The 72089-nt window shown below is 44.0% G+C and overlaps 1 protein-coding gene across 2 annotated transcripts; it reads left to right on the top strand.

The window, feature by feature from the left end:
• Positions 1 to 17970: 17970 nt before the first annotated feature.
• pepd (peptidase D) lies at positions 17971 to 64177 on the top strand. Of its 2 annotated transcripts, none has more exons than XM_076995033.1 (15): positions 17971 to 18122; positions 19102 to 19288; positions 20429 to 20556; positions 22117 to 22180; positions 33305 to 33352; positions 34228 to 34289; positions 35343 to 35387; positions 39652 to 39727; positions 44777 to 44823; positions 60890 to 60958; positions 61501 to 61578; positions 62385 to 62533; positions 62682 to 62866; positions 63068 to 63259; positions 63436 to 64177. In XM_076995033.1, exons 1-15 carry the CDS (start codon positions 18106 to 18108, stop codon positions 63580 to 63582), a joined length of 1494 nt encoding a protein of 497 aa, XP_076851148.1. In that variant the 5' UTR covers positions 17971 to 18105; the 3' UTR covers positions 63583 to 64177. The 2 variants fall into 2 exon arrangements, with proteins under 2 accessions (XP_076851148.1, XP_076851149.1); XM_076995034.1 differs by lacking the exon at positions 17971 to 18122 and adding an exon at positions 18294 to 18322.
• Positions 64178 to 72089: the final 7912 nt, after the last annotated feature.

Here is a 72089-nt window from a genome sequence, read left to right as displayed (position 1 = left end):
TTATATCATTGGCACTGGGAGCCAGACACCCCACGGCCAGGTGAGGAGTTACTCTCGCTCAGTGTTATTTTTACCCTCACCCTTTTAGTGGTTGGGATGTTAAACGTTAAACACCTTTCCTCTGAAGCCAAGCTAACTGCACCATTCAAACAGCAGGTCTGTAGTGGATCAACATTCCAAATATTGCCCATAGTGGCAGTGGGTTAGTGCCTGTGGATTATAAACCCGGGGCTATAAATGGTTTGCTGGCAACATTACTGATAAATTTCAGTGGGGGTATTTAAAGGTACCCTCAGAAACTATGTGTCTTTTCCTGATGTAACACTTGTTTGCAGTAATTCTGATGATTTCTGATCTCGGGGGTTTGGGGCTGGTCTTTGGGGTCTGGGGCTGGTCTCAGGGGTTGGCGTGATTTGATTTCTGAGGTGAATGATGGAACCATTGCTGATGGTCACTCCTGACTCCCTTTAGATGTCTAATGAGTTTGGAAGAGTCATTTGTGGCCCAGCTTGTTTGTGGCACAGCTAACACAGACATCTAAATGTTAAAGGTTGGAGCTTTGCTGTAGTTCTCAGTATTAATTCTTACATGTGTGTTGAGATATATATAGGAGGGACATAATTTATGAGTTTGTCTATTTTCTGGATACAGGGAACACCAGGAAAATGTGTAGTCACTGACGTGACCAAGACTGCTACTAATCCTGGAAGTGCTACATTCATACAGCAGGTTTGCAAGGAGGAGGATATTTCCATCAGGGTTCTTATATTGAACACTCACAGGCACAGTTCTGTGTGACTGTATCTGGCGCACACTGAAGTGAGAAAGAGAACATATGAAAATGGATTAAGGGCCATCCATGTGTGTGTGTGCGTGTATGTGATGAATCATAGCAATAGTAATGACAATGAAATTGTTGTTTTTGTTGATTCAGGAAATAATTCAACTTAAAAATTATAAATAAACAATATTGCTGCAAGGTGCTAATGTGTAAAATGCCATGTCCCATGCACATCCTGAGTAGGGTTTGCTCTTCAACATTCACAGATTACTCGGGCAGTTCAGAAGGAAAGAAGACCAGCACCCAAGGGTCAGTATGCAAATTGTGGACCTGCCCTAGTCTCATCTCATTGGGTTGGTGCCTCATCTCATTGGCTTGCCACTTGGGTGACGGGCAGGATGCATTTACACTTTAGATGTGACAACTTCCTCTTTGAGATCAAATTCAAATTTAAAGCACCTGACACAAAGTTATTTGCTTTCAGATTATTTGGATTTTGCTAGTTTAGTGCTGGAACTAACCTCTGCAGGATGGGGAGGTAGGACGGATGGAGAGTTCTGAGGTTTTTGTGTCTGTCTCAGGTCATTTGAACCTGGTTTGCCATCCATTGTAATCCACTGAGCAATCTGAATGCAATGTGGACAATATAAAGACCTTTGAATGAACCTCATAGCACTGGACCAGAGTGGGCCTCTATGTGTTAAAACACTATTTTCAAGCTCTACCTGATTGGAGCTCTTCCAGTCACTGGTAAAAGTGAAATTGTCCAATATCTTCATCTCCTAATAGTGCACCTTCAGGTTGAATATGGACATGCAGGGCCTGTTCAGGAGCAGTACGAGTCATTACGGAGTGCTTGTGAATCTGTAGGTAAACATCTTAGGAGACCATTTCTACGTGATCTGAGTGTTACAGCATATGTGGGTTATTATTCTCTTTCAGATGTTTCATTGTCAACCCCTATGCAATAAAACATAGACCACATTAACAGTCTGGACTCACTCATTCTTATGATATGAAATACTCTGACCTCATCCTCCCCTCTCTCACACCCCTCTCTCTTTCTCCCTCTGGCACTCCTCTCTGCCTCTTTCGTTGTCTCCCTGGTAAATGTTGGCACACAGCTTTAGCAGCTGTGGTGAAGTCTTCTGTTCTCGGCCAGTTTGACCAGGTGACCTCACATTGGTTATCTGAGCCCTGATATGTCACCCAGATGGTTATGCCCACAGAGAGATGAAGAAAGAGAGAGAGAGACAGAGAGAGAGAGAGAGAGAGAGAGGGGAGGATTGAAATAGAAGCAGGGAGTTAGAGAGACAGGGAGAGTGAGAGGTCTGAGGGAGGGTTATTTTGATATCACCAAGATGATGAACTGGCAGAAACACTGTGTATCATCCAGATCCTGAGCTCGGTCAAACGGGACAGAAATAGAAAAGCACTGATCTTCCAGAGCACTGGAGTTGGGGCCTGTCTCAGGGGACAGGGTCTGTCTCTGTCTGGAGTTGGGATCTGTGTCTCTCTGGGGTTGGGGCCTGTCTCTCTCTGGGGTCAGGGCCTGTCTCTGTCTGGAGTTGGAGCCTGCCTCTCTTTGGCATCAGGGTCTGTCTCTGCAGTTGGGACCTGTCTCTCTCTGGGGTCAGGGCATGTCTCTCTCTGGGGTCAGGGCCTGTCTCTCTCTGGAATTGGAGCCTGCCTCTCTGCAAACAGTATGCATCCCATGCTCATATTACAGAGTCATGACTCCAAATTGCCGCTTCACTCCAATATCTAAAGGAAATGTAATAACATAACAGGAGCTTCATGATGGAGGACATGTTAATGTACTGTACATTGCCAAATGTGATCCTGCCTCATGGATTCCACCAGGTAGCAAACATGATTTATTATGCCTGACGGAACCAACAGGGAGACTATATGTTAGATGTAAGCTTAAACAGTGGTAGGCTTAAACAGATGTAGACTTAAACAGATGTAGAATTAAACAGATGTAGGCTTAAACAGATCTAGATTTAAACAGATGTAGACTTAAACAGATGTAGAATTAAACAGATGTAGAATTAAACAGATGTAGAATTAAACAGATGTAGGCTTAAACAGATGTAGAATTAAACAGATGTAGGCTTAAACAGATCTAGATTTAAACAGATGTAGACTTAAACAGATGTAGAATTAAACAGATGTAGACTTAAACAGATGTAGAATTAAACAGATGTAGACTTAAACAGATCTAGATTTAAACAGATGTAGACTTAAACAGATGTAGATTTAAACAGATGTAGAGGGCTGGGGGGGCTGAACTTGTGCTTTCATATGAGCAGTCCTTGAGATTTTTCAAAGGCATTCTGGCCTCTGTGTGATCTCCAGTGAATCGGGTGGCCTTTTCTTTAGTCAGTGTGTGTGTGTGTGTGAGTGTGAGTGTATGTGTGTGTGTGTGTGGCTGTAGGTTTGTGTGTTCCCCCATGTATGTGTGTCTATATCAGAAAATTGTTCATTCTCTGGAGTTTGTGTGTGTGTGAGGACTCCTGTGTGTTCATGTGTGATTTCTTTGTCTTGACCTGTGGGACTGAGCAGGTGTGCGTGTGCGTGTGCGTGTGCGTGTGTGTGTAGAAAAAGACAGAAAACCAGTTATGAGGCTTATTTTACTTCTGATATGTGTGTGTGTTTGTCAAAACAGAAAGGAAAAGATGGAAAGAACTCCTGTAGAGAGGCTTATTTTGCTTCTCACGTGTTTGCACATGTTTACGTATATTTGTGTGTGTGTGTGTGTGTGTGTGTGTAGTTGTGCCAATTCAAGTCAAAATTATTTTTTGTTATTTGTAATTTTACCACATGTGTTGTCACAAATCAGTTTGACAAATGCCTGCCAGTGTGTGTGTGGGTGGATATGGGTGTGTCCATATGCCATGTGTCCATGGGTGTGTGTGGCTGGGTTGTGTGTCCATGTGCATATTCAGTGTGGAGGTGTGTGTGGAGCCGTGTGTGATGTGAGAGCCGTCACTACGACACTGCCGAGGAGACCAGCTGCAACCAGAAAAAACACCAAGTGGCTCTGCTGATCCACAGTAAGATCCTGATTCACAGTGAGATCCTGATTCACAGCAAGGTCCTGATCCACAGTGAGGTCCTGATTCATGGCGTGGTCCTGATCCACAGTAAGATCCTGATCCACAGTGAAGTCCTGATTCACAGCAAGGTCCTGACCCACAGTGAAGTCCTGATTCACAGCAAGGTCCTGACCCACAGTGAAGTCCTGATTCACAGCAAGGTCCTGATCCACAGTGAGGTCCTGATTCATGGCGTGGTCCTGATCCACAGTAAGTTCCTGATTCATAGTGAGGTCCAATCCACAGTGAGATCCTGATCCACAGTGAGTTACTGATCCATGGCAGGTTCCTGATCCAGAATCAAATCCTATTCCACAGTGAGGTCCTGATCCACAGTGAGGTCCTGAGCTATAGTAAGTTCCTGATCCAGAGCGAGGTCCAATCCACAGTGAGGTCCTGATACACAGCAAGGTCCTGATCCATGGCAGGGTCTTGATCCATAGTAAGTTCCTGATCCAGAGTGAGGTCCAATCTTGTCATCATTATAGAATGATTGAGAGGAATGCAGAATGCTCTGGTCTGTATCGCCATCATTCCACAACAAGCAGCAGAACACACCAGCTCTGTTCTGTGTTTTGCAGTATCACTGTGGGTGGTGTCATTGCACTGGGTCTATAGCTGAGGCTACTTACGTTCATCTCTTGTGGGTATCAAGGCAAACCACGAGGCAGATTCTAAAGTTTCAAACCCGTGTTAAAGAAGGTTACACTTTCCTTGGATGTGGTCTGGATGATGCTCCTCTCAACCACTCCAGAGGACCAAGTCACATTTCTCCCTCCCAGTTAAAAATGAAGCCTTGAGCCAGGGGCGCAGATGGCTCTGGGGACGGGGGGGACATGTCCCCTTCATATATATATATATACAGCTTGGTCCCCCTCACTTCAGAATTTCCATCTGCGCCCCTGCCTTGAACAGAAGCTAGAACACTGTGCCTATCTACAGGTAGAAGCTGTGTTGGGTCAAGCTATCCTCCTTAAATAAAACAAAACTTCAACTAGGACAGATTTATGGCCTACTTGTCGTCTCCTCCTTTGCCTTCTTCATCTTCTTCTTCATCATATTCCTCTTCTTCTACTCCAGTTGCTGCACACAGAGTGGCACTCTCCCCTCTACTGGCAGGCAGGGATCCATCACACATATTTAGCACACAAAAAACTCAAAGGTTATTTGACCCAACTCTCTCTCTGTCTCTCTCTTTCTCCCTATCTCTCTCACACACACACACACTGTCAGTCTCTCTTTCCCTCTCTCCTCCTCCCTGCTCCCTTTGATTTCCTATTATATTCCCTGTCTCTAATCGTTTCTCTTGTTCTCTATGTCTCTCTCTCCTTCAATTCAATTTAACTATGCTTTGTTGGCACAAATACTACAAACAACCATATTGACAGAGTGAACAGCATTAGCCAAATGAATGGACAAATTTACTAATAAAAATATAAAAGACCTGGACCCACTGGATTTGTTCTCATGTGTTGACAAGAAGATGTGATTATCTGCAGAAATCTGATGCCTTGTTGGTTATTCGACTGGCAATTACAAGATGCCACAAATCTGGTGGATTGTAAAATCACTTCACTCCTCTCCCACAGTAAGTATGGCAGGTTCGCACTGCCAGTACATTTCTGAAGCTTAGAGGAGACCCTTCACATCATCTCCTAGAACAGATGGAACCGTGGCATTGTGTTTGAAGAAACCTGTACCATCTCATCTCTCACCATTTTCCAAGAGCACAGCATTATCCATTATCCATTTCTCTAACCCCTCCATCTTCCCCATTCTCTCTTTCTTTCAGCCCTGTCCCTCTCTCTTTCTCTTTCTCTCTCCCCTATCCCTCTTTCTCTCTCTCCCTATCTTTCTCTCTCTCTCTATCTCTCTCTCTCTTTCTGTATATCCCTGCCAATAAAAAATACATTATTGTTATAATATGACAGGTTAAAATACCCATCTATCCAAAACAATACAATATACTGTATATATAAATGTATCTGTCACGGTATCCCTGGATTAAAACTTTACATAATCCATGAATACTCCTCTCTGCATCCTGCCTTCCTCACACGTTACAGTACATTAGTAGAACATCTGCATGAATAAAATACAATGAAGAAAACAATATCAGTTAATAAGAAATGGGAATTTACAAATATGCCTGTGTTTTCTCTGATCTTATATAGTTCTGTATAGATTCTCCTGCGAAATCTACAGTTGTGATGTTTTTACAGTTGCAATGCATTTACAGTTATGATGCTTTTACAATTGTGATGCTTTTACAGTTGCAATGCTTTTACAGTCAGTTGCAATGCTTTTACAATTATGAAGCTTTTACAGTTGTAATGCTTAATTGTTTTATTATATTGTACACTTCAATCAATCAATCAATCAAATTTTATTTATATAGCGCTTTTTACAACAGTTGTTGTCACAAAGCAGCTTTACAAGTGCCGAGTCCTAGCCCCCACTTGACCCACTACATTACTTTGTAGTCTTTTGAAGACTGGTCCTTTGAGTCAAAGGCCTTCGTAATTTCACAAAACACCTGACATTTTTCCTCTAGATATGTGGATGTGATTTTTTTTATTAAGGGCTGGAGAGATTATGTTTTAGTGAGAAGTCAATCTCAGATTTGTTATTATTATATTGTGGTTGTTGATAAATGTTTGAATTATCAAATGAATGAAACTGCAGAAGATTTTTACTAATAGTCTGCTAACAATGCTAAAACATGTAATTGAAGGGCTCGAAATTATGTCAAAGTTATCCCCAAATTTGAATATTGAAATTGACAAGAATTTCAAAGCTGGTTGTAAAATTTCAGCACTGCCCTTTGTAGCATTTCTAGCATGATGATGTTTAACTTTTTATTAGAAACTTTGTTTAACATTAACTATTTTATTGTTTTAATTTATCAATTCAAAATATTGTCACCATGACAGTCTGATAATGAAGGAGACATGCAATAGGTCATCATGTTTAATAATGTAGATGTCATGCACTGGGTCTTCATGTCTGATAATGACGACATGAACTGGGTCTTCATGTCTGATAATGTAGATGACATGCAATAGGGCATCATGTCTGATAATGTAGGTGACGTATTGTGTCTTCAGTGCTGATAAACAGTTTAGGCCTAGTTCTTGGTTGGTAGAGTTGATGTGTTTCAGGTTTGGAAGTTTTCAAAGGAATTTTCTTGTTTTTGTACATTCTTTGTTAAACTGTTTTTCTTTGCTAGCCATTTTTCTATGTTAGTCTTATCATTTGTTATTTTTGGGTATTCCTTTTGAGATTGGTAATTGCAAGCATAAGAAAATATGTCAATCAATTTGTGGGTTGCTTTATCAACATTTGTCATAAGATGTACGAAGAAAAACGCTGAACAAAATATTTTTTTATCTCTCTTTCTCCCTCCACTTTCTCTGCCTCCCCAACATCCTCTACCTCCTGATGTTTTCCTACCCTCATCCCCCTCTCTCTCTCCCCCCATCTCTGTCTCTCTTAAGCTGAGATGGATGCAGGTGTGGGCAGAGGCCTGGATAGGGGAAGCGTTTGGTCTGATGAAAGCTTCGCCTACATCCTGACCACAACCACAGAGAGCAAGTCTAACAGCACTTAGACCCTCCACCACTAACACCACCCCTCTTCTCCTCCCCTCTGTAGAGCACAGACATATATAGGCTGGATCAGATCAGGCCCAGATCACTGCTGTAAGTGGTATAGGGCCAGGCCACAAAGAAAGAAGCAATCTTTGCACTTTTTGATTCATACAGAGAACATACTGTATTTTATATATACAATATATAAATATATAGAATCGCTTTGGTTGCACTGCTGATGAAGTATCTCTGTCTGAAATGTCTTCACCACAATTGTTAATATATTTATGTATACGCACAGATGGGAAGATATGTGAGGTATATGTAAGAAAACATATACAGACAACTTCCAATTCATAGCATTTTATTTTTAAAAATTTAAGTAGGATCAATTTAACTGAGATCTGACAAATATTGTAAAAGTTTATGCCAATAGTCCTGGAACACTTTTAACCAAGCATGGAGTTTGGTAAAGAATCCTAGAAAATCTGACGTTGTTGTAGGGAGTAAGGAAGGGGTGCAGGCAGCATCAGTACGTTGTGGCAGCGTAGCTATTTAGTGATGTTATAGGTTACCCCTTTTTAACTTAACAAGTTTGACTTTGTCTAAAGGCACTGATTAAATCTACAAGCTCATCAGAGACACAGACGAAACAGGCATACATCACAGTGATTAAAAGATATAAAAGAGTAATAAAACAAAAGATTGTCTTCAAAGGCAGTTTGCCTCATCTTGGAATCATGTCTTAATTTCCTCGCAGCAAAAAAGGCAGTGTAATGACTTTGGCAGGAAATAGCTCTCCTGGGTTAGCTAGCTTGTCAAACCGACATCGCTTTTGTCATGTTCAGAAGAATTATGGACCAATAAAATGGCAAATCTAATTTTGCTTCCCCCCAACCCCCCCTCACACGCGCGCACACACACACACACACACACACACACACACACACACACACACAACCCACCCAATAAGCATTGAAAAAAGAAACAAGAGTCATGGTTGTGCATTTCAACTAAGACATAGCCTACGCAAGGCAGACCTTTGAAATGTCATCTGTTTGATCTGTTTTACTCCTTGTCAAATGCCGTTGAAACACACCTAACAAATACCTCTGTAGGTCTTTGCAGGTCTTTGCAGTTTGTTGCAAGTTGTTATGCGTTTCCATCAAACTGATGATTAGGTAGCTTATTATGCTATCTGGTATGCTTTCTGGTGACACAAATACAAATATATGTCCTTGACTAATAAAAATCATTAGTTCCATCAGTCTAATCCAGTTAACACTGAGGTAAGCAGTTTTAAGACAAACCTTCTGTTAACTGCTCTCACAGTAAAGACCAGATCAAGCTGGCCCGGTAAAAGTGATAAAGTTTGCATTGCTGTTTACTGTTGAAGTTAATCCATGCTTTACTATACATTGCCAAAATAAATATGTTGTCTGTAACCAGAAGCAAAAGCATGTCCAAATGTATATCTGGGTCTGGTGAAATCATCAGCCATTGAAACCCTCAAACACAAGCAGAAAGAATGAAGGAGATATGTACACTGTAAAAAATCTTTGTTTGCTTATGTTCTGTGAATATAAAAATTTATGTGGGCAATGAAACATAAAAATAGTTACTCCAAAAACAAAAAACGAGTTGTGCCATCAGCTGCTGCATTTTTACCATTCAACTTAATATTTTGTGTTCAGTGAATGAGCATTATGGTTCTCAGTCAACATGTCAAGTCCAAAGTAAAAAACTGTGTTGGGCGAACAATAGTGGTAGTGGTAAAACTAATCCGCATGCTCAAGAGAGACGATTTTCTTGGCGCCTTCTGCACCAAAACTAAAATGAAGACCCAGCGTTTCACCATTTATCTAGAGGACTTCAAACGTTCACTGAGTGAAGTTAATGTGGATCTTTACTAAGCTAACACAACTAACTTGGTGGTGTTTGTTGAGTTTGAATTTTGAACTAGGTCGTATTTCAACATATTTTCCAAACGTATAGTTATCAAAACTAGAGCTAAGCCAACAAGTTGTTTTTCAGTGTTTTAACTTTGCTATGAGTTTAGTAATGTTAGTGTTAATACAGTTGTGATTGGCAAGGACAAGCTACCGATTAACGGTACGCGTTAACTGTCCGTTTGGAATTTAACTTTACCTCACGTCGGCAAACTGTTAGCATGCGGACTAACGTTAGCTACCTAGCTAGCTAGATCTGCGTAGTAATTAAGCATTTGCTGAAGCCCAATCGATTTCTAATTAAGTACTTTTTTAGATACTTTTTCCAACCACATACAGCTCCGCGGTCAGTTCTCCCGTTTCCCTGGATGTGTGTTGTATGCGTGTTAGTGTCCCCCCTCCCTTAGAACCAGTGTGTTTTTGCCATTAGCGTATTGCTAATAAATTAGCATTGAGCTAATGTTTGTGTCATGGCTCATTCTTGTCCTCCTGACTCGACGACGTTTCAATTTTCATAACATTTATAAAGCAGCTCTCATGCCTGTTTGGTAATATTTTATGTTTACTTTTTGACTTGCAAATAAAATGCACAATTACTTATTGTAATTGTATTGTACTTATTTATATTTTGAATTTACTTCATAAAGCATAAAATGTAGGGTGACCATATTTGGGAAAACCAGGACACGGGGGGGGGGGGGGGGGCGAACATAAGTTGTCGAGCGGGCAGGGGGGGGTGGCGAACGTAAGTTGTCGAGGGGGTTGTGACGAACGTAAGTTGTTGGTTCTCCGCCAGTTGAACTAAACAATTGTAGCTAGAACAACATAAAACATTTTGTTGGACTCACTAGGTGTATTTGGTTAATATATAACATTTTGTTGGCTCAACTAATTTCTTTAATTAGACTGAATTCTGTAGTTGTCAGCAGAACTTAAAATTTGCAATTTGCAGAGCTTAAATTAGACCAACTAAAAAAATTAGGTGCAACGGGTCACTAAGATTTTTTTAGTTGGTGAGACTTGAAATTTTTTACAGTGTATATATTAAAGAGGATGTTCAGAACCTAGCTGCCTTGTTAGCACACGTGCATGCAAGTACATCTGAAATTCTAGGAGACGAACCAGTTTATGTTTGAAACAGGGGAGTTTAAATCATAACACACATTCCTTGGAGTTTAGAGTTTAGAGTGGTGTCTTTCATTATGTTCCCAAACTTCATTGATGTCATAACAACAACTAACAATGCCACAGATATGCCATTAATACATTGTCCATTAGCACTAAAATGTCTCGTCACTGGAAATGACAAATCCTTAATGCTGAAGGGCCAAGGATTTTTACCAAAACAATGAATGGGTGATGACAAAGAGTTTTGTGCCAGTTATTTTAGTTTCTGTGTTCCTAAATTTACATGTAAGAAATCTAGATTTGTTGCAAGTTCCCGTACCAGTTATTATTCAACCGGTCACTTCTCTCACTCTTAATGAGCATTTCTTAGAGGTTTTTATCTTGTCTAGTATGAGACAAGCAGAGGCTCAGATGCATCATTCTGAAGGACCCTGAAGGGTTTCAGTATATTAGCCACTTTTGTTTATAGGATGAAAAGCGATCACCAAAGGAATTCTTGTTTTACCACTAGATTGTTTAAAGGAGACTACATCTGTTTTCTGAACAGGTAACATTAGCCAAAGCAACACCTATGACTTCCTTAGAAAATCAATTGTTCTAACAATAATTTTCAAACTTCTTTGGAGGAAGTCTTCTTTCTCGTATCAAGTGCATTTAAGCCTTTGGAGTTATGAGTAGGGGAAGAAGATTTGAGTACATGTGAGTGAGGGAGAGAGGTTTGAGTAGATGTGAGAAAGGAAGGGAGATTTGAGTACATGTGAGTAAGGGAGAGAGGTTTGAGTATATGGCATTGGAATGTCAAAAGCTGTATTGTCAAATTCAAAGTCAAAGTCAAATTTATTTATATAGCGCTTTTTACAACACATGTTGTCACAAAGCAGCTTTACAATCGTATGGATCCAGACCCCTAATGAGCAAGCCAAAGGCGACAGTGGCGAGGAAAAACTCCCTATGATGGTGGGGATTAGGAAGAAACCTCTGGAGGACCAAGACTCAAAAGGGAACCCATTGTCCATTGGGCAGCCCGCTAGCACAAGTCCGTATTTGTGGTCAAAAAGTAGTTCTATGTTTATAGTTCTGGTTCTAGTTCCCCAGCCAAGTAGTCACAGTCCCTTCAGTGCAGATGGCGAGCCTCAGGTAGGAGCTAGCATCAGCACGTCCTCTTGTGGCAATGGCACATCCAACCCTGGCATCAGTACACCCATCGGCAAGCCAGACCATCTCCTAGGTGCTTGTATGTAATCGTCTTAGGTAGAAGCATGCAGAAAGATAGACAATACAGGTTGAGTGTGTGGACATCAATTTAAACAACCATTGATTTAAATGTACATAGCTCACGTGCCAGTGATCAGCATGTGGCTCCGGCAGGTTAATCTATAGCAGCATAACTAAAGGGAGGGGTTCAGAGGTGACCACAGTCATGAGGGCTCACTGAGACATTGCTTTCCAGCCAAGTCATTGTCACAACATGAGTGATGCCATGATACAGCTGGATGACAGCATCAACATCTAAGATTATCAGAAGTCTCAATGTCTGGGGTCCCCCGAGCCCCACACCTTCACAAAGGGAATATTAACTGAAGGCTTGATTAAATAGGTGAGTCTTAAGTCTAGATTTAAAGATTGGAACTGTGTAAGAATCTTGAATTGGAGCTAGTAGGCTCATAGGCCCCGCCCACCTGAGGGATGAACACACCGCAACAAAAACAGGACAACTGCCGCTGTAGACGGGGGCAACCGGCAGGGGGCCCTCTGTACCGTGACAATAGAAATCCAGCATTTTGTGAGTGCAAAGGGCGAGATGGGCTGTAGTAAGCAATGAGTTCACTCAGAATTGTGAATATATTGTGAATATGAATGAGAGGCTGTAGGTTCATAGTAGATGGTGGTATTTAAACCACCATTTTCAGGCATAATAGAAACATCCTAGAAAGGTTCTCCTCATGCCAGGATAAACATATTTATTTCAGAGCTGGGTGGAATTTGGATCCCATTTACTCCTAATCAGTTTATGCCTCTTGAGTATCAGGGTTATAGTTTGATAGAGATAACCCACACAAAAATACATGTGTAACCACATTTAAATATGTTATATCGGCAGTAGGCTGGGGAACTGTGATATACTTGATAATAACGAGACCGAAACGGGCCATCGGTTTTACGTTAAGCTATCCTGCTCCTCTTTATTTAGAACCAACAAAACAGCATACATATCCCATGAATCTGCGCACCCTTAAAGGGCCAACATCATTAAGTGTCAATGACTTACGAAATACATCACAAAATACACTCACCGGCCACTTTATTAGGTCCAACTGTCCAACTGCTCATTAACGCAAATGGCAAATAAACCAATCATATGGCACCAACTCAATGCATTTAGGCATGAAGACATGGCCAAGACGATCTGCTGCACTTCAAACTGAGCATCAGAATGAGGAAGAAAGGTGATTTAAATGACTTTGAACATGACATAGTTGTTGTTGCCAGACAGACTGGCCTGAGTATTTCAGAAACTGCTGATCTGGGATTTCCATGCACAACCATCTGTACGGTTTACAGAAAAAGAGAAAAGAGAAAATATCCAGTAAGCAGTTCTGTGGGCACAAATGCCTTGTTGATGCCAGAGGTCAGAGGAGAATGGCCAGACTGGTTTGAGCTGATAGAACGGCAACAGTAACTCAAATAACCAGTTGTTCCAACCAAGGCATGCAGAAAAGCAACAGGTTGAACCTTTAGGTGGATGGGCTACAACAGCAGAAGACCACACCGGGTGCCACTCCTGTCAGCTAAGAACGGGAAACTGAGGCTACAATTTGCACAGGCTCACCAAAATTGGACAGTAGAAGATTGAAAAAACGTTGCCCGTCTCGATTTCTGCTGCGACATTCAGATAGGGTGAAAATTTGGCATGAACTTGAAAGTATGGATTTATACTGCCTGCACACTTTGGGCCCATTAGTACCAATTGAGCATCATGTCAACGCCACAGCTTACCTGTTGCTGACCATGTCCATCCCTTTCTGACCACAGTGTACAGTGTCCTTCTTCCAGCAGGATAATGTGCCATGTCATAAAGCGCAAATCATCTCAGACTGGTTTCTTGAACACAACAATGAGTTCACTGTATTCACTGTACTTTAATGGCCTCCACATTCACCAGATCTCAATCCAATAGAGCACCAGGATGTGGTGGAACGGGAGATTCGCATCATGGATGTGCAGCTGATAAGTCTGCAGCAACTGGGTGTAAATGGTTAGGTGTAACGAAACAACTAGGCATAGTAGGATCCAACTGCAGAGTAAAATCCCTTCTATTGAAAATATAATAGGGTCCAGGGTCAGAACGTGAAGGCAGACTCCGAAAGATACCAAAGGGTTAGGCTGAGGGAGAGGTCTACGAGGGAAACAGAGGTCAGAACACGGGCAGGCAATGGAATCAATAGAACGCTCGGTACACGGCATGAAAACGGCAATACTTCGCAATCTGGAAGCGTTACTTCCGCCTTTAAGTAGTCGAGGAGGGGCAGGAAGGAATGAGAGACAGGTGCGTGGCTAATAATCTGGAGGAGGGGTTATGCATTGTTCCTGACATTAGGTTTCTCAAAGCCACACACTCATCAACCAAACCCCACCTAGTACAGTACATCACAACCGAACCCCACCCAGTACAGTACATCACGACCCAAACCCCACCTAGTACAGTACATCACAACCCAAACCCTACCCAGTACAGTACATCATGACCCAAACCCACCCAGTACAGTACATCACAACCAAACCCCACCCAGTACAGTATATCACAACCCAAACCCCACCTAGTACAGTACATCATAACACATGTAATCCATGACCACGAGGAGACTAGTAGCATTTGCTGCAGGACATTGTTGTATTAATTAGCCTAATGAGTCATATTCTCATTAACAACTGCAGGACTTGGTAGCTTGGTAGTCTAAAAACATATGATTTTTGAGGCAGTTTTGCATAGCAAGGAAACACAGTAAAAACACAGGCAGCTGATTACTGTATAACAGCCAAAAACACAATACATAGTAATCAGATTTCAAAATGACTAACTAGGGACGTTTTCAGTCAGTACTAGGGGTACTACTGTCAGTACCAGGACCAGTACCAGTGTCAGTACCGGGCCAGGACTTCATCGATTGATCAGATTGCAGCAGAGGTTTGCGTTGGATGGTGTGATATTCATACCCATACGTTTAATTCTCTTCTTACCTGTGAGTAGAACTTAGTCAAAGCTCAAGCACTTTAGAGTTATTACAAATTCTTAGGTCTTGTATCAAGAGAACATTTTAAAGCTCTGAAACCATCTTTGATAGGGATGGCCATGTATAAAGTATTAGAAGGATAAATTTTGGCCGTATTTGCCTAAATTCCTCCCTCATTGAGCCCTGGCATTGTGGTCCACTCCAGGCATGGATGCCACCAGATCAGCTTCATGGAGGTCTGGTTTTAGGCAAGATTTCAGCTTTCAGCGTTCTCTGATTGAATTTATTGAGAATTTCTATCTATCATTATGCCTTTGAATTCTGTGCCTTTGATCTATTTGATCTATATGTTTAGATAGCTCATCAATCATATTGTGTACATGGGGGACATGTATGCACTTCTATATCACTTGTACAAGTATTGGGTTACATCAGGTTTACAAGCAGAGCCTGAGGAGCCAGCAGTGCCAGCTGCTCCATACTCAAACTCCAGAGAAAGGGAGGGACAGCAGGAGGGAGAAGGAAGGGAGGCGGTGCTCACTCTGTGGCTGAGACTCACACTCAGGCAAACAGAAACCGAGAGATTATAAGCAACAGGCAGCACTTCATCATTAATTCAGCTGAATGAATTTTACTTACAAATTTACCTTAGCTTTTCTATATAATTGTGGCAATGTGAATTTGCTCACTAAACTCCAACTCCTGATATTGTTTAGGATAACCATTTAGGATGGACCATTTTATTAGTGGTCCAGGTGCATTTTTTCCATTATTCTACTCAAACCACAGTTGGTTGGTTGGGGTTGGGTGGGGATGGGTGAAGAATGCCTGGGGTTGGGTGAGGATGGGTGACGTATGGGTGGGGATGGGTGAAGATGGGTGGGGTTGGGTGGGGTTGGGTGGGGATGGGTGACGTATGGATGGGGTTGGGTGAAGATGGGTGGGGTTGGGTGGGGATGGGTGAAGTATGGGTGGGGATGGGGGAAAATGGGTGGGGTTGGGTGAAATATGGGTGAAGATGGGTGGGGATGAGTGAAGTATGGGTGGGGTTGGGTGAAGTATGGGTGGGGTTGGGTGAAGTATGGGTGGGGCTGGGTGAAGATGGGTGGGATTGGGTGGGGATGGGTGAAATATGGGTGGGGTTGAGTGGGGATGGGTGAAGTATGGGTGGGTTTGGGTGGAGATGGGTGAAGATGGGTGGGGATGGGTGAAGTATGGGTGGGGTTGGGTGAAGATAGGTGGGTTGGGTGGGTATGGGTGAAGTATGGGTGGGGTTGGGTGAAGATGGGTGGGTTGGGTGGGTATGGGTGAAGTATGGGTGGGGCTGGGTGAAGATGGGTGGGTATGGGTGAAGTATGGGTGGGGCTGGGTGAAGATGGGTGGGTTGGGTGGGGCTGGGTGAAGATGGGTGGGTTGGGTGGGTATGGGTGAAGTATGGGTGGGGCTGGGTGAAGATGGGTGGGCTTGACTCATGTTCAGCATGTTCAGCTTTGTCGGGATCTACAAACCTGGATCTTAGCTGACTATGAAAATCATAGGATGGTTTGAAGGATGCTCCCAAGTCTATGTTACCTTCTGGTTCTGTCTTTTCAGCTAGTCTGTAATAATTTAATTTAATTTAATGCTGGAGTTGCTGCCACACTCCAGAAATGTTAATAATTTCATCTGTCCCATATATGTCCTCATACAAAGCTAATTTTCACTGTTTTATCTTCTCCACATGGCTGCCCGCGTACTCGAGGAACACTGAGATGAGGAGAGACGAGCCTTTCCAGAGATCCATCCTGGGCCGGCCACCTCCTGCCTAACCTGATATGATGAAGGATCAACCCATTGCCCTGACTAACCAGTGTGGATGAAGGATAAATCCACTATCCTGGGCCCTCTCACCGCCCTGAATTCTCCTCTGCTATAACTAACATTACCAACCATCGAAACGTTTAGGACTGAACAGGAATTACATAAAGAACTCATGTATAACATTACATGTAACATGTAACATTACATGTTTTTAAATACACACCAAGATGGACTTTATATATCCCTCACATCTTTTTCATCCCTCCCCCCCCCCCCCCCCCCCCCCCCCCTCCAAGTCTTGGTTCCTCTCAAGGTTTCTTCCTCATGCCCTTGGGGAGTTTTTCCTTGCCACTGTCACCCTTGGCTTGCTTACTGGACACTCGACACTTGTAAAGCTGCTTTGTGACAACAGCTGTTGTAAAAAACGCTTTAAAAATAAAATTTGATTTGATTTGATTTTGACTACAGGCTGATGGAAGTAATGACCTGGAAATCAATGAGCACAATTGTATGTCATGTTATAAGGCCAAAAGCTGATTCAGTTCTCTCATAAGTTTGGTCTGTTGTTATCTGGTATCAAGTTCACGGTTTTCTGATAAGTCAGAGTCACACATGATTTTTGGCAGAAGGGAGACTGTGAGCAACAGTCCCCGTGTATTAGCAACACTCACTATTGTATTAGGATACATGCAGATGGTGAGCAGTTGGACAATTAGTTTTTTTTTTTTTTCATTATTTCAAAACAGTGTCTCCACAAAACAGGAAATGCTGTGATAACTGTACAGCAAACAGGAGTGACAGCAGCTACTCTTTATGTTTAAGTTACTTAAGACTCCTTCTTGTTCAGTTTTTAATTGTAAATGTCTGAAGTGCAAAGTTTACAGAAAGAGCTCAATATCAACCAAGTATTACATGAGGTATTCTATCCTACATCTATCCTGTAGGTAATCCACATTTAGCCTACTGACAGTAACCTACCTGAAGGCATGTATAGTCTCCCACACTCTACCCTGTTCACCAGCGCTCACTTTCTCACCAAGATGCTGAGTGCATATTATTTGAGTAACAAGATATTGGGTTTACATAGTCACAGGTGCTGGAGGTTAACACATGTCTATGTGACTACTGGACTGCCAGTGGTTCTCTACCCCGGAATATCATACCCACATGTCCTGTGGTCAAAAAGGAATCAAAGAAACACTAGAAGATGGCCAGCAGTGTGTATAGCCAGAATATACATGCGTCTAATGACGTGGTCTGTAAGTGTCACCATAAAACAGGAAATGGAGAAGGACGGTATATTGCTGTAAGTAGGCTCCATTAGGAAACAGAAGACAGCAGTTCAGTGTGAAAGATATTCCACCGTCTGAAGTCATGTGATCCGCTAAGACAGCCTGTACAGTCTACCGTCAGCAAAACGCTGAAGCCTGAACTTCCTAAGGATCTGCTGCTACGGTCACGTGTCATCCCAACGTGGCAGCCGAAATCAGCTGCTGCGGTCACGTGATTCGCGCAGTGTTCAAGATGGCTACATCCGAAATGTAAGTGTGCGCTGCAGAGCTTCAAAATACTTTTTGTTTTCGTTTCTTAATAACTGTATAAGACTTCAGTTTTTAACGTTTGTGCTTGTATATGTAATCGTCAGCTTCTCTCGCCCGTATTGTAATATGTGCTGATGGGCGAGTGTCGTCACTCATCTTTTTACATTTTATTACGATTACTGATCGATGAATTTGGAAATGTATGCTGGAGGTTTATATATATATATATATATATATATATATATATATATATATATATATATATATATATATATATATATATTGTCGAGTGACTGCATGTTTCGGTTAAACTATGAAAACTGGTTTTGAAAGATCTTATTATAATATCTCATAGAAAATAGATTAAAATGACTGCAAAATGTTTCCAGAGGAGGTGGAATCAAAGAAAATAACAACAATCAAAAAGTTGTGTTATCCGTTGTGCTTCTGTTACTGTTTTAACGGACAGTGCTGACACTGCAAGTATTTCGCTGTCTTGATTTCTTGCACTTTGATTGTTCGGACTTCGTCTCTTGAGGACTTTAGGATTTTTGCCGTAATTTCAGACTTTGCCCATGTCGTATTATAATCACGTTATGGGTGCTCGTAATGATAAATCCATGCCATATCTTCGGAAATTTGTTAGTCGTCAAATTTTCCAGATTTATCAACTAACTGTTCTATCAGAATTCATGTTTGACATGTGCTCTGCTTTATGTCCTTTTATTCGTATGTGATTATTTCTTTAATGATTAATTCTCTAGTTATGTGCTCTGACTGCGTTTACTTGTGTATGATCTATTATATTTTTATATGTAAAACCTCCTATCAATATATAGTCGTGATATAAAACTTTTTATGGAATGTTAGACTTAAGGGTAAATTCAGCTGTTTTCACAATTGCCAGTTATTAACAAGCTTCCGTTCCCATATTTCTCATATCCCCTTTCCCACCTTAAATGGTGTGTGTGTTTTGCAGAAAGGGTGTGTTCTGGATGGGGAAGGACACCCTCAGGGTGTCTGCCGCGTTGTTTGCTCAGAACCGACAGCGCCTGTGTGAGGGTCTTCGGGGGGTCCAGGACCTACAGCCCCGGGCGATAGTGGTTCTGCAGGGTGGAGAGCAGAGACAGCGTTACTGCACCGATACAGACGAGGTCTTCCGACAGGTAATGACCACAGCAACACTGCCCTCTTCATAGCACCAAACATTCTGACAGGTAACGTCAAACTTCTCGCACACCTCCTCAGAAAGGCGCTGCTACCCCTGTCGTTGGTATTTCAGTACTGGGTTGACACTGACCAGTCGGGCAACCACCCAGTTCACCATTGGGGGTCACCTTGACTCGCCTGTCTGTAGAAGCCATGGATTAGACTTCTAGCCTGTAAGGAGACTCTCGCTGGTCTGTGATTCACTACAGGAGCAGGCGGCTGATGAAAGTGTGAGGTTGATGTGTGTGTGTGTGTTGATTTGTGTGTTTGTGTGTGTGTGTGTGTGTGTGTGTGTGTGTGTGTGTTGATGTGTGTGTGTGTTATCCATAAATAAATGAATAGCAGGTATTTCTTTCTGTCTTCTACGTGTTTATTTCATATGTAAAAAATTTCTTCATTTGAATAAAATGTTGTCTTCGTCTGTTTAGTTGCATGTTCACCCATGATCGTTTAGTAGCAGGGAATTGCACAGTTGTGATGTAGAACACACACACACACACACACACACTCACTCACTCACTCACTCACACTCACTCACTCACTCACTCACTCACTCACTCACACTCACTCTAATAAGACTGAGCTGTGCACTTCTAGAGTGTCTTCCACATTGCACTGATGAAACATTCTCGGGCAGAGATGAAATCTTGAGTGACTAGTCTTAATTGTTGAGAGCCAGTGTGTTGTGGAATATCTGTATACTGTTTTTAGGATCCACACTGATGAACAGAGGTCATGTGTGCTTTGTCAGCTGCCCTGAGGGGGCTTTTGGAGTCTGACTTTTAACTGCCACTATCTAAAACCACTGAGTGTGTGGCATGTTTGTTTCTGTTTTGAAAGTAGTCACTGCTACATGGTGTCAAACCATAATTATTGGCATGTAACAATAATGTTGTTGTGTTAACCACTGACTGGGAAACAAAATGTTTATTTTTATGTTTGTGTAAACTGCTGGTGTTGAAGGTGTAGTGCTGGTAGTGGCGGTGACTGGGTGGTCTTTAGTGTACATGACTGTGCTATGCGAGTCCAGTGTTCCTGAGTCCCTCGGCCTGACGTGTGAGAGTGGTGCGTGACTCTTGTCCCTCCGTATCCTACAGGAATCCTTCTTCCACTGGACGTTTGGCGTGACTGAGGCGGACTGCTATGGAGCCCTGGAGGTGGACACCGGCAAGTCCCTCCTGTTCGTCCCCAAGCTGCCTGAGAGCTATGCCACCTGGATGGGGAAGTAAGTTAGACATCCGAGCCACCACACACGCAGCTTAAACGTCGCTGGTAACACTTTACATTTACATTTTACCAGTGTTTACTTACTAACGTGAAGTAATGCATTAGTTAACATGAACAACACATGAAGTAACACATTAACAATAATAACTAATATTAAGTAAACATGTAACAGTTGCAGCTCCTGTTTTGGCTCTTTGTTGCTCACACCTTTTTAGAGCTTTAGTGTTTTAATTTGGAACAAAAGGGACTAAAGAGCTAAAAACACTAAAAACAGTATGGACACACTTCGGTTCCTATGCTGATAGATTCTGAATATTTTTAAGTTACCCATTACTTATGTAGGTAAATCAGTACAATTTAATATATTCCTTTAAGGTCACACCAAAAAAGGTGTAAGCAACAAAGAGCCAAACAGGAGCCTCAACTGTTACGTTTACTTAACATTAGTTAATTATTGTTAATGTTACTTCATGTGTTGTTCATGTTAACTAATGCATTACTTCATGTTGGTAAGTAAACACTTAATGTACCACGTGTTACCACGTCGCTTTTATTCACGGTTATGTGCATCAGAATGCACACATGCACATCAGAATGGCTCGCTGTGCAGATCTGATTGGCCAATTCTGTCCCTGAGAAGCAGATGCTGCCTCACTGAGTCGTGGTGGAGAGGGTGGGTGGTGTGAAGAGATCATCTCAGGCTTTGCTGGGGAGCGTTTCAATCCGCCCTGTTACTGGTCATTCAGGCTCTGGAGCGCCAGTCTTCAATACTGAGGAGTTGCTCCTGTAATATATACAAACATGAAGCCATCTTAAATGACATATGAACAGAGGGGCTGTTCTATTGCACATGATTAGCTGGTTATGAGATTCATAAGAATACAAGGTTATTCTATGGCCTCTCAAAATTAGTAGCACGGATGGGTTCTTTCTGGCAGAGGGCCCAACCAATGAGATCCTGGGTGTGTTTGTGAGTGGCAGGGACTTCCCCTCCAGACAGGAAGTGCTTATGCAGTGCTTCCCATGTGCTCAAGGGAAGTCTGACAGCATGGCCGTAGTGTGTTGTGGGCCGCTCAAGGGAAAAGTGTTTGCCAGGCACTTGATTAGACACCTGATATGAAGGTTTAGCCAAATGTGCTCTTACAGTCTGCTGTGCTTCTTTATCAATTAGTAACTTTTTCACAGTACAAGATGAGTAAGAGATTTTATGTATCTGGTTTGAGCCTCCAGCAGTTAGGACATCTTAACGCTGTTAGGTCTTTGGAAGTTGGTCCTATATTAGGCAACATGCAACAAAAAGAGGTTGAATAAGGACAATTAAATATTGGCTGGAAAAATAATTATGCAGCAAGCCAATAATAACAAAAGTTATTTCAAAGCCACAATGGTACTGTAGGCGGAGGAACACGACACCCCATGATGCACCTGGTCTTGGTTCCATCATGTCCACTGCCACTCTTCAGAGCAGAAGTCCTTGTGCAGCACGACCGTGCTGTCTCCCATGCAGGGTCCTGTGTGTGCACCGATTAAAGCAGCTTTCATCTGGGTCTTTTGGCAGGATCCATCCACGAGAACACTTCAAGGAGAAGTATGCAGTGGATGAGGTGCACTACACCTGTGACGTGAGTATATCGGTTGTCCGGTGAAATGTATGTGAAAGTCTGCTAACATCTAGGCTGTGTTCCAGTTTGGGCTTAGCAGGGTAACACCATGGAAACTTCACCAGTGACCCTGAGCTGGACTTGTTCATTCTGGTTTCACACTGTTTTCTTGTTTTCTAAAACTGTACTTGCTGAAGCTGAAGGCAAATAAGAGCGTACAAGGTAGCTGTCGTCAGCTTGTAAACCACTAGTCAAATATGCAGGAAGGAGAATTTCCTATTAAAAAGTAAACACACAATGAATATTAATGTGGAGTCATCTATGCCGAACGTGATTGGCCGGCTGGGTTGCCATGAGGTGGGGGGAGTGGGGTGCTCATTTGTTGAGGCGGTTTGTTCAGAAATGTCGCAGTGACACTGCGATATGAGTGCCAAGGTGGAGCACAAAAATGGCCATGTTTGATTTCTCTTAGGCTGTAAAGGAGTTGGGAGGACATGTTTGAGGAGGACATGTTTGAGGAGTTTTGGTATGGGTAGCTACTGGGAAAGACGAATGTTCTGAGGGTTGGTCTTGAGATAACGGGTTTATTATAGCAATTAGGAAAGCACTACCTTACCCCTAATCATCGAGATCCAAAGATAATGTCGGAGGGCCTACAGTCTGAGTTTTAGTTCAAAGGTTCTACCAATTGTGATGTCTGTGAACATTTCCAAAAGCTGTCAGGACTGTGTGTGTGTTTGGAGTGTGCACCCATATTCCCCCCCCATGCACACACACACACACACACACACACACACACACACACACACACACACACACACTTCGTGGCACATTATGTTGCAACAGTCTTGCCTTCCTGTCTTTTCGCTTTAAGTCTTCCCTTGTGGTGTATAGGTATGATGTAGTGGGAAGATGACCATATGGGTGTCCTTTCAGGTATCAGCTATAATCCTACCAGCTTTTATTCATTCCCACACGCTGGAGTTCCTTATTCACGAGATGGCGTCCCGCCAGGTTCGTAGGCTGCTCATGTTTGACCTGTCTGGCCCGCTGTCCTGCCGAGATGTCACCCCGATGCTTCTTGGTGAGGCTCGGACCCCCCATGCAGCTTCAGTGCCTGCTGAGCTCTGGTGGAAACGTGAGCAGAAATGCGGGTGGAGATGCGGCCAGACACACGGCAGACACGCAGGCTTAAGCCTGGGGTCTGGCTGCACCACTGCTGCTGTTGTGTTTGACAGTTCCTGATCTTCACAGCTACTGTGTGAATGCAAATCAGACACTTTGCTATTCTGGGAGAAAAAGGGTGTGTGTGTGTGTATGTGTGTGTGTGTGTGTGTGTGAGTTTGAGATATATCACAGCACTGAGTCAGACCTACTATGTTGGAAGTGAAATTTGGAACACACACTGTCTCCCCTCCCATCTTCTTACTCTCTTTCATGCTCTCTCTTCATTATTCCCCCTCTCTCTCTCTTCCTCTCTCACTCTGTCTCTCCTTCTCTCTCTCTCTCTCTCTCTCTCTCTCTCTCTCTCTCTCTCTCTCTCTCTCTCTCTCTCTCTCTCTCTCTCTCTCTCTCTCTCTCTCTCTCTCCCCCTGAACCTCCCTCTGCCTGCTGAACCTCAGCTCGGTCCTGGGCTGTGACTCAGTAACACAGCCTGTAGGATCCCCAATGTGTTTTAATGTAGTGTACCCAAGGTACCTCATGCACCCATCAGCCCTTCACTCATTCTCTCCCCATCTTTTTTTTTTTTAAACAGCATTTTAGCGATTGCAGTAATATTGCACTGCCATGACTTCAGACAGCGGATCCCTCCTCCTTTTGCACTGGTTGGAGGATGGGTGGTGTTGCCCTGGGGGCAGTGAGCAGAGATATGGGAGGTGTGGTGTTGGGATGGGAGGAGAGGGGCTACGTGCACGTTGGTTCACACACAACCACAAGGCCGGCTTCACCAGCACGGTTCTACCTCTCTGTGCCTCACCACACCTATTTATGATGATGTCATGGTAACCATCTCCGCCCCAAGGTCAACCCACAACATATGTGTATATTTTTAGCTGAACTCTCGTTATTATTACCGGGCTGGTTAGGGTGATTAATGGCGGGAGACACAGAGACGCGAGCTCTCCGGAGCTTCTGCTGACTCTGTGTTCTTCCCACTTGTTCTTTGGGGCTCGAAGCGTTTCGCTTTGCGTTGCTCATATTGCGTCAAGATTTTGCAAGATATTTCTTAATCTTTAATTGGTTATATTTAGCAAACGACTTCAGACCCTTTTACACTCACCATCATCTCCCAAAGACACACACACACACACACACACACACACACACACACACAGCTGCCATTTATACTTGTTTTCTCCCCCTTATTTAGTTTAATGTAATTATGAATTGGAATTAGATATGCATCTGAAACCTGATAACATACATGTACCGGAACATCTAAAAATATTTGCCAATCACACAGGCAGGTCATTATCGTCAGCTCTGCGCAGGGTGAGGACGTCCTCAAGAGTAGCAGGAACAATGAGATCAAAGCCAAACCCACTACCAGTCCCCCCAGTACCAGTTACACCACCCACCCCCCCATCCCGTACACCCTACAAACCATCACATACCCAGCAGGCACATTGCCAACACACTGGCCAAAAGAACCGGGACCTGCCAACACCAAGACTGGAAAACTCCACCTAAGATATAGGAGGCAAAGCCGTGCTCAGCTGGGGAGGCCCAATGTCCAGGGTGAAAAATCCCCCCACCCCCCACCAAGGCAGTGGTCCCCGGGGTTCTCCCGAGGACGAGCTGATGAGGGAGCACCGCTACCAGATGGGGGATGTGGTCGCCATGGAAGCAAAGGAGGTGCCATGACAGGATAAGCCCCTCCTTGGAATGTCCCACTGACAGGAGGTGGCCAACATGACAGTCCAACAAGTGTCTGGAAATGTAAGACTGAAGGACAGCACGGAGGCACTAATCATGACCACACAAGACCAAGCAAGTGCCAGTCCTACACCTGCTAGCAGTACATGGCAGTACAACTGGCTGTGGGACAGGGCTAATCTCAACACCAGCACTGTGCAACACCCTAGAGACCATCATGCATATTGTGTTGCCTATAGTATGGAGAGCCCCCCCTGTGAGTGGGCCTTCTTAAAGAGGCTGGCAGGACCCACAGCTGTCTTGGGAGGAGGGGAGCCCAGGAGAGTCCGTAAATGAGACCATGATTAATGCATTGCTTAATTGTGATAAAGTATACTTACTGTCATGCAAACCCTCCAGGGATGTATGTCAAATGTTTGCATGTTCAGTGGCATGGCTTTATAGATCTTTTAAATATCTGCTTGACTTTTAACCCCTTAACCCTAGAGGAATATCCCAGAGGCGGGGGTTAATGCACTGGGAAGAGAGGTGGGGTTAATGCACTGGGAAGAGAGAGGTGGGGTTAATGCTATTAATGCACAGTGAAGAGAAAGGTGGGGTTAATGCTATTAATGCACAGTGAAGAGAGAGGCGGGTTTAACGCACAGTGAAGAGAGAGGTGGGGTTAATGCACTGTAAAGAGAGAGGTGGGGTTAATGCACTGTAAAGAGAGAGGCGGGGTTAAGGCACTGTGAAGAGAGAGGTGGGGTTAACGCACTGTGAAGAGAGAGGCGGGGTTAACGCACTGTGGAGAGAGGGGTGGGGTTAAGGCACTGTGAAGAGAGGTGGGATTAAGGCACTGTGAAGAGAGAGGTGGGGTTAAGGCACTGTGAAGAGAGGTGGGGTTAAGGCACTGTGGAGAGAGGTGGGGTCAACACACTATGAAGAGAGAGGTGGGTTTAACGGACTATGGAGAGAGAGGTGGGGTTAATGCACTATGAACAGTGACGTGGAGTTAATGCTCTGTGATGAGAAAGACGGGGTTAACACGCTGAAGAGAGAGGTGGGGTTAATGCACTGAAGAGAGAGACGGGGTTAAGGCCCTGTGAAAAGAGAGGTGGAGTTAACACTATTAAAGCACTGGAGAGAGCAGTATGGAGTTTCTTCTCTACTCGTAGAAGCTTCACAGCCAACAGACTGTTTACATTTAGTTCACCAAACTGTAACAGGGAGACTGCTACTGACCTTTTATTATCTAGTTACTCTCATACTCACCAAACTGTAACAGGGTGACTGCTACTGACCTTTTATTATCTAGTTACTCTCATACTCACCAAACTGTAACAGAGTGACTGCTACTGACCTTTTATTATTTAGTTACTCTCATGTTCACTAAACTGTAACAGAGTGACTGCTACTGACCTTTTATTATGTAGTTTCTCTCATACTCTAGGGCAGGGATGTCAAAGTCAAATACACCGAGGGCCAAAAAACCAAATTTGCTACAAGTTGAGGGCCGGACTGGTTCAATGTTTATTAAAACATATTGAAATGATTGCACATAGCCTATTGAACCAAGACCTAACATAGTGTATATTATTTAATGCTTAATAAAGCAATATTTTCTTATGGATCTGTCAGTAATTATAAGTGAAAACATTTTTCAACAAGCAAACAGATAAAAACAAACTTCCTTCAAAGAAAACATGTCCTGTACATTAAATGAATAAAATAATAAAGGTTTGAAAAGTGCTGGAATTTAGGCTAAAGTACTTGAAAATGCTTGAAATTGTAACTGCTTCATTTCACAACAAATATCTGTCTGACTGAACAGTTCTCTTGTAATTCCAGGACGAAACATGAGAGAACGTGAAGACGTTAAGATTGGGCGTTTTGAAAATAAACAACCATTAAATAATGTGAATAAAAAAGCGAATTATTTCGACTATATGTATAAATATTTAACTTAATTAAGTTTAACTGGTGCACGACCTTGCGAATCGACAGCGTGCGACACCCTCGTGCACGGGCGGAGCCACTGCGATTACGTCATTTTCGCCGCGCAGACCCTCGCCGCTTGTGTGCGCTGCAGTGACTTTGCGGGCTACCGTTGCATTGTGGGGAATGTAGTGTTTGTGCGTGCAAAACACCATCGGGTGGCTGTGGCCTGCGGGCCGGTTCTAATAGTAATTAAATATCATCCAGGGGGCCATAGATAATCAATTCTTGACTTTGACATATGTGCTCCAGGGACTTGGACATTTTTTTCAAAATTATTTAATCACATTTAAAATAGTTTTATTAAATGCAGCACAATATAACTAAAAAAAAGATGCCTCAATTGTCAAATTTGCTCAAGCCAGTCCAAATATATTCTTATTTAAATCGGCCCTATTTTTTTAATGCAATTAACCTAAATCTTGTGATCAAGCAATGTGCGCTAGTTTTAGCGTGTGGCCATAGTTGCCCGGTTCGCGGTTTTCACACCAAATTGCGCTTGTTTGAAAATCCAGCCGCGGGTAAAAATTCTGGGGTCGCGGGGTGTGGTTTTTTGGGCTACTTTTGAGTTGGGCCACCGCGGGAGTTACAAGTCAACACAAAGAATCGATCGCGATATAACACTTAATTTGTCTCCATTTTAAACACTCGCCACCCCCTCCCCCATCAATAACTTTGGGCTTTGGGCTAGTTTAGGCTGTTGAAAGGCGGGTTTTACACTGACTTTGTGCGGGATATTTTTGTAGGACCTGGCAACCCTGGCTAGTTTTAGCATGTGGCTAGTCCGTGCCCGCCGTTATCATGGTTCATTGGACCAACACGTTGTCTTGGGAGCCTTAAAACACTACCTTAAACTTTACAGACTGGGATAAAACTTCAGGAAACAATAAACAAGAATAGAATGTAACGGTCCACGTATCTATTAATATCTTTTGAACAGTCCCACTATGCTCAACCAAGTGACCAGAAACATGTACGCAAGACATAAGAGCTGGACACACCCAAGTCCCAGTGGGAGGATCCACAGAGAGTGATGGAGAAGAACACGTTTGAGATCCTGTAGGACGTCCAGAGCCAGACAGATACACAAGTAGTGCAGAGCCAACCAAACAGTGTGATAGTGGACAAGATGTAGAAAATAGCAGTGGAAATGGATGTGGCGGCCGCTAGTGGTGGAAACATCTAAAAGGAGTAAGAGAAGATAGAAAAATACCAGAGACTGAAAGAAGAATTGCTGGGAATGTGGAAGGTTAACACCAAGGTGGTTCCAGTGTCCCAGAAGTTGGGGGAGATGGTTCAACAGATCCAGGGAAATTACATCATCAGTCATGTGCAGAAGAGCCCATCAATGTAAAAGAGCACGGTCCTAGAAACAGAATGCCACACCACACCCTCAAACTCCCTCTGTTACAAGGCACATGGGCACAAGTGTGTGTGTGTGTGTGTGTGTGTGGCCCCGCCTTCATCTTGGCCCCTTCTTCTCTTAACCCCACCCCCATTTCCACTCAGGACATCTCTTCTCCCTCTCTCACTCCTGGGCAAACAGATCATTTGAGAGTGCAAACAGCAGCAGAGGCACAGAGAGCAAAGCCAATCACACAGTGGGGGATATTGGGAATCTTGGAGGACAAATGAAAGCTCGGAAGCAGAACACATGCTAACGTGCATGTGCATGCCCTCAGGCCAGCCAATACGCGTGTAGCCTAATCCATTCTGCCAACATGCTCCATGGAAGGCTGCGTTCTAGCTCACCTTTATAGAGGGCGGACTGGGTAATGAGAGTTTTCAGAACATCTGGGCTTTTGAATGGCTCTTTGGGCCTTCATGCAATGCATGCTGTAATAAGATCAGACTCCTGTGATTGTTGTGTTCTCTGTGAAATCCTTTTCATGTGATGTTATGCAGAACACCATTGCCGCCCCAGATTGGGCTACTGTGAACCTCTCTTCAGAAACACTGTGCCACTCTGCCTAATTTCCTCAGATGTGGTTATATGGTAGTGACCTTTATTTTGTGTTTGTACAGTTCCCAGGATAACATTCCATTCATCTTCTGTGTTTTTCTACTGCTGTCTCATCTGTTTTCCACCCTCATTTGAAGGAGAGCACGTGTGTTCATCTGATCTTGTCTCGAGTGGATCTCATGCCCAATTGCATAAATACAGCTGTTTGACTCCCCCACAGTATGTAGACGGCCACGCTCAGATTGTCTTAATGACCGTCATTTTCCACTTATGTTGAGATGTGCTGTCGTTCAGCCAGTGCAGGCTGAATCCACACAGAGAACACCATTGACTGGTTTGCACTCTTTCTGCTGTCTCTGGGTTTCTCTTGATTGATTTGTTTTCCACTGATTGGACCATTTTCCTGCCATTAATCTTGACTGCCAGTAACCTTTTATATTAAATATAAAATGAATAAAAATATCAAATTAAAAATATCAAATTAAAGATCAGTCAGTGTCCATTTGAGTTAAGTCATTAGTTTAGCTCAAATGCTTCATCTTGTGCTCAAACATACAATTCTCATTCTTCTATTAGGAAACAGTAGTTCAGATTAAAAAGAAAGATTTAAGATTAGCGTTTGCTTTTTCAAGTTCAGATGGCCTGTTTCTAGGACATCGAACATTTCCTGAATTCAAACTTCCATCTGTAGAGAATTGACCTGGAATATGCAGATTGGATCTAAAAAAAAAAAGAAAGAAAGTGAAAATGAACACTTAAAACGAATTTCATCAAAGGGGATTGTTATGACTCAAATGAGAAGAAGGCATGGGTCATTTGAGAAGAGAGGAGCGATGGATGATCATTCCTCCATCATTTTAATCTTTCCTCCATCTTCAGTCACTATTAAGAGTGGGTGGATGGGTGGGGTGGAGGGGTGAGGTTGGGGTGTGAGAGTTATTACCAGGGTTTTGGGCAGTGGAGAGAATCCATATTTGATCCTGCTGTGTATTAATGCTGAGTGGAGTTCACTGTTACTGCCTCTGGCTTGTGCATGATGCACTGTCAGGTCATATGTACAGTATTGCATATTGACAGAGGTAGTATTGACTCTAATTGGCCTCTCCAGGCAGAATGCATCATGGGTAGAGCAGTGACTCTTGACCAGTCCTGCACAGCTGTGGCTGCAACTGAGTCTGTGTGGCATTCTCCTACCCTGTGTATGATGTGTGATTTGTGAGGTGCTGTCCATGGTACTGCAGCCATGGTCCGGGCGTGATGCTCCCAGATAGAGGTCTGCACTCCCGCGGTAATCCTACAGGACCCGTCAGAATATCTTGCAGCGTGGGACAAAATTTAATTGTTATTGGCGGGAGCGGGAGTTTGATTAGTCAAAGTCAAATTTATTTATATAACGCTTTTCACAACACACGTTGTCACAAAGCAGCTTTACAATCGTATGGGTCCAGATCCCTAATGAGCAAGCCAGGCTGAGATTAGTCCAGGCGATGCGGGAGCGGGACCGCATATACATTTAGAAAAATCCCGCAAATGAATAAATAGTCTAGAAAATTATAATAATAACGCAATGATTTCCATGCATAAGGAACAGGACGAAAACAACTAATTATTCAGTAAGTAAGCAATAAACAAATTTAAAATATTGGCTAAGCAACTGATCACGTGAACATGAAGTGGATTTTGTCATTTTGATACAGAAATGGCAGAAACTGTAGACGGTCAACCAGTTTCAGCTGTGGAAAATTCAATTAAAACAGGTGAATACACCACAATTAAGCCAACTACAGGAAAGTATAATGTATGGAAATCATATTCCATTGTAATTAATGGAGATTGAAATCGTCTACCATTTGCTTGTTGTGATAGGGGACTTGTGATTAGCGGGACTAAAACATGCAGGTGCGGGCAGGACTGGGATTAAAACAAACGATTTTTTGGCGGAAGCTGGTGGGAGCGGGATTAAAAAAGCAGTCCCGCGCAGACCTCTACTCTCAGACACTGCTGTGTCTTACTGTGAACATATATCCATTTGCTATGTGAGCACAAGTGAAAAATAACCCTGTCTGGTTCTTTAAACTGGTCCTTGTATACCAAATGGAAAAAGCCAAAAACAGTGTCAAAGAAATCACTGCATACTGTGTAAACTGAACCTTGTGTCTCATATGCTCATTCTCAAGGACAGACTCACCATAAGTGAACAGAACAAACAAGTTTGTGATGGAGAGAAAACCAGACTCCTGGTGCCTCAAAGCCTTGAGGTGTTGGCATCCTCATCATCTCGTACTGGTGATCTGTGGTGTTGGAACAGGTTTGAGAACATTGGTTCTGAATCCTGTTTTTGGTGTGACATCTTCTCCAGCTGGCAGGAAGCTTCACATTTGCTGACCTGCAGGCAGTTCTGTAGCCTTGAGTCATAGCTAGTAGTTGTCTGCTTAACCCATGTTAAGCATTTATGGATTGCCAAGCCATATAAAACCCTGATCACTTAGGGCAGAGACCTTATTTACAGTATTTTTTACTGGGGCAGGAGGTGTTCCCACCAGGGTTTCCAGATGTTCACATCACACTCCACAGTCCAGGGTTCCAGATATGCTTTACTCACCATCAGCAGCTACTTAGTGTATTATTGTTTTCAACTTGTGCTATCAAGCCAGAACTTGTATAGATAGTCGGGCAACCTTTGACCTTTGTGCCTGTCCCTACTACCCAAGTCACTAAAATAAACTGCACTTCTGCACACGTATCATCAGGCAACCACTTAATGGTTTTATTTGAAGATCTACAGTAGCAAGCACAAGGGTGCAGTGTTCTGTGTCAGCTGTGTTTGGGATGCCACTGGAATTAATGCCGAGCTCATGTGTGCGTGTATGTGCTTTTGAACCTGTGCCAGTGGGTTGTCTTTGACTGGGCTGATAGAGTGATACATAGTTGCTCTAGGTGTCTTTATTAGCGTGCTATAAATGGCCCGATAACCATCTTGCTTGCTCCATATCTCGGCTCGCAAATTTTTAAACGAGATTTGTTCCCCATCCACCCCCACACCCCTCTCTCCGCTGCCTTGATTTATCAGCTCCGTAGGTGTGGTTCGAGCATCGCAGCCTTTGTGGTGTTCCCAGCGTGTTCGTAATTTGTCGGGCATGGGACATTAAGTGTGCATCATCACCACTCTGTGTGCCATTAATCTGGGGTTCCGGCTGGATTTATTAGGTCTGGAGTGAACACCTCCGTAGACCATTTGCTTTTAACGTCAGGCCCTCGCTGTTCTGTTTGCCGATGGCCACAGCCGATATCAAAACGCTGCTCTTCGCCTACCTAGAATACCCCGAACCCTCTTGTTGTTTCAGGGCTGTGGAGAGAAGTGTGACTATGGCTTTCGCCTGTACTCACTGGCCTATTCTGAAGCAAAGGTCTTACCTTCACTGTCCGAGGTTCAGGCTGGCTGTAGCACCTCAGTGTTGCCCTTGCTATCAGCTGGGTCCTTCTTAAAGGCAGCTTCTCCAAAACCTCATTGCACCCTTTACCCGTGAGGTGGAGGAGAGAGTAGATCTCAGTGGAGAGAGTAGTTTCCACCATCACTGCAGCTTTTGTTTGAGTTACTGCTCCGCTACACTCTAATGTGAGCAGGTGAGTGTCCGCCAGCGTTCTCACCTGTCCGGCGTCTGGTGCTGTTCTCTCCTGTGTCCCTGTGACTCACTCCTCGGCTTCACACATTGAGACAGGACCCATCCAGCCCAAGGAAGTGTCATCTTAAAGTAGGAAAGAGAAGTGTGACTTTGAAATACAATACTTAGTAGATTCTACACTTCTTGACGTGTAGAAGGAATTAGTCCAGCAGTGGAATCCATTGTGCTTATTTCATGGTTTACATTTACATATTCAGCATGTGTCAGGCACCCTTGGCCCGAGGGAATTACAGAAGTGCTTTGTAGTCACTATCAAATACACATCATGTGAAAATAGTTAGATCAATGTTAATACTGTTAGGGTAAAGCCCTAGATTGTGTGGGAAATACGCTTTTTTCCAGACTGTTCCGAGATGGTTCTGAGACAGTTCTGAGACAGCTCCGAGATGGTTTTGAGACCTGCCTTTTTCCAAGGCTCTCTTTGTTTCCCAAGATTCCTGTTCTCTTTTGCTGGTTTTGTCTGAAATTTGGAATGTCTGGTGCCTAGAGAAGCAGCCATTGGAGTATGCAGTCAGCTCGTCCTTTTGTACAAGAATTTCCCAGGCGTTTGGAGAGATGGGAAACTTCACTGTACTGCTCCAAACCAAATGTTCAGATGAGATGAATTCATTGGATATTGATGGTCTAACTCCTTTTTGTTTGCAGATTGCTGATGTGCTGACCAACCTGCAACCATCTGTCCTCCTCACCCTGGTAAATCTAATTTTTCCTCACATTTATATAGAAAAGACAGACATTAAATTTGTGGTATTGGAATTTTGCCTTTTGATGCAGTCAACAGGACAGCTGGAGATACTGTACCTAGCCAGCATGTAACTTTCCAGATTTGATTATTTCTGAAGCAGCTGAGCAGATCTATTACTGTTTTTCTCTCATTTTTCTCTCCCTCGTTACCAAAACCCCTTCCTCATTACCCAAACCCCTTCCTCATTACCCAAACCCCTCCCTCATTACCCAAACCCCTCCCTCATTACCCAAACCCCTCCCTCATGCTTTAACCCCTGCTTTTATCATAACGGCAGTTTTCTTTTTAAGGTCAAGGTTCACCACTGTCTTAGTGCTGGTGTTCCTGTTCACTCATTTATAATGATCTTGGTGTGGATATGAAACCAGCTCTTGTTTATTTCCGCTGGTTACTGCTCTATCTCTTAGTCCTGTTGTTGTTGTAAATGGGGTGAGAAGGATCCACCCTCCATAAGATTCATTCTCAGGCTGAAAGCCCGATGCCCACACTAATGAGCAGCTGTGAGTTCCAGAGCTGCCTGAAGGCCGTCACTTTTGTACGCTCTCAAACGCAGAGCGCGTCGATTTACCACTAAACCTTCTATCTGTATCATCAACGTCAATGTCACAGCCTGCAAAATTCTCCGCCCGACTAGACAGATGGTATTCAACTGAGTGGTATAATAGGTTTGGATAATGAGACATTTGAAGGCGGCATTAAGAGGGTCTTACATTTCCTCTCTGTTCCGCTCCTCCTCCCGTCTCCACTGTGCTGTGTCTGCTTCTCCTTCTCCTCCTCGTTCTTACTGTCTACCTGTTTGTGTTGGACTGTCTCTCCTCCTCAGAGAGGCCTGAACACAGACAGTGGGAGTGTCTGTCGGGAAGCGTCCTTCGAAGGAATCAGCCGGTACGTTTCAGTCATGCCGATCACCATCTCACACCAGCAATTTCTTGAGCATGGTCAGGTGAATTCCAGCTGAGGCGTGTGTTTTCTAGCCAGATGCATTGTGGTACTGATTGTTTGTTTGTTGCTTCTGAGAAGTTCGACCCTGGTCAGTCTTTTTGGTGTGTGTGTGTGTGTGTGTGTGTGTGTGTGTGTGTGTGTGTTTGGAACTTTTTTGGACTCATAGATCTGATGCAGATTCTCCACCAGGGGGAGCTGTTAGTGTTTGCACTTAGAATGCATGTGAATACATAATAATAATAATAATCTTTATTTGTATAGCACCTTTCATACATACATGCGACTCAAAGTGCTTTACAGTATAAATAAAAAGAAACATTAAAAGGAGATAAGACAAAAAGACAAAAAGAAAATGTTAAAAGAAATTAAATATAAAAATATTAAAATAATATAAAAAGTAAAAAAGTAAAGTAAATAAGATAATAAAAAAGTAAAGTAAATAAGATAAAACTATTAAGATAATTAGATTTAGAAAATAACAGACAACATAATGTAATAAAGTAAATAAGATTGAGAGTTTCTTAACTAAAAGCAGATCTAAACAGGAATGTTTTGAGACTGTTCTTGAAATTATGCAGGGATGAAATGCCTCTGAGCTCTTCAGGAAGAGAATTCCAGAGTTTTGGGCCATAGTGGCTAAAAGCACCCTCGCCAATCTTTAATCGGCTTTTAGGAATCACCAGTAGATTACTGTTTGAGGACCTGAGAGACCTGAGAGGAACATACACATATTGTGTACAGAACAGAGTTTACTAATATCATAAATATGAATTTGTTCATGAATGGCAACAAACACACACACAAGCATAAATACAGTTATACATAACTAAATGGATGGATAAAGAAATTAATGCTTGTGGGTTCTGCTTAAAGAGCGTTTCAGAAAAGGCTGCAGCTGGTTGTGCTGCGTCTTAAGCGTCTTGTAACGTCTGGTTTTGTTGAACCGTGGTGTTGCTGGCGTTGTTTCATCTTGAGTGATGCTGTTTGCTGTTACAGGTTCCAGGTGAACAACTCCCTCCTGCACCCTGTGATTGTGGAATGGTAAGGCATGCGCACACAACCCAGCTTGTTAAGATTCTTGGCAGCAAGCTCCACCCCCTAATTACCCAGGGTCACCATCTGAGTAAAAGTGATTTGTCCCTGATGCCTGATTAGGGACAGTTAATCAAAGTTATGATGTAGGCGTAATGCTTACTCTCTGACCAGGAACTGCAATTTACAACTGTCAAACTTGGCCCATAGAGTCAGTGTCGGTTGAAAGGGAGATTTAAAGAACTGTGAAGTGACTTACTAATTTTACAACCTAAAAACACAAAGCTGTAAGACATCTGTCTAAAAATCATCAGTTCATCACAAATGTCACGACCCCCATCTCTTGCAAGTTTTTGGCATTAGAGATGCACTTACTCAAAGTAAATGTTCTCCTTCTGCATTAAAGACGTCCAGTGAACAGAATCAGCCGATGTGTGAGAATGAATTAGACTTGGAAGGTCGTTTTAAGCTTGTGGCTAAGGCTTTGATAAAAGATTAAGTCTTGCTTAGCACTTTCTTGTCTAGGAAGTCAGAGACACTCCTCTGAGACACTGCTGTGTCTGAATCAGCTACCAGAATCATCTCCTCATTAGTCCAGTTTTACACTCACAGAAAATACAGGAATATGAAGTTAATAAGCAGACTTGGATGTGTGTGGCACCTTTGCAGGACGATCAATTGGTCTTTGGATTGTGAAGCTGACAACTGAGTCTGTACACTGTGTGTGGGTGGTGTTGGGTATGGATTCTATCTATCTGTATCTGTCTGTCTGTCTCTCTATCTCTCTGTCTATCATATATATATATATATATATATATATATATATATATATATATATATATATATATATATTGGGGTGGGCATTGATAAATTTTTTTTATCTAGATTAATCTCACTGAAATCTTGAAATTAATCTAGATTAATCTATATTAAAATGGCTCATATGCGTGCTACCCAAGTAATGACTAACAGTCAGTCTTTGAGATAGGGTTTCTTAATACAGAGGGTGCATTAGACCAGGGGCTCATCTCCTGTTTCCAAAATGCATCAATGACTGCTTGAGGAAGCTGTTCTACTTTGATACTTGAAGAAAAAAAACATGCTCAATAAAATGTAGGCTACTTGTGTTCAAACGGTTTATTCAGTTAAACATGAATTTGTAAGCCTACATACTGTACATTAAAAGGGGTTGATAACATGTTTATTCAGCTAAACATGATATTTGAAATGTAAACCAACATTTAGTACATTTAACCTCACGGACGTAATTTGTAATTACGTAATTTTTTTCAAAAGCTGGTTTTGGTCCTCTGCAGTTTTAACGGTTAAAAAGAAATATTAAATGTACCACACACCTTTCAACATATCAAGTTCATGTGTCGTGTAAATTGTGCCTCACTCAAGAGTCATTGAGGGTAACACAATAATTTCCAAGCATAACCACCCTCACAAATTTGCCTCACTCCTAAATTGGAGTGGGAGCCCTCTGGCCCTGCCCCTCCTCGCCTCCTCAGAGACACCCGCACAAGTCAACAAGTGTGCAAACCCACTCAGCCTTTGCCCAGATCATTTTATGAAAGTGTTCTGAGGCAGGACTCTATTGCTCACGCCCTCTCTCACTCCCCCCTATTCTCTCTCTCCCTTCCTCCCTCTCTCTTTCATTTTTTTTCTTATACCGTATTCCCTTTTTCTCTCTACCTCTCAACTTCTCTTTCACACATGCACCCTCAAAAACACACCCTCCCAAACTCTCCCTCCCTCTCCTCTCTCTTTCTCTCTCCCCCTCCTCTCTTTCTCTCTCCCTCTCTCCCTCCTCTTGCTCCCCCTTCTCTCTTCTGCCCTGAATGGTGATTCAAGCCCAGTTGTTTCTCTGTAATAGTCTTCGTGCTTGCCAGGCTGCTCTCTGCATTATTCCTGCTCCTCTCAGACACGGTGGGGAGGAGCCTTGTTACTCCTGCTCCTCTCTGATACAGGGTGGAGGAGCCCTGTTACTCCTGCTCCTCTCTGACACAGGAGGTAGGAGCCTTGTTACTCCTGCTCCTCTCTGACACAGGGTGGAGGAGCCCTGTTACTCCTGCTCCTCTCTGACACAGGAGGTAGGAGCCCTGTTACTCCTGCTCCTCACTGACACCAGGTGGAGGAGCTCCTCTCTTCCCCCTCACATGACTCCGCTTTACCAGAGAGGACTAGAGCTCCTCTCCCTCCTCATCCAGCTGGCCTCTCGCAAATAGGAAACAGGAATGTTTTCCTCTGGAGAGAAAAACCTAATTATATTTAGAATTATATTTAGAAATGTAAATGACATTCTCCCCCATTTATACCCCACTGAAGTGCTAGTCTATGCCAGACTTGGTTTCACAGGCAGGTGTAGTCCGAGGCAGACCTAACACAAAGGACTTCATGAATTAAAAAGAGAAATATGTTCATGGTAATCTGAAAACATGAATTGCATTGTGAAATGGACCCATGAATTACAGCTGTGTGTGTGTAGAGCTGTATGTGTGAGTGTGTGCGTGTGTACAGCTGTGTTTGTGTGAGTGAAGGCGCCTGTGGTGATCGTGATGCTGTTTTTAAAATCCTTATTAGTGCGTCGAGTCACGCAAGGTGACGTTCACTTGCACATGTCGACAACGTGAGCACCATCGCTACGGAGTCAGTGGCCGCAGATGGCAAGAATAGAAGCTCCTTGTTAACGAGTTAGCACATGCTGATTAATCTGACGGCTCCGGTGTGTGTGCCACTGCTTTATTTGCTGTAATTAACCTGCTACATCACAATATACCTTCTACCCTTTTTTCACTTCATAACACTTTGATGACCAGGAGTTTGTTAATACAGACATATGGTCATCTCCCCACATAACATTATGTCTCTATCTACTGTTGTATTGTAGCTGTATTTCTACATGATGTTCATTGAATGTTTGAGATGACTGTCAGCATACTGCTGCACTCTGTAGATGACAGATTAAGATCACAGGTGTCAAAAACCAATGTTCTCAACCTCGCACCTCTGCTGTTATACCATCAAAGCATCATCAGTTACAGTAGTTCTTCCCCCTTCCCTGAACACTTGTTTTATTTATTTATTTTTATGAGCTGACGATTATATTTTTGCAAACTTTTTAATGATTTCTTCAGTGCAGACCTGGCTGAGGAACTTTCTGCAAAGGGTTTACGTGGGAAATGTAGTTTTGAGTCATTGCTGTGCTCATTACAGGCAGGGTGGCCGACCCCTGCTGGTTCAGGACTCACAGACCCGCTCATTACCTGGTCTAATCTAGCACACCTGATTTGTCTAATCAGTGTGTCCAGTAGATTCTGGCTGTGTTCGAAATAGCCTACTACATACTACATACATACATACGTACTGATCAAGCTCCAAATCAGTATGCAGTATGTGACCAAAATGAAATTTTCCAGTATGCGAAACATCCCCGGATGACCTACTACTTCCGCAAAATATTCCAGTACGCGAACAGAGCTATCTTCGTGGAGTACTGCATCCCATCATGCAACGCTACCTTCACGTGACCCCGTAGTATGCTTTGCTTTTGTCGCATACTGGAAACTGTACTGCATACTACTACGAGGACAAGTATGCAGTATCCAGTATATACTGAGTCCAGTATGCAGTATCCAGTATGTAGTAGTCTATTTCCTACAGAGCCAAAGTGTGCTAGAGTTCTGTGTGGGGGAAGCTAGTCTAGGCTTTGCCTTAAATCCAGGCTAGGCTCCGCCTTACATCCAGGTTAGGCTCCGCCTAAAATACAGGCTAGGCTCTGCTTTAAAGGTCAGCCAATCCACACGAGCTAAAGGCTGGGCTGTTGTACTCAGTCTGAAAAGTTTAATCTCAGAACAGAAGTGTCTTTATTGAGTAGTAGTCAGGGTTTGTAAAGTAAGTTGAAAGTGTATAAGTTGAAACCCAAAAGGAAATGTACCCTCATCCACAGGTAGGCAGGTGTGTCTGAGGATATCTTGAACTCGTAGCTCTAGTGCGTGCCATGCTGTGTGGAGTATGAAGGCACCTGTCGTACGCCGGTGCTGTGCTGAGAGGTGGATCTCTGCGGTTTAATGCTGCTCGGATGGCAGGAGCTGTTGACAGCCTGCCATGAATCTCTCCTGCTCTCGGCTCTCATAAAACAAATGGTTTTAAAATACAATATCTCTGTCTTGTATGGCAGTGTTGATTTTGCAAGGTGATGAGTCTCTTTCTCTTTATCTCTTTCTCTCCATCTCTCTCTCTCCATCTCTCTCTCTCTCCACTTCTGTAGTCGTCTGATTAAGACAGATATGGAGTTGGAGGTTCTGCGCTACACTAACCGAATTTCCAGTGAAGCCCATAAACAGGTAATGTGCGTTTGGATCTGTATGTCTCTCTCTCTCTCTGCCTGTCTGTCTGTCTGTCTATTTTGATCTTCTGGGCATTGTCTGATGCACTCTCGTCGTCAGTCTCAGGATGTATTTAGCCCATGGCCCGTTGCTAAGCTACAGTGAGGAGTTACCTACAATACTCCATTTGTGCAGTTGGTCACTTCTCGCTTCCCCCAGTTGTGCACAAGGCTCAACGCGTAAAACCACTTTTCAAACTGGAGTTTCAAACTCTTCAGAGCTCCATTCCTTCCTCACCCAGCACTCCAGTCTGAGACGCTCTACATCCCATACCCAACACCACCTATCCCCAACACCTCCCACTCCATATCCAACACCACCTATCCCCAACACCTCCCACCCCACACCCAACACCTCCTATCCCCAACACCTCCCACTCCACACCTAACACCTCCCACTCCATACCCAACATCACCTATCCCCAACACCTCCCACTCCACACCCAACACCTCCTATCCCCAACACTTCCCACTCCACACCCAACACCACCTATCCCCAACACCTCCCACTACACACCAAACACCTCCCACTCCATACTCAACCTAATTTGTATTGGCTCTTTTGTTATATCACCTGAATCTCTAAATTCTTTTAATTTGTGCAGTTTCTACAACATTTTTCATGCACCTTTTCAGCTGTGCTTTCTTAAAAGGAACCTTTGAAATGAGAGAGACGCTTGTCCTTGCAACAGCGTTGGGTGCCGCGGGAGAATGTGTGAAGGCTCACGGTGCCGGACCATCTCAGTCCAGCAAACCTTGGACAAGCCCAGCGGGCCTGGTCCTCTTTGTGCTCCTGTCTCCACCAATAAAAGTCCTCTCCTTGTATTAAGGCACACAGGTCTTCATATGCGCCTCGTCCCTCCCTGTCTGATTAAGACAAACAGCTTGCAGGCGCAGCCCCTCCCTCTCCCTCCTTTGCTATTATTGGATATTCGTTTTCGAGAGCTGAAGAGGCTTCGTATGCCACAGACAAGGTTCGGCTAATGGATTGCGGATCCAACGCAGAGTTAGATGGTGCGGGTGGAGAGAAGGAAATGTAGTATGGGCTCAGATGACTGTGGAGCTGTGGAGGAGCTCTTGGGGGAGCGCACTGGAAGCTAGGATCCCTGCTTAGACGTCGCTAGTCAGGGAGCATGATAAAAATGCTGGCACCATCAGTGCGCCTCGGGGAGGAGGGCGTGGTCCCACCCGAGCTGTTTAATGCATGTAGACATAGGGCTTTTACTAGCGCTACAGCTGTCTACCCTTAATACACGCTGGCTGTTAATTAGGATTTTGTAAAATTGCTGTAACCTTTAAACGCATTTTGCTTTTAATTACAAGCATGACCTGAACGGCTGGTCGGGTTGATTTAATGTGCGAGTGTTTGTGTGATGTAGCGAAGCGTGACAGTCGGTCTTGCACTAGAATGGGCAAGACAGCTGGAAACGGGACACATTTTTCTTCCTGTTTCCTTTAATTGGAAGCAATTACCATTGTGCTTTTTAAAATGTTACTCCATCGAAGAGCGGGTTTACCTTACACTTCTTCATGGACTCCACACACATTCCTATTGGCTACTAGCACAACTGGAACCCTGATAATGGTTTTAACCTTGTGTGTATATACAAATATAAATGAGAAATTTGTGTTTGTGGTTGAGGAATACAAGTGACTATATTTCACCATGAAACAATGTGGTGAACTGATGTAGAAAAGATCCTCAGCAGATACAAAATCCCCCACATCACTCTCTCTGAGGAGGGTGAGAAGTAGCGTGTAGAGATGGGAAAGAAAGTCAGAAACTGGGCGTTGTACTGGGGCAAACATTGGGCTGTTGATGTACTGGGGTGAACAACAGGGCCTTGATGTACTGGGGCAACCACTGGGGCGTTGATGTACAATATTGGCGTAAAAGGGACACAGTCATCGCCCTGCACACCGCCCTGGGTCTGATCACAGTGCTGTGCTGCATGCTTACACCTCTGTGTAGTATGCACCCTCTGTGTAGTATGCATTTAATAGACGCACTGGCTCACGTAACAGTACTTCTCCTTGTGTAACATAGACTGGTGTTATAACGCTCTTGTATAACGCCGTGTTACGTAAAGAGAGGTTTCAGAATCTCTATGCTTTCTTTGAGCTTTCATCTCTTCTGTAACAGAGACCTTGTGTAGGCGAAAATTGTTGTTGTTATAGGTAATAAAATATTTTATTCCAAAACTAGTCATCGTATGTGATTAAATAAAGACTTTGAAAGCTGTGAAACGTGTTTAGCCACTGTCAGTAACCCAGACATTGACGACAACAAATCTTCTGATCCACGTTAGCATGCGCTTCCAGGCTGAGTCTGAGCTCATGTTCTCCAAATCCATGTTTGCACATAGATAGGCCTGGTGGTCGCCCAAGCCCCCATACTGGTGTGTGGACTCTTGGAAGCTAGTCCTCTCTCCGCTCGACACAGACACGCTGACGTCATTGGCTTTGCTCAGACGGTCATCTCCTAAATGGCTTTGATGGGAAAGACCACAGACCACAGCGTTCCCTGAGCTCTGGTATGAAGCCTCACCGAACGCTGTTAAAATGTTGTGAAATGAGTCCATTACAAATCAGTTCCTCTTGCTTCCCTCAGATCTGGTCTCCAGGTTCATCATTTTTTAAACCTCTGAAATGGATTTCTGAACCCAGAACACTTCCCATTCTTTTAGGACCTTTAATGAGGGACATTCCTCTGGGATGAACAATACACAGTTTTTCTTTAACCGTAGAAAGTGGATCTAAAGGCATCCTAAATATGATCACGTTTTCAAGCCCAAAAAAGAAATGAAATAGTTATGGAGGCATTAGTGCGAGTCTGCACTGCACTGTTATTAAATGAAGATTTATAGACCATCCTTGTTGTAATCAGACCCAGTGTCTAAGCCCCGAACCTCTGTCCATCCAGTGTTCATGGTCGAAAGAATGAACTTGACTTGAAAGCTAACCAGAAGGAAGCAGAAATTGGTGCCGCAATTATGGTCCTGACACCGGCGTGTGTCTCTGTGTGTCCTGACAGTCTTGTATATCCTGAATGACCTCATTTTCTGTCGCTTCTCTGATCATATCCACGTTGGGATAACGTGAGAGCAAACCATTTACATTTAAGATAGCAGACACTCTTATCTAGAGCGACTCTTGAATGTGCTTTGTCATCTACTCGGAGAATGTTCCCTGTACAGTAGATTAAAGACACCATTGAAGAAGAGAATTCAAGATGTTACTAAACCAGAATAATGCTAAATACAAGAACCGGTGCTGATACCTTGAAAGAACAATAAAGCAGTACTGAACAACAATAAGTGATTGAAGGGTTTAGTTAATCAGGAGCAGTTAGTGAAAGCGTGTGAACAGTAGCCGTAGAGAAGCACAGAGACGGGCAGCTAAGCGGAGCAGTTGCATTCACATTCAAGTGCAGATTTTAAACTGGCTCAGATTGTTTGAATATGTTTTATGGCCTTTCTGTGGTAGTGAGATATGGAGTTGACTCGCAAAGAAAACATTTCCCAATGAGAAACACCCACAAAGAATTACACACACAAAACAATAAAGCATTCACAATGAGAATGAGACCAGTTTCCAAAACTGACTTACATTCTGGCTTCAAAATGTTTTTTTAAATACACACAACAGAACAAAATGATGACTCTCTTACTCACATTGGTTCAAAACCCTCCAGAAGACTTTTTATTGTGAAACATGCTTAAAAAAAACTTTAATATTGTACTTACTTGATTTATCCATGCATTATCCATGTATGGCATTCAAACATACACCCCCCCCCCCCCCCCCCCCCCCCCCCCCACACACACACACACACACACACACACACACACACACACTGTTCTTAGAGAATTTCACACTATGACACTCTATGGCTCTTCCTCATTGCTGGGTCCTGTCATCTCGGTGAACTGAATGTCACCATGGCAACGTGGGGCCCTTCTCCTGAGCAGCGCGGGTCCCTTCTCTGAGCTCGCTCCCAGTGCTCTCTGGGGGTTTCATTAAATCAGCCCCGCCGCACCTGCTCACCCGGACCCCACCACGGGCCTCCAACCCCAGCAGCCATGTCCCCCGCTGCCCGGCCCGGCCCGGCCCAGTTCTACTCCAGCACAACTCTGGAGCTTCCCTTGAGACCACAACGCTCCTCTGGCCGCATTAGATTGTCAGGAAGAGCAGTACTCTCTCTGGCTCTTTCCCTCCCCCTCTCTGTCTCTCTCCCCCTCTCTCTCTCTCCCTCCCTCTCTGTCTTCCTCTCTGCCTCTCTCTCCCTCTCTTCTTCTCCTATATATATTATACACACACACACACACTGGTGTACACTTTTTCCTTACCAGCAGGTCACCTTATTTATCAAGGCACATCCCTGCTCCCAGTGCCTCGGAGCCTCTGAGGGTGGAGGAGGGTGGAGGAGGGTGGAGTCCTGAATCCCCTGAGCTCCAGGGCCTGGCGCCAGCTCCACGGCCTGCAGTGGCCCCCCTGGAGGCCAGCTGTTTCAGCGCCGACCCTGTTTGTCTTTGTCGCACACGTGCAGTGAGCCCTCAGCTCCATCCAGGTCCACGCTGATCTGCAGGACCAGCACAGTGTGTGTGTTGCCAGTGACCTGTCGCACTCTTCACATAATCAACGACCATACAGTAGCCAAAAACCACACACACTCCCTCCCTCCATCCCTCTCTCTCTCTCTCTCTCTCTCCCTCTCCATCCATCCCTCTTTCTCTATCTTCTTTCCTCCGCTCTCCCCAGTCGAGTAAATGGTGTGTAATTCGGCCCATTAGGTCATCATTACCCCCACCCCAACTGACCTGGAAACAAGCACTCCAGCCCTCAGCTGCTATAAGGTGACGTAGCGTAGCCTAAAGTGGCGTAGCGTAAACCTTTGTCTGCAAGCCAAACCACACGGGAGCACTGGGGGTGGGGCCTGATTCGGCAGGGCACAGCCACACCTTCACTTGTTTGTTTGTTCATTTGTTTATCCCTCTCTCTCCACCAGATCATGAAGCATATCAAGCCTGGCCAAAAAGAATATGAAATGGAAAGGTAAGAGAATCCCAGCTGAAAGAGAACCTTTAACATGTTTGATGAGCTTAATTACTAACACACACCATCACCCCAGAACACAAGTGATGAAAAACTTTTGTGTGTGTGTGTGTGTGTGTGTGTGTGTGTGTGTGTGTGTGTGTGTGTGTGTGTGTGTGTGTGTGTGTGTGTGTGTGTGTGTGTGTTTGATAATGTGAGGTGTGAACTTGTCAGTGATATTCACGTGTTTTACGGTTGAAAGGCCCCCCCATTTGTCTCTGGATCTGTCAGTACATAACTCTCAGTACATCACTCTCAGTACATCACTCTCAGTACATCACTCTTAATCCTTCCTATTTTGTCTTAGTACTTTCTTCTGTGTCCTCCTGTTTTCCACCTTTATCCCTTTTCTCTTCTGCTCTTTCTTTTTTTCCCTTCTTTCTTCCTCTTCCGTTCTCTTCATTTGGCGTGAGGGCTCCGATGAGTTTCTGTGTTCTGCTGGAAAGTTCACCTCCTCATCTGCTCATCAGTAGGGAGGCGGTGAAAGCCTCCCTGGACGCACGTGGTGTTCCGTCGAGCTGCACAGGGGGCAGTTAAAAGGGCAGCCAGCCACAGTCCAGCAGCGCCTGCCTTTTGAAGTGTGACCTGAGGTTGACCCTGCAGCTTTGATGTATGATGCGTTTCCTACCACGACCTCATTCTCCATCAGCGCCCTAGAGTGGGCCAGAACACGGGTTCTTCAGGACTTTCACTTCTGTGCTGCTCTGATTCTGTATTTCAGTTCAGTTGCTCTCTGCAAGGCCTTGAAAGGTCACAGAGGGATTTGAATGTGCAATGTTTTCAGCTGTGGTGGCTGCGGTGTGTGTGTGTGTGTGTGTGTGTGTGTGTGTGTGTGTGTGTGTGTGTGTGTGTGTGTGTGTGTGTGTGTGTGTGTGTATTTTGGGTTTGTATATGTTCAGGTATGTTACATTTTTGTGTCTGTGTATGGACAGCAATGAATGCAAGGTTACTCATGGCAAACACGTATGTCACACACGTTTGTAAATGCTCCTGATCTTCAGTGAGTGTGCCTGTCTGCACGTCTGCCCGGGATTTGGATCAGTTCACACATGCAGCATTCAGCTCTGCTCACACGGCATGATGTAGGAGCTACTCATGCAGTCTGCTAAGAACTTCCAGAAACATTCATATCGCTGCCATGAATCATGAAGGATCACTGAAGCCCTCAGTGGGAGGTGGTGGGAGGTGGAATGAGAGCACCAGTCACATTCGAACTGCATTATTCCGCTTGGAATTGATTGTTTCACATGTGAAATGAAGTCATGATCTTCAGTAGAGCCTAAATGCATAATTCCTCAAACCTTCAGTAGGGCCTAAACGCATCATTCCTCAAACCTTCAGAAGGGGTTGATCTTTTTGCTTAAACCTTTATTAGGGGTGGTCTTCAATCCTTCAAGCTTCAATAGGGGTTGACCCCCTCATTGCTCAAAGCTTCAGCAAGGCCCATGGTGGCTTGCTGCTTTCACATCTGCAGGGGTTTGTAGACTTACAGTGCAATCGGTTATGATATAAAAGCAAAAAGGGCATCTGCAATAACTAAGACATCATATAATACAGAACACACAGTATGAATGTGTTTTATTGAAATGTTAAAGATTGAATCGAATCAAATCAAATATATTTGTATAGCGCTTTTCACAACATATGTGTCACAAAGCGCTTTTTACGCGACTTACTTGACTGTTTGTCACACAGAAGTGAGCCATGCACAACCTCTCTGTGCACACTGAGACACAGTGGACACAGTGATCTGGACACAGCACCATTCTGGGGACGAAGGCCCAGCAGCACCACCGGCGCCGTCCTAACTGTTCCTCCCTTTAGACAGTTCTAGAACCTAGTAATATTCACTTTGCTGTAACGAGTCTTCAAAGGTCCTGCGATACGGAAGAGTTTGACATGGGGTCACATGGGCTGGACCAAGGGGATGGAGTAGGAGAGCATGTTGTTGAAAGCTCATTTGGAGTGACTACCAATGACTGCACTGATTGATTGTGGATGCTGTCATTGACTATGCATTAATGGCTATAGCATGTGTTGTCTTCAGGGAATCCTCACGTTGCTCCAGGAAGCATGTCGGGTGCCTGTTAATTGAGTTTTGCTGCAGTGCGTGAACACTGAGGAAGAGCATCTCAGCAGTCAACAGCGCTTGTAATTATTTTATTATAATGCAGTGCAGGGCAAGAAATACAAGTACTCAAGGCTTCTATTGCAGCGTGTGTGTGTGTGTGTGTGTGAAAGGGGCAAGTGTATGGGCGTGTGAATGAGTGGTGCACACACACGTATGTGTGTGTATTCAGTGCTGCGTATAGTCAGCAGTTTCAGACAGTGGCTCTTTAGTCATTACACAGCGTTTTAAGCTGACAGGGAGCGGGGTCACAGATGCCATGGGATGCCACTGTGTGAAGGATCAACTCTGCAGGCCCAGGGTGGGAAAAGTACCTTTGTTGATGTATTTTTGCCATCACATCCTAAAAACGGCTCTTATTCCTAGTCCTGTTGAGGCAGCAGGGCAGAGGTAGCACTGCACCTCCTCTCTCTCACCAGACACGTCGCTCTGACTGTACATCTGACTCTTATTTCTTATGCGCCTGTTCACTGCAGCACAGGGTGTAGCTTCAGCCGGCTGTATTTGGAGTTGAGGCACGGAGAGGCGCCGCCTGGTTTTGACAGATAGTCTTTACTGTGACACACTTGAGCCAAACGCCAGACGCTGTCCACATTCTCTCTGCTGCACAGAATGAAGCACATTTGGGGTGATTGTAGTTCCTTTGAATGTTCAATAACATGCTATAAAGCCTTAAAAAGTTATTCTGAACAAAGAAAAAAAAAAACCTTCTACCGTCACATTGTCCTCTACTATGAACCCTTTGCGCTGAAAGAGCAGTGAAGTGTCACTCAGGTGTCCTGGAGATCTTCTGGAGCTCTGCACATTCCACTGATCTCCACAACTACTCAGAGATGTGAGCACTTACAAACCAACATATTCCACATACTCTTATATGGAGATCTTGGCCATCTGTGGTATACACAGAATCTCTTCACTCTCCCACTGGTTCATGGAGGATGCCCCTTTGACCAAAAATGGTGGTCATAGAAAAGTCAACGTTGGCTCTGAATTTTAATGGCTGCTGGTTTTTGCATACAGAGGCCATATGACAAATCTTCAGAAGGACAAGACAGGACACTTGAGCAGGTTACCCCAGACAGGATACTTGAGCAGGTTACCCCATACAGGACACTTGAGCAGTTTACCCCAGACAGGACATTTGAGCAGGTTACCTCAGACCGGACACTCGAGCAGGTCACCCCAGACATGACACTCTGATCTGGTCAACAAGTTCAGTCACTTTTAGAACATCTCCGTCATGTTACTCAGGAGTCCAGAAGAGCATAATATCCATTGTCCAGCTAATGATCTTATTAGTCAGCAAGCTCTCATTAGTACATCTGTCCCCATTCACACAAGATGATTCCTTCAGAATTCCTTCATGTTTTCCTGAGAGAGGACGCTACAAGCCTGATTGCTGTTGTGTGATTGAGGACACTAGCAATGGTAGGAGAAAAGGAGGGAAACTCTTTGTCTTCCCAGCGCGATTGCTAGGTTGATAGGAAAGGTAGGCATCTAAGCTTTCTTCATGTGATTTGGGAAGATTCAGAGATTTTTCCTGCCGACTTGTTTGAAATGTAATTAACAGTAATGAAAGGGGCAGTGTGCAGTACTGCATTATAGTTGTCAAGAGGTCAAATTCAGTTGCATTCAAATGGCTGTCCATACCTTCAGTACTACCCGTTCACATGAGACACGACTAACAATAGTCTGCGATGGTCATCAAAGATTTCAACAATTTGGAGTTATCTGTGTTATCTCAGCAAAAATGACCTCAGGTAGTGATGGTGTCTTCAACGTGGTATTACGGGTGTTGGTACATCATTTAATCTAGCAAAGTTTCCATGGTAAAGATGGTAAAAGTATAAAATTGTATCATTATGCGAGTATGATACAGTATATTTTGTACATATATTGATGCTCCATAGCATACATATGTTCACAAAAATGTATGTAATTGTGGTGTTAGAAACAATTTAGAAGACAAATTCAAGAGATTTGGAGTTGAACAGAAAAAAGGAGGCATCTGAAGCTCCAAGTACTTGGATGAAACCCAAGGCTAAAAGTTCCAGTGTTTTGTACTCGGTGTCTACAGTGATCTCTTATCTGGCAGCACTGCTGGGAGTTTCATGAGGAGTCGTTTTGGCAAATTGCCCGATCAACTTTTTTTGGCATTTTACCTCCATGTCCTAACAGACTCCAGTTTGTTTCAGCGTGTTTGTGCTCTCTGTTGGAAGGCCACGTACAATGTGACTCATTGCTCTTGGCATGGTATTTAGATATGACGGAGCTAAATATAGTCTTGTAAGCATGCAGCAATGGGCTTATGTGGATTTATGGCTCTGAGAATAATGCACATCACCATTGTGATGCACTGTGCTGCTGTTCTTATTAATAAGCTTGGAGGTTTACTGCATATCCAAGCTGCTGGTGCTAGCTAGCTTCCAGGCAATATTATCTGTGGTTATCTAGAATTAGATATAATCTATGAAGGGGTTTCATCCAATTCTGGCCATGCAGTAACAAATTAATTAGTGTGAGTGTGGTGGGTATGGCATTTGAAAAGTTCTGAGTGATTTGTCCTGAGCTACTGCTGATCTGAAGGAAGAGTTTGCATGACAAATACAATCTTAATCCCCCTTTGCCTTATTGTGATTGGCTCTTCCTCTTACATGCACCAGCATTTGCAGATTGTGCCTTTTAAAATAATCCCTGGGTGCCCTAAATTATTTTTTGATGAAAAACTGAACTTTTCATAAGATAAGGGATTAAGCTTATAAATCAAAACCCTTGCATGTTGACAGTGCAAACATATTTTTTTGCTTTTTCCACAAGATTGCTTAGAAATGACTGGATAATCCTGATTCCAGGTAACCGTTGTCAGCCATTCAGACCAACATGTCCCATAACCCCTTTGAAAAGGTTAAAGGTCATCACACAATGATTCTACATTCTCGGTTGCTGCAAGAAAGCCATGTACCATGGTCAAAGGATTGGTCTCTAAGGGAGCTTGGGCCAGCTAATGTATGACTGCATCAACACGTTTGGAGGAAACTGGGCTCTCATTGGTGTGTTGCCCTGATGATGACTGAACCCTTGCTAGCCCTGGCAGACTTGCTGTGACCCATGTTCCATGTCACTTCCTGTGACCAGGGTTCACTCGCCCTGTGAGCTCTCGCTGCCTCTGTTACCTATTGCCACAGAGAAGAAGTCCTCCTTATTTGCTTGACTGCAGGTTGTCATTCCAGCCAGACAGGAGGTAACCCTGACCAGCTGTTTGAAGGCAGGGACCAGCTGATTGAGCAAGTGAAGTCAGGTTGGTGGCAATAACCACCTCCAAGAACGTCAGCCATTTGCAGGGGAGGTTGCACCTGTCTGGTGTAGGTGACTGAGATGCGGGGGCAGCTGATGTAGTTGAGTAGCTGATGCATGTGGTGTCACACCCCCAGACCTTTACTCATGATCTCACACCAGGCCTTTATTCCGAACGCCCGCATTTGACATTTAACGGTGTTCTGGTATCAGGCTGAGGGATGCCCACCCAGCAAGTGTGTACAGTGTGTGGCATGTACAGTGTGTGGTGGGTATGGTGTGTGATGTTTACAGTGTGTGGTGTGTGATGTGTACAGTGTGAGGTGGGCATGGTGTGTGGTGTAACTAACTTTTTAGAGGACAGCTGCTTTGAAATCAGCCATGTTTATTGGTTGGTTGACATACAGATATTACAAACCTTTTTTTTAAGTGTTGCTTTTTAATTTTGTTATGTTCTCTATGTCACACTTCCTGCGACGAGTTAACTTTTTGTTTTTATTTGTTCATTAAATGTCACGTCTCAACCACATTGCTGTGCATGATGTAGTTTTCTTTGAGGTTCCAGTTTTCCTTTGTGGTGTTTGTACTGCACGGGGACCCTGACAAAGCCTCGTAAACATGTTCTTCCTCCCACAAGCAGCAAAAAACCTTGAACTGACAGGGATTAGTAAAGAAATACAGCTGTTGTTATGGTTACAAGTTATAAATAGCACGCACAGGTGACAGGGGAGCCAGGAAGACAAGATGAAACGCCAAACTGAAATCGCACAATTAGTTGTGAATATGCTGCATACACCTTCACCCATGTGACCTGCAGCAGATCTGATTGTGGGTATGCACACTGTCCTCAGATCAGATTTATTAATCATGCCTAATATTTCAGATGATGCTCTCTATAATGCAAGGGTGTTTGGACAATGGAGTGTCTCATGGAGTGTTCACACATGCTACTCCATACATGTGTGGTGTAGCAAGGTGAAGTTGGCTGGAAGTTCTGTTGCCCGTTTATTGAGCCCCAGACAAGCTGTAAGGACTGTGACCCCCACCCCCCCGCTTGCATGGTCCTATCGCTCTGCGTGCCCCTCCCACACACGCCTCTCGCACACGCAGTCGTGATCAGAAGCTGCTAGAGGTTTTAATGAGGAGGCGCAGTGCTCGCAACGCTGCCGGCGGCCGTGACTTCAAAGCCGCAGATCCCGCAGCCCGGCGAGGGTTGAGGTTAGGGAGGGGGCGCGGGGCAGAGGCGGGGAGAATCGGGGACAGATAACAGCTCCAGCCTCTCGTGCTTTTGATTCACACAGCTTTGGCTGGGCCTGACGTCTGTAGAGTCGGATGGGGAGGGGAGCGGAGGGGAGAGGGACTCTGTGATTCGGAGCTTTGAGGGGTATGTAAATGTCTGCCATCACACTAGAGATGGTGTCAAAAAAATATTCCAGGAGGAGGGGGTAGTTGTCAGTTTTTGATGTAGCTTTGTAGTGGGGTTGGTGGCGTGGTTTAAGAAACAGATCCAAACCCATGTGAGATTTACCCACTTCTTGTTTTCTGGGTTTTGTTTTTGTTTATGTTTTTCATCTTGTTCCTCCTCCCACTGGGTTCACAGTCAACATCCATAAACTCCCCTGTTACTTCCCCAACGTGTAACCTAGGGGACGTCCTCCCAGAGATCACGCACTCTGTGTCACGCTCGGGTGTGAGCACCTCTCTCTGAATGATGTGGTCTGTATAAAACTCTGATCTATGTGACTTTGTGCGTTTTCTTTCCAGTGCTCAACCTTACAGTCATGGAGAAGGTCTGAAAGTCAGCTGAGAGTCTGTACTGTGCTCTGTGTAGTGCGCAACTGCAACGAGATTTAGCCATGATGGGATTTTCTGTGTATGAAGTTTTTACCTCTTGATGTGCCACCCCAGAGTCATCAGGCTTGTTTCAACTTGATCCTGATTGGCTGCTTTGAGGCCTGTTCTGTGTTAGAAGCTTCAGTCCATATGGTTTCAACTCTCTATTCCTTTCTGCTGTTTCCAACACTAGATTTGTCCCAGTAACACCTGCTGAATTGCGGAGCTTGTGCACAGCTGACCTGCTCCTCCGTGATTGTCCAGAAAGTCTCTCGTATCCAGACGGGTTCTGCCTTAGCCATGCCGTGAGCTGCTCATTTTTCCCTTGTGATTAACAAACTCCCCACTGCTTGCTTCTCTCCGCGATGCCACCTGGCAGGAGGGAATGTGAATAAGATGCTCCTGGTGCTGGTCCTGGTTCTGGTGCTGGTCCTGATGCTAGTCCTGGTCCTGGTACTAAATAGAAAATGGGCAACTCCTTATGAAGCACAAATGCATCAAACTTCTTTTCATTTTTTCTTTTGTGAATTCCTGGTGAAGCTGGAAGAGGGAGAAAGATGAAGACTGCTCAAAGCCCTGCAGGACCAGCGCTCTCACGGAAAGAAGTAGCCGCCTTTCGCAAGGCTTTAATCAACGAAAACCAAGGTCACTATTATCTGTTTGGGGAGCTTTGAACTGCAAGTGTCTTTGAAATGGAAACATTGCACTGGTAAAATCCTCTCTGATGGACCTTATCTCTTCATACTGCCGTGTGTTCCAAAGAGATTTCCTGCTAACTAAGACCATTACTAATTACACTCTACTTTTTGGCCGCTGGCCTTGGTACTGTACTCAAGTACATCTGCCTTATGTCCTTTTTTCTTTCCCTATATGTCCATTTATGTACAAGCGTGTGCTTACGCAGAGTTAGACAGTTCTAACAGTGCTGTCCAGTCATGATGCCCAAACAGCTCCTTTTGCCATCTTTTAAGTTTAAAAGCATTGTGAGATGCACTTTGTGACTATTTTAGAGTTATACGTGTCCAAATATTTTGGTTCATACCATAGCCATGCCGTTCTACCCTATCCACACTGTGCCACGATGGCCAGCCGGCAGTGTGACTTCAGACATTTAGGCATGTGTGACTATGACCTTCCCTGTGCTGCTGTCTAACCCAGCATCTTCTGATTGAATGCTTCTTTTACACTCTATCTCTATACACTGTGTCTCCCATACGGACGCAGCTCTGTGCTGTCTCTTTGTCTGTCAGGATGGAGCGATGGCTACGGTTGACATTAGCAGCAGAGACGAACCATCTCCAGCCTTGCAGGATAAAGCTTCACACTGGACCCTGGTGTGACTGTGCCGAACGTGCTGGACCGAACTGATAAAAGATGCAAAAAAGCTGCTTTAGTCAGACACGTGTCTGTCCAGAAAGTGCCTCTGGCGTGCCTGTCCTATAAAAGGCCATTTCAGCATGGTGCCTCCAGATATAGGTCTGCATCCCGTAAACAGGCTTCTCTGTGTATCTTCAGCCTGTTCTAGTAAGTGGGCTCCAATTTCAGGAGCTATTCTGATTTATCCGCCTGCACGCCTTCTCCTCGGCTGTGTTGGATTCTCCTCACTAGTTGCCTTCTCTTGCGCCCTTGCCACGGGCCCCCACTCTTCCAGGAACCTGCTGCGCTTGTTTTAGCACCAGCCGTAATTTGCTTCAGTTGCGGTTTACCTGAACACGAAGGCGTCCTGTAAAGCTGCCTTTTAAAATGCATATTTTCAGGGGATTGAGTTGAGGGGCCAGGGCTTTGAGGGGCCAGGGCTTTGAGGTGCTGACGAATGCTTTGGGCGCAGTCTGAGTACTTTTTGTCACCCTTGGAGGACATAGGTATTGGAGAGAAGGAGAAGTGACAGGAGGGAAAAGAAAGAGTTGGAAGAATGGAAGGGCTTGGAAGTAGCGCAGAAGGAAAAGAGAGGGAGAGAAAGAGAGAGAGCAACAGAGGAGCACATACAGAGAGCAAGAAAGTGAGGCTCCAGACAGCTTCTGTTGTGATGCCGGGCCAGGGGATTGCAGGCATCCATGTCCTGACCTGCTCTGCACCCCGGGGCTCTGAGCCTCTGTCAGCCCAGTGCGCTGGAGCCTCGTGGAGTTCTCTCTCACCGTGCCGGCCCACCAGGCCTCTGACGCGGCTCTGTCCCAGGCGAAGATGAGTTCTGGGTGCTGCGAAGATCATAGCTCTCTGCCTATGGCCAGAACCCTCATGCAGGCAGGAGCGATATCTTCCTGGGCCGGACCCAGACATAACCACCGCTGCTACGCTCTCCCTGGTTCCTGAAAGTGGCTGTGGGTCAGATCTCGCCAGGAAAAGTCAGTGCTTTCTGGCGCTTGGAGTTGGCTTACTCTGCCCATTCGAGCTCTGATGGCGCCTGAATTTGAGTGAATTTGAGGGACACACAAACATGTGCTCAGGACTGGTGAGGCAGCGTCATTACAGACGCCGCCGTCAGGATCCAATCTCAGAACAAGGCAGGACTTGTCTGTGGCACATGGATTTGGAACCGTATCCATCTTGAATAAAGCTGGCAGGAGGATAAGTCCTGATGAAATATGATCAGAATGCATCGCCTTTTACTCCATAAAGGAAAATCCCAGCGATGACGGGCTGCATTCACTGGCAAGAAAATGTGGTTTAATCCTACTGAAAAGGTGGATCCGGATCGTGGTTGGATTAAGGACTCTAGCCTCCCCTCCTTTCACACCATCTGGCAGATTTCGTCGTTTGCTCTCTGTTATTAAGCACATGCCAGTCAGGAAGGAGCACTTTCATTTAGAAGGCAAACATACGGTCAGGGCCGGGGCCAGCCCATTAGAGAGGGTGTGGGAGGACCGCCGAGGCCCCAGGGCCAGCGACCTGGCTACTTCCGATTGAAGGGTCTCGTCTCTCCACAGCAGTGAGTCAGACGCTCTTTCAGTGAAGGTCAGAGCCAACCTACGTCTGAGTTACTGATTCCTGAGAAAACTGTGGGGGAAAAAAACTAATTAGAAGTGGCATTCTTTGCACACAGTAGTAATAATAATTATATATCAAGAATGATTATCAGAATAATGACAATTTCAAGGACCATGAAATATAGACAGTTAAATTCTATTGATTTTTAATATTCCTGCAGTTGTGTGAGCAGTATTACCTGCAGCGCAGTGAACACTGGGCTGAACAACACTTCCCGTGATTCGAGGATTATTATAATAGCATTATTTCACCTCGTAAAATATGCCATAATGCTTCAGTAAGTCCAGTCCAGCACATGCATAAGGTTTGGATGATGGGTGGGGTTTGGGCTGATGGATGGGGTTTGGGCTGATGGGTGGGGTTTGGGCTGATGGGTGGGGTTTGGGCTAATGGGTGGTGTTTGGGCTGATGAGTGGATGACTGACATTATGCTTTTTGAAGCATGCGCAGGATAATGGGTCGGTCCTCACACAGAACAGAATTGTGGAAGACCACGACGGTGGTGTGGGTGACAAAGCCCCCTGGTGTGGACGCTCCACCTCTCTCCTCCACCACTGTGCCGCCTGGCGGAGTGGACAGATGTGCTGTCCTCTTTCACCGCCGTGGGCCGGTAGTGATGGTGCACTTCTAAGCGTCGCTGTGGGCTGTGAAGTTGCCCTGGCGCATGATGGGACATTAATCAGGAAGGGTGACCGTGATAGCGGTGTGTGTGTGTGTGTGTGTGTGTGTGTGTGTGTGTGTGTGTGTGTGTGTGTGTGTGTGTGTGTGTGTGTGTGTGTGTGTGTGTGTGTGTGTGTGTGAGCGTCCCTGTCTATTCCAGCCACTGCCACGGTTCTGCTCCTATTATGTTGCTTGTTGAGCAACCATAGGATTATTAATAGAAGGGGTGTGGTTATTAATAGAGGGGGTGTGGTTATTAATAGAGGGGGTGTGGTTATTAATAGCAGGCAACTTGGTTATTAGTAGAAGGGAGCAGGGTAATTCCTGACCAGCTGGGGAGCTGTTTGCCGTGTTATGGCGAAGGACACCCATGTCTGGGGGAAGCAGGATGAGAGGTTTCATAGATGTTCTGCAGATGTTTCGTAGACTACCTCCACAGGCTGGATGGGTGGTGCCAACCACATGTAACACAAGACTACGTGTCTCCCTTCTACCTGGATAAGTTTGGTATCCATTTTTTTTCTTTTATTTATTTTTTGTGGTTGTTGTGAATCCTTTATTAAATGGTAAAACATTTTTTTTAAACTAGAAATGTAAGAAAAGCCCGCTTTCTGTGGCTGGCTGGTATGTTATTCATTATAATTATATTCAAGGGTGACATTTATCTCAGTGCATAAAATAGCTGCAATAGCACACCAGGTCGTTGTCACGTACTTCCAACCCCACGCCCCTCGGAGCGCTCCCTTCACAGGAAACGTGTGAAGCTTTTATGCAGGTTTTCTTACTTCAGCCTCATGCTTCAGGGGCAGGAGTTGTGTTTGGGCTGCCAACGTCTGCTCTCTGCATTTCTGTGAAGAGAGCTAATCGATGCCTGGCACTCGTTGGGCGGAGAGCAGCATGAGATCTTTTCTATTTCCTCTTACCATCGTCCATACTGAACTGCAGGCTGTTGCCTTTCCTACAGCATGAGGCGTGTCACTTCACGTAGTGCTCGGCCTTCCTGAATACGTGGGTGGTTTAAGTAAGGAAATTAACATTTGAGTTAGCAGCCTTCATTTCCACACAGTAAGCGGAGTATAGCCACCGCATATCTGTGTTATTAAGTGTAGGCACTGCGTCTCTGTTTAATTAAGTCTAGGTGCCATGTCTCTGTGTTAAGTGTAGGCACCACATCTCTGTGTTGTTAAGTGTAGGCACCACATCTCTGTGTTGTTAAGTGTAGGCACCACATCTCTGTGTTGTTAAGTGTAGGCACCACGTCTCTGTGTTGTTAAGTGTAGGCACAACGTCTCTGTGTTGTTAAGTGTAGGCACAACGTCTCTGTGTTGTTAAGTGTAGGCACAACGTCTCTGTGTTGTTAAGTGTAGGCACAACGTCTCTGTGTTGTTAAGTGTAGGCACCGTGTCTCTGTGTTGTAAAATGTAGGCACCGCATCTCTGTGTTGTTAAGTGTAGGCACCGCATCTCTGTGTTGTTAAGTGTAGGCACCGCATCTCTGTGTTGTTAAGTGTAGGCACCGCATCTCTGTGTTGTTAAGTGTAGGCACCGCATCTCTGTGTTATTAAGTGCAGGCATCGAGTCAATGTGTTAAGTGTAGGCACCGAGTCTCTGTGTTGTTAAGTGTAGGCACCGAGTCTCTGTGTTGTTAAGTGTAGGGACAACGTCTCTGTGTTGTTAAGTGTAGGCACAACGTCTCTGTGTTGTTAAGTGTAGGCACAACGTCTCTGTGTTGTTAAGTGTAGGGACAACGTCTCTGTGTTGTTAAGTGTAGGCACAACGTCTCTGTGTTGTTAAGTGTAGGCACAACGTCTCTGTGTTGTTAAGTGTAGGCACAACGTCTCTGTGTTGTTAAGTGTAGGGACAACGTCTCTGTGTTGTTAAGTGTAGGCACCGAGTCTCTGTGTTGTTAAGTGTAGGCACAACGTCTCTGTGTTGTTAAGTGTAGGCACAACGTCTCTGTGTTGTTAAGTGTAGGGACAACGTCTCTGTGTTGTTAAGTGTAGGGACAACGTCTCTGTGTTGTTAAGTGTAGGGACAACGTCTCTGTGTTGTTAAGTGTAGGGACAACGTCTCTGTGTTGTTAAGTGTAGGGACAACGTCTCTGTGTTGTTAAGTGTAGGCACAACGTCTCTGTGTTGTTAAGTGTAGGGACAACGTCTCTGTGTTGTTAAGTGTAGGCACCGAGTCTCTGTGTTGTTAAGTGTAGGCACAACGTCTCTGTGTTGTTAAGTGTAGGGACAACGTCTCTGTGTTGTTAAGTGTAGGGACAACGTCTCTGTGTTGTTAAGTGTAGGGACAACGTCTCTGTGTTGTTAAGTGTAGGGACAACGTCTCTGTGTTGTTAAGTGTAGGGACAACGTCTCTGTGTTGTTAAGTGTAGGCACAACGTCTCTGTGTTGTTAAGTGTAGGGACAACGTCTCTGTGTTGTTAAGTGTAGGCACAACGTCTCTGTGTTGTTAAGTGTAGGCACAACGTCTCTGTGTTGTTAAGTGTAGGGACAACGTCTCTGTGTTGTTAAGTGTAGGGACAACGTCTCTGTGTTGTTAAGTGTAGGCACAACGTCTCTGTGTTATTTCTTATGTGCCTTTCCTTGCTCCCCAGTGCACTGATGATGTAATTACTCTTTGTTGGCTTTTGAATGTGAATGTGCCTCCTGTTGTGATTTTTTATTTGTTTTTTAATGAATTTATTTCTTTTGTGGCTAAGATCAGCGGAGTGGTTTTGTATCTGCTGACAGGAGAGTGTTCACAGACACATTGCTGCTTCATCACAGCATTTTATTTCACACCACACAGACGATAAAATGGACCACATGCTGTACTGTACCACGCTAACATTACTGCACGTTAAACATCGTGTCATCACATCAGATGTCATTGTCTGATATTTGTGCGTTCAGAGTGGCCAGTATTGTTACATTATGAACAAGGGATAAAAGGGACTCTAAATGAATGCAACTGCTTAAGTCAACCAGGTACACACACACAAACACACACACACACACACACACACACACACACACACACACACTCCGATCTAGAAACAAGCAGTGCTGTAGACTTTCGTCGTTCTTGTGCGCCGACTGGGGGATAAAGGGACGTTTAAACCCGCCGTGTCTGTTGGTACAAAGTGTCTTTAGATTCAAACAAACCTTTAAAGTCCAGCTCCCTTGCCTGTTTCACATTGCCCTGCCGTATAATGAGAGTGAATCTGATCTCTGGTTTAACAGCCATCAGAGTGTGGGAGAGTGGAAGGCTGAATGTGCAGGTCTACCAATTAGAAGGGAGTCTGACCTTTTCAGGTTTCTGCCTCATGCTGTGAACTTTTCATTCAGAATTTGATTGAGTTCTCTTCGGGACAGGCTAAAGGTCTCTGGATATTAATTACAACTTCATCAGTAATTGCTTTGTGGGCTTTTTTCTGTCCAAAGTTAACTTGGAAATAAAGAACACAATCATGGCTATGGTAAATAAAAGGTTAGGATAAATACGAGATGACCATATGGTGTTTTGGCCAGTGATGGGTTAAACCGTCATAATTGTGGCCGTATTTTTGAAGAGTCTGTCTGCCTAAGGACTGGACCAAATTCAGGTTTAATATTTCACAGGTTCAAATGTCAGGTTCAAAGCTCAAGTGAGATGTCATGCATTCAGATGTTTTCAGATATAAAACTACTTCTGTTCTGTTCTGACTCTCCACCTTCAACCTGGGCATTATGTGGAAATCTGGTTCCATCTTATGTTCTCAGGGGTCCGTTTGATCAGACACATCTGAGAAGGATTCTGTCAGATTCATCTGCTCGTGCTTACGGGTAGTTTTAGAGAGGTTGGATATGCTATTCGGAGCATCTGAATACCAGTGACATCTGCCCAGTGACTGAAAATTGGTTTGTTAGGCTTTTTGCAATGGTTTTGTGACTATGCAAAAAGTTTGCTTGTGGCTTCTTTTCGTTATATTTCAAATATTAAACTGTATTGAGCATCTCCCATGACGGTGTGTATGAGTGCACGACCCAACTCCGCCTGAAGCCACCTCAGCCAGCATGGGGTTTCATTAACATTTCAATTCAGTTATTGGACTGTACATGATCTCGGAGCACACACACACATGCAAGTTCATATATACACATGCTCGTTAGAACCCTGATCAGATTAATTGAATGTAGCTCTTTTCTGAAAAAGGCTCTTTAGTTCCCTGTGCTTGGGGGAAGCTGTTATCTTCAGCACCTCCACCCAACCCTCTCCCCATTTGTCTCCTGAACGTACTTCTCCTATACTCACTCTCTCTAACACAAACACAGCTCATAGCTGGGGGCTGCATATCTCAGAAACTCTGGGATTCATATTATTCTTCCTTGTGCCTGACAGGGGAGTGTATCTAACAACCGTGGAGTCGGGCAAGCATCTAAAGTTTCTAGCTTTACTGCTTGAAGACCTCGACGAGTTCCACTGTTTTGTGGTTTATTTCTGGAGTTTACCGATTGCCATGTTCTCCTTGGGTGTCTCCTACCTCAGGCGTGTGTAGTCGTGGAAACAGAGGGCCAGTGTTTTCATTCCAGACAAGAACCTGATTCCACTCGTCCAGTCAGTTGGGCTCAGGATTTCAGTAATTGACCAGGAGTGTTGCTAATCAGTTGGGATGAAGGCAGATTTAAAGAGTATTTCACTCCAAATTCGAATATCAGTGCAAGATTCTGTATTGTCAGGTTGGTTGGGAGAACCTAAGCAGAATTTCTGGGTTTAGGAAACCACAAGTGAATTAGCACTTTTTAATGACATAAGAAAGTGTCTTCAATTCCACATTACACAGGTGAAGTAATAAGTGAAATTATGAGGTTGGAGTCTGATCTGTTCTTGGGAGGCATGTAACAGATGCACATCAGAAATCATATGTATCAGATATACAATAGTATTATATAACAGGATGTGCTAACGTGCCTACATTACATGACTTAGCTGTGTATTGTGTGTGTGTGTGTGTGTGTATTTGTCTGTTTCAGCTGTGTATTTGAGTGTGGCTCTTTTTAGGGTTTCTATGATGTATGGTATTTTCTGCATGTGACTTTTGTGCGTGCTCTTCAGCCTTTTCCTCTGTGTGTGTGTGTGTGTGTGTGTGTGTGTGTGTTAGTCTGTTTCAGCATTATTGCTACTCTCGTGGGGGAATGCGACAAACTTCCTACACCTGCATCTGTGGAAGGTAAGAAGTACAGTTCCTACAGATCCGAACAGCCCGGCTCATAGACACCAAATCAACCCTGTTCTGGTCTGCTACTATTCTTGCCCTGAGAATGTGTCTTGTGTCTCACTCTTCTGGGTATTCTTCTAAATATCTCACTCTTCTGGGTGTTCTTCCACACTCCCATACTACCTTGCTACCTGGAGGGGGGTACTGGAGCTTGGACGAACACCCAGAAGAATGAGAAATGTTCTTTGTGCAATAGTGCCCTGATGTGTGCAGTGCAGGAGTCTAAACAGTGCTATGATGCAGTAGTCTATAGTTCTGTATCCTTGCTATGATCCATAGTTCATCACTGCAGGCTTCTATTTACACTGGAGGCATGGAGAACTAGATCTGGTGTTTACTGGTTGGGTGGGCTGTTTATCATGGAGTCATCCTTATGAGTGCATTGGTACCTCTACCAAATCATGCTGACTCAGATCGTCTGATAATGTTCAGCTGTTGTTTCTTGCTGGACGTTTGTCTGATGATGCCACGTCTTATTGGTTATATCTCTGCAGTGGAAACAACTCGTCCATCCTGCACTACGGCCATGCAGGGGCGCCAAATGACAAAACCATTCAGGGTGGAGACATGTGGTGAGTGAACAGCCCAAGCCAAGGTCACAAGGTCCTTTAAAAGATGATCACAAGATGATCTGAAGATCACATTTCCTTCCTTTTGAATTGCTTGTCTGTCATTATGTGTGCATTTATATTCAAAACTTTTCCTGCCTTAATCGAAGTCTTAGCCAAAAGATTATCCATCTGTTCAGAACGATAGAATAACCATGATTGTATAAAGTATGTCTACAGTAAAATGTCTCAGCAAGTATCGGTATCTGTAATAATATAAAACAAAATGAATACAGGGATGTAATGTGTGTCTGTAGGTGTTGAAACAAACTTATGCACTTATATTGGAAGGAGATGGTGACACACAAATTTTTACCATGTTGTAGTCCTGTCACATTGGCAGTAAAACATCTCCCCCTGGTGGCCAAAAAGCAGCAAAGCACTGCTGTTTTCTAAACCACAAGATCTACCTCTAAAGAACCAGCACCATCTCCCCTGCTCGTTTAATTTCCATTTTGTGAGGGTTGTGGTTGTACTTGAGAGACATTTTTAAAAGCTCCTCTGTCAAGCATAAAGGTGCGTTAAAGAGGAGTACATCAGGAAACAGCAGTGACCAAACCTGATGTTGAATTGAGGACTCATTACATTTGCATAACATTAAGCCATGTTTGTAACTGTATTACTTAAATTAGAAACTCTGGCTCAATTTTATTGGCCATAGTACAGATGGAACTGCACAGTCAGTTTGAGCCACATTTCTGTGGCACATTTAACTTAATTAACGCTAAGAATACGAAGACCTCACACTCCCTTCTCTGCTCCTCCCCCAGCCTGTTTGACATGGGTGGGGAGTACTACTGTTACTCCTCTGACATCACCTGCTCCTTCCCAGCCAATGGCAAATTCAGCCCTGACCAGAAGGCCATTTATGAAGCTGTGCTCAGGTCCTCCAGAATGGTTCTGGCTGCCCTCAGACCAGGTACGTGGACACTGGGCCCACACACATTTTTGGTGCATGTTGGAAGTTGAAACATGTTTGTACATTTCTGAAAAGTAAAGTTTTAATTTTGAGGAACAATAGGCTGATTGGAGCTCATTCAGTCAGTGAAGGCCCACCTCTATCACAGGTGTGAAGTGGACAGACATGCACCGCCTGGCTGACCGGGTCCACTTGGAGGAGCTGGTGAAGATCGGCATCCTACAGGGGAGCGTGGATGACATGCTGAAGGTGCACCTAGGGGCCGTCTTCATGCCCCATGGCCTGGGGCACCTGCTGGGCATCGACGTGCATGACGTTGGAGGCTATCCTGAGGTCAGTCACCAGCAGAGATGTTGGCGAGATGGATGGAGAAAACCTAGGCAGAAGGCACAAAGGCTCCAAATGTTGACTTTATATTCTATATCCAGTGCTTTGACATGTGTTCTGACAAAACAGGAAATGGTTTGAGTACTGAAATACACATTTCATTATGACGTAATCTACAGTATATTGTCAATGCCCTTGTCGGTACAGGGCGTGGAGCGGGTGGACGAGCCGGGTCTGAAGAGTTTGCGCATGGGGCGTCTGGTGCAGGAGCGCATGGTCCTCACTGTGGAGCCGGGCATCTACTTCATCAACCACCTTCTGGACGGGGCGCTGGCCTCACCCACCCAGAGCTCATTCTTCAACAACCATGTGCTGGCCCGGTTCCGCAACTTCGGAGGGGTCAGACCACCTTGGCCACTGCGTCCACATTTGCAAACAAGAGCACTGTTTAGAACATAACACAGTGGTTTCATTACTGACATCCATTTTAGAACACCTGTTTACACCAAAATATACACATGTATTATTATTTTACCCTGTGGCCATGTGTAAGAGATTTGTGTTTGACCTTACAGGTGCGTATCGAGGACAACGTGGCGGTGACGGCTGACGGAGTGGAGCTGCTGACGTGTGTGCCCCGTACGGTGGAGGAGATCGAGGCCTTTATGGGTGATGGACATGAGAAATCATTCTGCCCCATTGTTGGCGGCCAGAAAGTGTAATCACTGTGGCAACACAATGTCCCGTCACCTTCTGTGCAGATACGAACAAATCCTGATTCAGCAAATGTTGTTCTTTAGAAATTTAATTACAGTCTCCGGTGTGCGCATTTAAACTTAACATTATAATGCCTTATAACTGACAATTATGATCATGAGAATATATAATTATAATCATAAGATTATATGGTATCTACAGATTACACGTTTTTAATACAGCATGAAGTTCCAACATATTTTTCCATTGTATATTCAATTTTTTACAATATAAACAACTGAACAAATCATTTCTATATTTTGCCCAAAATGTTTGGGGAAGTAAAAATGCAGTTCGATGCAAGTGATACAAGTTTGCTTAACTCGAGCTGATCTGATGAGGTCTCACATTTCAAGAACAGAGCGGCCATGTTCTCCAGCAGCAGTCTGGCAATCTCCCAGAATGCAGCAGGAGCGTGGCCCCTTGGGGCAACAGTAGTGTTGCAGCATAGCCATCACTGGTCCACAGTGCTCCTCTCAATCAGATCAGCCTTTTGCTTGTCTTGTTATTGATTTGTCAGTCACTAAATCCATACTTTCAAAATAAAATTCAAGCATCTTATACTTGTTGAGTGTCTTTTGTATAATCCCAATATTTACAACTTTTACTTTTGTTTTGACAGTAGATCTCAGTCAACCATGTACTGATAAAAGTTCAGCAAAGCAGTAGCTAGACAGATGAACGTTCTTGCTTAATTGCATAATTCTTAATGCTGGATGGTCAAATAGATCAACATTTTCTGTTATCCTCTTAACATTTATCTCAAAATATAATTTGTTCATTGTTCATACATTTTAGCATTGTAAGCAAGCAAATGCCTTCTCAAAAAGAAGAAAAAAACACTGTGACTAGTTAAAGAACAACCTGTCCTTCCAAGGTCATATAAAAAAGTCAGGTTCAGTGTCCATCCCATCAGACTTTCCGTACTCTCCAGCCAAACTGCAGCCTGCACATATTACAGGGACCACCAACCAGTTGTCATCTGTGCTGTTTTCATTCTCAAAATGACTTGCACACTTTAATGCAGATACCATTTTTGATCATTTATAAGTAGCTTGTGTGTGGGTTACAGTGGATGAGAGAAATTATGCATATTTACCAATGTAAATACCCAGTGGACAATACCACAACTTATTGATGACAAAAGCCACCAAGCAGTTAAAGCAGCCACCAGCACTCCTGAAGGTTTAAAAAGGCATGTTCCTGGTTGCCATGGCACCTGTACGACTTAGCCCATCGGCTCTCCTGTGTTTAGGTATTTACTATGAGTTCTGAATAAAACTAATGAATAATCCATGTACCTCTGCCAAATATTGTTTGTCATTCCTCAAGGCTCAAAAAAAGTAAAAAGCTGCATCTTTATTCATCATGTTATTAGTTGCCATCCGTTGTTGATCAGAAGCTCTGGGTTTCCTGAGTCTTGGTTCCTCTCCAATTTTCTTCCTCAGGGAGGTTTTCTTTGCTACTATAGCCTTGGCTTGCTCATTAAGCCGGCTTCCCTGAAATTTTTTGTAAATATGATCTATGTAAAGATGTTTAGTGACCGTACCTTGTAAAAAGCACTAAGCAAATTCATTTGAATTTTGAGTTATATTACTGCCCACTTCATTTGTGTGTTAATCCTGTTTCCATGGGTTTACACTGAGTGACAGAATCATTTGGACCTTAATGTATGAATGAATCTTTTAAAATATTTTCTTATATGTCTTCTAAGTTACAATACTTAATAACTGTGACGCACGGGCAGGGCGAAGGATGAGACACAGAGTCCTTCGTAACAGACGGTCACTTTTAATCTTAAGAGACGATTGCGCAATAGCGCACAATGAACACTCACACATATACACAGAAACGTGTAGACTTAGACAACGACGAGCACAGGACACTGCGCATTAGCCCCACGTGATTACGAGACGATTCACAGGTGAGACAGATTATCACACGACACAACCATAACCACGGGAATCCACTGACGCAGACAAAGCACGTGGACAACGTTAACACACGCCCAAAAGGGAGGGGCCAGGGTCCTCAACATGACAATAACGTGGCATATGATGGCATTTTTTTTTTTTTTATTTCAATTAATACCTTGTTAAGGGTAATTCTTGTCTTATGGGTAGTCCAAAAAAATTTCATTTTAATGATTGCATATCTTTTTTTGTTTGTTTGTTTGTTTTGTTTGGGTTTAATATTTTATGAACACTTAACTATTCTCACAAAATGTTATGAATTTGCAGTCTGGATCCTAAATGACACAGAAAAGATTTTGATCAGTGTTATTGATTGAAATTCACTGATTGATTGAAAGGTCATTAAATGAGTTTTTCGTGACCCCATTATTCATGTATTCATTATTCATAGTTAAATCTGATCAGCATCACTCTGAACCCTCTCTCAACTGTAGGCGAAATCCAGTGTCTGGGTTTGTTCAGTATAGGGTAAATAAATTACAATGCTTGAATCATTAGAAGGTATTCATGTGGTGTGTTTAAAATGAAACAAAAACTAAAAAGGCACACGTTTCATTGGCTTTAATCAGTTTATAAAACATTTTTTATACATGTATGTATATACATATATGTATATACATAATAAAGGAAAAGTATTTCCTTTATTATTAAATTATCGGAATCAGGTGTTCCAATCATTTCCATGGCACAGGTGTATGAAATTAAGCACCTAGGCATGCAGACTGGTTTGTGAAACATTTGTGAATGAATGAGTCGCTCTCAGGAGCTCAGTGAATTCCAGCGTGGAACTGTGATAGGATGCCACCTGTGCACCAAATCCAGGGGTGAATTTTCCTCACTAAATATTCCACCAGCTGTATTATAAGAAAATTGAAGTGGTTGGGAACAACAGCAACTCAGACATGAAGTGGTAGGCCACGTAAACTGACTGAGTGGAGTCAGTGGATGCTGAAGCGCATAGTACGATGAAGTTGCCAACTTTCTTCAGAATCATTATGTTGTTGGATTGTTCTTCAGGACCTGGACATGTCCCCTTAGTTCCAGTGAAAGAAACTCTGAATGCTACAGCATACCAAGACATTTTGATTAATTCCATGCTCCCAACTTTGTGTGCACACTTTGGAGCTGGCCCCTTCCTCTTCCAACATGACTGTGCATCAGCGCATAATTCAAGGTCCATAAAGACATTGATGGCAGAGTCTTGTGTGAATTAACTTGACTGGCCTCAACCCAATAGAACACCTTTGGGATGAATTGGAGCGGAGGCTGAGAGTGGTCCAACATTATGTGACCTCACAAATGCGCTTTTGGAAGAGCTTTTGGTCAAAAACTCCCATAAACACATAAAACCTTTACAGAACAGTTGAATCTGTTCTTGTTGCAAAGGATGGTCCAATGTCATATTGAACCCTATGGGTTAGGAATGGGATGTTACTTAAGCTCATATGTGAGTCAAGGAAGGTGAGCAAATAATTTTGGCAATATAGTCTACATGTTTTATAAAACATGCTATTGCTGAATAGCAGTGGTGGACAGTATTGAAGTAAATGTGCAGTGTCCTGTGCTCGTCGTTGTCTGAGTCTGCACGTTGTGTGTGCGTGTCTATATGTTTTCCATGCGCTTACTGCGCTATATCTGTTTAAATAAAGCAGTGACCGTGTGCTAAAAGCGAGGATTCCGTGTCTCATCCTTCGCCCTGCCCGCACGTCACAGAACGACGAGCCTGCGGAGACACCATGCCAGGCTATGCGACCCGGCCGAAGAAGGGCAAGCGCCCCAGCAAGCGGCATCACCGTGCCTCTTCCTCCCCCCCACACCGCAACGTCACGCCGATGCTGGAGCAGCTGGAGCAGGACCCGGTTTGTGCGTTCCAGCTGGCGTCGGCTCGGGAGTGCCCCATCCCCGAGGTGGCAGAAATGCTCCGCGAGGGCATGGTGAGGATATGGCAAGAGCTACACCCCTCTCCTTCCCGCACCCTCTCGCCTCTGAGAGTGGGTGCCTGCGTGATCGGCGCCACCAACTCAACCCCGGAAAATGAATTCAGGGAGGTGGAGCCCGAGGAGGAGGGAGAGGAAGACCATCCGCCGTCCGTATACTCGGCTCCCACCGTGGACTACGGTGGGGAGGAGGATTCAGAGGAAGAGGACTACCCTCCATCAGTGTGTTCCGCTCCCACCGTGGACTACGGTGGGAGGGAGGAGAAAGAGGAGGACTACCCTCCGTCCGTGTGCTCCGCTCCCACCGTAGACTACGGTGGGGAGGAGGAGGAGGATGAGAAGGAGGAGGCCGACTCCTACACGGAGGAGGAAGAAGAGAGTCCGCCCCCCTCGGAGCTCTCCAGCGGGACTGTGAAAGGGAGGTGGAGTCCAGAGGGGGGCCTACTCTCCGACCGCTCCAGGGGAAGCGAAATGGACTACTCCCGGGGTGGCAGCCCGGAGCAGTCTATGAAATGGAGCCTGGGCGGTGAGGAGGAGCAAATGGAGACCGAGGAGAGACTTCCATACGGCAGGACTGAGCGCGTCGGATCCGCCCGTCGTCGTGGGTTCGGGGCACTCGGTCCTGTTTGCACCCCGGGACGGGTAGTGCCCTTGGTGGGGGAGTCTGTCACATTGAGGACCCCGACCCCTCCCTTTTGGGCGTGTGTTTACGTCGTCTACGTCTCCTAGTCTGCAATTGTGGATCTCTGTGGGTGCAGTTGTGTCTTGTGTTGATTCGTCTCACCTGTGGCTCGTCTCGTAATCACGTGGGACTTATGTGGTTTGTCGACTTAATGTGCGTTCGCGCAGTGTCCTGTGCTCGTCGTTGTCTGAGTCTACACATTGTGTGTGCGTGTCTATATGTTTTCCGTGCGCTTACTGCGCTATACCTGTTTAAATAAAGCAGTGACCGTGTGCTAAAAGCGAGAATTCCGTGTCTCATCCTTCGCCCTGCCCGCACGTCACAGTAATAAAGTGAATACAAATTGTAAAATAATAATAATAATGTAATAAAATAAATATTAAAATAACATAAAATGTAACTAAATAAAATAATGTAAAAAAAGTAAAATAAATAAGATAATAATAATCAGGAAAACAGAATAATCAGAAAAATTATTAAAATAATTAGAACAGAATTAGCTACTCACACTCACACAGAGCGCGACCTTCACTCTCACTGGCTTTCTGCGAACTGTGTGCTCATCAGCCCACAGTTATGCGCGGCCACCTGGTGCTCGACTCCTAGCCGAGGGTGAAACTCCCAATCACTCAGTTACCCTGCCTGGTGCCACCTGTATACCCCCCCCCCCCCCCCCCCGTGGAGTTCGACCGCCAAACCTCTCGACTCTTGTCAAGTTAGATCGCCTGATCCTGACAGTTCCCTATGAACTGCGTCTGGCGTCGCCTGTGTAGACACGTACCAGGAGAGAAGTCACAACCTCTGCAATAAGTTTCTTCTGAAGAGAGAGACAAAGTTTAACTAAACGGAGATCTAAAGAGGAAAGTTTTGAGACTCTTCTTGAAGCTGTGAAGGGATGAAATGCCTAAGTAAATAAAGTAAATAAGATGGAACAGATTTAGGATTGCTTAACTAAAACTAAAAGCAGATCTAAAAAAGCAAGGTTTTGAGACTCCTCTGCCTCTGAGCACTTCAGGAAGAGTGTTCCAGAGCTTTGGGCCATAGTGGCTAAAAGCCCCCTCGCCAATCTTTAATCGGATTTTAGGAATCACCAGTAGATTACTATGTGAAGACCTGAGAGACCTGACTGGAACATATCTAACCATCATTAGATGGTAAAGAGGAGCAAGACCATGAAGACATTTAAAAACCATCACTAGAACCTTAAAATCTATACTAAAGCTGACAGGTAACCAGTGCAGTGAGTGGAGTGCAGGTGTAATATGATCTCTCTTTCTCCTGCGAGTCAGAACCCTTGCAGCAGCGTTCTGAACTCGTTGTAGGTGAGAAATAAAGCTCTTTGGAAGAGCAGACAGAACAGCGTTACAATAATCTAGCCTTGATGTGATAAATGCATGGACAAGTTTTTCACTATCGGCATTTTTCGGAGGTGAAAATAAGCTGTCTTGCATGTAGTCATGATGTGTGATTTGAAGCTGAGCTCATTATCAAAGGTGACGCCCAGGTTCTTCACACATTGTCTGGCATTCATATTCATTTGATTTAAATAAGTCTGGACATCATTCCTTTGAATCACTGCCAAGAACAAGAACCTCTGTCTTCTCTTTATTTAATAGCAGAAAATTGTCAGACATCCATGTCTGTATATCATCTATGCAGTCAAACAGTGAGCAATTTGAGGGCTTTAGTTTCTAGAGAAATATAAAGTTGAGTGTCATCTGCATATTGATGATAACTAATACATGTTTATTAATGATATGTGGTAAAGGAAGTATATACAGGTTGAACAGTAACGGCCCAAGAATTGATCCTTGGGGGACGCCACAACAATTTTTTGACGTGTGGAGGGAGAGGTACCTAATGCTACATAGTAATCACGCCCAGTTAGGTACAATCTAAACCAGTCTAAGACTAAGCCACTAAGGCCTACCCAGCTCTGTAGTCAATCAAGAAGTATTTCATGATCAAAGGTGCCAAAAGCAGTGCTTAAATCTAGTAGAAAAAGGACTGAGAGTTTGCTTGCATCCTTATTCAATCTCAAGTCATTTACTACCTTAACTAGGGTGTTTCAGTGCTGTGGAGAGCTCTGAAACCAGACTGAAAAGTGTCATTTATTTGATTTACTTTGACATAATCATTCACCTGGATTGACACAACTTTTTCAATGGGTTTGCTAAGAAAGGAAAGATTAGATATAGGTCGATAATTGTTGAGAATTGTGGGATCAAGATTTCTGTTCTTTAATAGGGGTTTACCATTGCAGTTTTAATAAAGTTAGGCTGAGTAACTGATATGAGGGTTGATAGTCTATTAGTGCTTGTTGCTATGTTCTGCCTTATATTAGTAATCTTGTCCCTAAAAAATATAGCAAACTTCTCACATTTATTCACTGAAACAGTTTCAGGGAAGACACAGGAGGTGGGGTTTACTAGCTGATCTATACTTCTGATAATAGATGGAGTGTTTCTCCAGGGCATCTTAATTCTACCAGAGATAATTTTAGTTACCTTTGTTGCCACAGCATCAATACATTTCCTAACTCTGTGTGTGAATGTTTCAACTAACTCATTCCCAATTTCTGAGAGAGGAGGGACTGTATCATGTCTGAGAAGTCCACGGCACTGCCAGCACTGAGATAACGCTTGGTTATTGTGCGCTTTTCACTGACTGTTCTAATAGATAATGACATATTGAAAAATACACCAAAATGATCAGAGATTGCAAGATCAGTAATTTCAATATTATTAACCCCTATGCGTTTAGAAATGATCAAATCTAAAATATGGCTGTGAAATGAGTTGAGTTGGGCTTGATACTGTATGAGATTAAAAGAGTTAAGCATCCTCGTGAATTCTGAAGTGATAGGATTTGTGGATATACCCACATGAATATTAAAATCCCCAGCAATTAAAACATAATCAAAATCAATTAAAATCCTAGAAAGCATTTCTGCAAAATCTTCAAGAAAATCTGTATGTAGTCTGGGAGGATGATAGATAACAATCAAAAGAACTGGATAATTACTGTTGAGTTGTACTGCCAGATATTCAAACTTAGGATGTTCCCCTAATGAGATCTGCTTACAGCGGAATGCTTTATGGTAAAAACATGCAACACCACTACCTCTCTTATTTACTCTAGAGACATTAAAATAGTTAAAGTCGGGAGGCGAAGCTTCATTTAGCACTATTGCTCCATTGCTATCAAGCCAAGTCTCTGTTAGAAAAAGAGAGTCCAGACAATAATCTTCTATTAATTTAGCTATTATAAAAGACTTGTTTGTGAGTGAGCGGACATTTAGTAAGGAGATTTTGAAGACTTGATGTGTTTGATCAGGATAGCTTACATCACTTGTGCATTTCACTGGGATCAAATTTTGTTTGTTACAATATTTTGTACTACTATGTTTACTTCTGATTACATTTTTATTTTGATTCTGAGAGCCATGCCACCGGCTATTTAAAAGAACTGGAATGTAACACTGACTAGGAGCATGGGTTCCAGTGTGTCAGACCTGAGAATTCACTGAGTGTGCAAGAGAAGTAGGCAAGTTCCTACAAGACTGTAGACTGTAGTGTTGCAGAACCTCATCAGTCTCTTGGAGTTTACCTCTGAGACTGTGGACAGATTCTCTGACAGGAGATGGTAGCTCCTGTGATTGACATTACTGACATTACTGACATTACTGCTGGCAGTTGGGTGCAAGTTCTGCATGTGAATCATGGGTATCACTTCACAGACAGTAACACGAGGAAAGCAAAAGGCCTTAATACTGTTGCTCCATACATCTCTGATAACTGAGTCCCCAATCAGCAGAGTTTTTGGCTGTGGCGGTGTTCCTCGTCTCCTTTCACCGTTAATGCCTCGGCGGCTAACGTAAT

Source organism: Brachyhypopomus gauderio, chromosome 2, assembly GCF_052324685.1.
Source record: "Brachyhypopomus gauderio isolate BG-103 chromosome 2, BGAUD_0.2, whole genome shotgun sequence".
NCBI classification, from domain to species: domain Eukaryota; kingdom Metazoa; phylum Chordata; class Actinopteri; order Gymnotiformes; family Hypopomidae; genus Brachyhypopomus; species Brachyhypopomus gauderio.
This window is presented reverse-complemented; position numbering and strand designations above follow the sequence as displayed.

What these genes read in the sequence shown, in the direction of transcription:
- pepd (XM_076995033.1), top strand. An exon ending in CAGACGAGGTCTTCCGACAG is followed by an intron (nt 19,289 to 20,428) that starts GTAATGACCACA and finishes CGTATCCTACAG; the next exon opens with GAATCCTTCTTCCACTGGAC. An exon ending in TCTGGCTGCCCTCAGACCAG is followed by an intron (nt 62,534 to 62,681) that starts GTACGTGGACAC and finishes CCTCTATCACAG; the next exon opens with GTGTGAAGTGGACAGACATG.